General features: G+C 38.6%; 1 long non-coding RNA gene across 1 annotated transcript; it reads left to right on the top strand.

The window, feature by feature from the left end:
• The first annotated feature begins 13,008 nt into the window (after positions 1-13,008).
• LOC148107199 (uncharacterized) lies at positions 13,009-33,085 on the top strand. Its single transcript, XR_015722910.1, has 2 exons — positions 13,009-13,070; positions 31,039-33,085. It is a non-coding gene; the product is annotated as an uncharacterized LOC148107199 (long non-coding RNA).
• Positions 33,086-72,089: the final 39,004 nt, after the last annotated feature.

Below are 72,089 nucleotides of genomic sequence, written 5' to 3'. Positions count from 1 at the left end.
AGCTCTCCTCGTCTTTGTTATTATGATCAGCACATTGAAACTCGAGGCAAAGTTGTTGATGGGCAGAGATCCTGAGGGCGGGAACTGCAGGCAGCTCTGTGGCTGGAGGAAAGCATCTGAATGCAGGCCCTGGCACTTCTGCAGAGCAAGTTTCTTCATTCCAAATCTGTGGAATAGACCAAAAACCCGAAGCATCTGGCAGGATATGTGGCAGCTGGAAAATCCCCTAACCACATATTTTAAAGCCCATAAGATGCTTGTGGTTTAACACGTATATGTCGTTATTCTAACATTCACTAAAATAAAATGCAATTACACATTACTGAATACTATTGATTTTCTCTTATATCAGGATAATTTCGGCTGTCTTAATTCCCTCAGATAATATCTTAGAACTCACTTGTGTGCTAAATGGTAACCCAGAGATTAATTTACATTTTTCTTTTTAGTGAAGATATAAATGAATTAAAACTTTAGAAAAAATAACCCAAGGCCCTCAAGTACTGATTATCCCCCTTGCTTTAACCTGAATTCTCCTTTTATTAAGAAAGATTCACTATTCAAGGAACATTTTATCTTCATTCATAAAATGGAGTCTTTCATTTCTGGGGACTCATGACAAATGAACAAATGAAGGGACAGATGAAGACTCATTAAGGGACTTGTTTGTATTTAAATGGGGAAAAGATTTCCAATAGGTAAATTAAATATGCAGATATATGTGCATATATGTATATGCATATACTTGCCTGTGGTTTTCTTCAGTAAGTTAATTTATAGCTTTTTTTTTTTTTACTTTAAGGAATAGGAAATGGGTGTTTATATGAATGGGGCTTAATCTTTGCAGCAGTTCCAGGATGTCTCCATTGCTTTTCACTTAAGAAAACATATCCAGCCTTTGCCTGCCTAAATCAGGATATTTCCATTAGAAGAAGGAGGAGGAGGGGAAGAAGGAGGAGGAGAACCACCTCGCCAGGTCCAGTGTGATGCCTTGTTTTACATTAAGTGTTATAGAAATCTTTACAAATGTGTGCAGCTGTTTCCCTTCAGTCAATGATAGTATTTATTCGGAGACCTCCTGCAATTTCATGGCCGATGACTCCTGTTGCCATAAACCATTCAGAGGGAAAGGAAAACCCAATGAGTAATCACTGTGCACTGAAAATGTCATTGTAAAAGTAAGGTGGCAGAGACAAGGCCTCTAGAGTTGAACTCTGAAGACCCAAACCAACTCTAATCAATCTGTTAGATTTTGTTACTCAAACTTGGGAGCATTTTTATGCCACTTGAGCCATTTAATATTATTTTAAATTGAATGCCTTTACTTTAACATGAAATACTAATTAACCATTGTTAACTCCATAAGATATTTTTTTTATCCCCTTTCCCTTCCATTGGCTATATAACAGTGATTATAGTCAGTTCTGTAAAATGCCTTGTTTTCTTCATTTTTATTAGAAAAACTAAATTAATAAACTTGAAACTTTTCATTAAAAGAAGTTCTCAAAAATTTAGTATCTTAATGTTCAAAATAAGTAACTAAAGGGTAGCATAAGAAAATTTTTAAAAAAGGGATAATCCTTGATATATAATGTGTGTGCATACATACACAAAGATGATAGATAGATAGATGATAGATAGTCATAACATTATTAAAGCAACATTTTCTACCCTGGGATATATTTTCAAAAGAAAATAGAAACATATGCACCTAATTTTATTTATATGGTAATTTTTCACTTTTTTATATTAGGTGAAAAGGTAATAGGTTTTTTTTTGTAGAGTTTTTTCAAAAGAAATAGTTAAGGGGCACCTGGGTGGCTCAGTTGGTTAAGCATCTGCTTTAAGCTCAGGTCATGATCCTGGAGTCCCAGGATCGAGCCCTGCATCAGTCTCTCTGCTCATCAGGGAGTCTGCTTCACCCTCTCCCACTCCCGCTGCTCATGTTCTCTCTTTCTCTCTCTCTCACTCTCTCTCAAATAAATAAAATCTTTAAAAAAAATAAAAATAAAGTAAAAAAAATAGTTAAAACCCATGTTAAGACATCCCCTTTCTTTTAATATGAAAGTGACTTTTTATTTTATTCTATTTTAATTCAATATAGTTAACATACAGTGTTATATTAGTTTCAGGTGTACAATATAGTGATTCAACAATTCCATACATTACTCAGTGCTCATTGTGATAAATGTACTCTTAATCCTTGTCACCTATTTCACCCATCCCCCCACCCAACTCCCTTCTGATAACCATCAGTTTGTTCCCTGTAGTTAAGAGTCTGTTTTTGGTTAGTTACTTTTTTCCTTTGTTTTGTTTCTTAAATTCCACATATGGGTGAAGTCATATGGTATTTGTCTTTCTCTGTCTGACTTATTGCACTTAGCATTATACTCTCTAGATCCATTCATGTTGCAAATGGCAAGATTTCATTCTTTTCTATGGCTGAGTAATATTCCATTGTATATATATCCCACTTCTTTATCTATTCATCTAGTGTTGGACACTTTAGGATATTTGGCTATTGTAAATAATGCTGCAATAAACATAGGGGTACATATATCTAGCTGAATTGGTGGTTTTGTATTACTGCATCATATGGTAGTTCTATTTTTAATTTTTTGAGTAACCTCCCATGTCTTCTGCCCATTTTTAATTGGATTATTTGTTTTTTTGGTGTTGAGTTGTATCAGTTCTTTATATATTTTGGATACTAGCCCTTTGTTGATTATGTCATTTGTAAATACCTTCTCCCAGTCATTAGATTGTCTTTTAGTTTTGTTGGTCATTTCCTTTGCATTTCATTTTGATGTAGTTCCAATAGTTTATTTTTGCTTTTATTTCCCTTGCCTTAGGAGAAATATCTAGAAAATGTTGCTATGGCCAGTGTTAGAGAAATCACTGCTTGTGCTTTCTTCTAGAATTTTTATGTTTCAGGTTTCACATTTAGGTCTTTAACCCATTTTGAGTTTATTTTTGTGTACCAAGTAAAAAAGTGGTCCAGTTTCATTCTTTTGCATAGAGATTTCCCAACATCATTTGTTGAAGAGACTCTCTTTTACCCTTTGCATATTCTTGCCTCCTTTGTCAAAGATTAATTGACCATATAATTACAGGTTTATTTCTGGGCTCTCTATTCTGTTCCATTGATCTATGTGTTTATTTTTATGCTGATACCATACTGTTTTGACTACTACAATTTTGTAGTATAACTTGAAATCTGGGATTGTGATACTTCCTCTTTGTTTTTCTTTTTCATGATTGCTTTGGCTATTCAGGGTCTTTTGTGGTTCCATACAAATTTTAGGTTGGTTTGTTCTACTTCTGTAAAAAATGCTGTTGGTATTTTTATAGGGTTTGCATTTAATGTGTAGATTTCTTTGGGTAGTATGGACATTTAAACAATATTTGTCCTTCCAATTCATGAACATGGAATATCTTTCCGTTTGTGTTGTCTTTGATATCTTTTATCAATGTTTTCTAGTTTTCAGAGTATAGACTTTCATCACTTTGGTTAAGTTTATTCCTAGATATATTTTTTAAAGATTTACTTATTTATTTGCCAGAGAGAGAGCACAAACAAGGGGGAGGAGCAGAAGTAGAGGGAGAAGCAGGCTCCTCACTGAGCAAGAAGCCCGATGTGGGCCTCCATCCCAGGACCCTGGGATCATGACCTGAGCCAAAGACAGACGCTTAACTGACTGAGCCACCCAGGGGTCCCTAGTTCTAGATATTTTATTATTTTTGGTGCAATTGTATATGGGATTATTTTCTCAATCTCTCTTTCTGCTGCTTTATTGTGTATAGAAATGTAATGGATTTTTGTATATTTATTTTTATATCCTGTGATCTTACTGAATTCCTTTATTAGTCCAATAGATTTTTGGTAGTCTTTTGGGTTTTCTGTATGTGGCATCATAAGACATTCCTTTCTTCTGAGAGGAACTGAAATAATCATCATACTTGTGTTTTCTATAGCTAAATCATTCCTTAGTTCTATTTTCTCTCACACAAAGCATTGGGTTATTTTCCTTAGAGAAGATAGGTTTTTTGTTTTGTCTTAGTTTCGTTATTAAGCAATTGAGAGAATCACTTGTATTCTCTGTATCTCAGTCATCAGATGGATCTTCTCAGAAGATGATTATTCCCCAAAGGTGGTGCATGGTTACAGAGATGTTAAGGAGTGAAGGGACCATACCTTCTATTTTTTGTAACTCCCAGAATTTCCAGTTCAGATTCCTGTATCTAAAGAGAGTGCAATTTCAAAGCATCCCAATGATATTGTGGTAACTAGCTTTTTGTGCTGTTTTAACTTCAACTAGTGCTTATTAGGTCTGTAGGAAGCTCTATTTTTAAAAACGACCTTTTGCCATTCCAGTATGAACTTCCCCAGATGGAGTTCTTCATCCCCTCTCAAAAATAATCATACTTACTTCTCTATTGTTGTTGATAGTTCCATTTGTCTCTCCTTCTCTGCAACATCATTTCATTTATTTATCGATAACCTAATATTTCAGGTCCAGTTTGCAGTTTTGAAAACACAAAGATGAATGGGCCATATTCTCTGGCTTTAAAGAATTCATGGAATAGTCAGAACCAAAACACATGGTCAAAATCCAATACTGTAAGGATGATGGCATGTGTAGATCAAGGGGTATGATGGGAACAAGGATGCAGAATACAAACTAAGATTTGAATAATCAGGAATTGCTAAGTAAAATCACCAGTTGTGTTTTAAAGAATGAAGAGTAATTATTCAAGTAAGGCAGAAGGAGGAGATAGGGCATTCTAAACTAAGGATAAAGCTTTTCTTTCTCTTTTTTTAAATGAACATGAAGTACAGAGCTTGTATCGAGTATAAAAAATTGCACATATAACTAGTGTATCAAATCCATCCTCCTTGGAATGAAAGTATACATGACCCTGATCCTCCTCTTATTATTCTTTATATTCATTTGATGAGGCTAATCATTTCTCTTTTCTCCAGCTGAAACTCAGATGGGGTTTCCCTCATGATTTTTCCAGTCAGTTCCTTCAGTCAATTATTAAAATGCCCAGTCCCATAAAATAGTCAAGATTCCTAGTTGATTTAAAGTTAAAATTTCCCTTTCCCATCTTTTTCTTCCAGTTGAAGAAGGGGATGTGGAAGTATCTTCTCTTTTGCACATAATATAGGAAGATTGGAGTTAATTCAAAGGATATGTAGAGTCATTGAAAATACCTGATCATAACCATAGTATAGTTATATTTCTTCTCTTTTTTTTTTCAATATTTTATTTATTTATTCGACAGAGATAGTGACAGCCAGCGAGAGAGGGAACACAAGCAGGGGGAGTGGGAGAGGAAGAAGCAGGCTCATAGCGGAGGAGCCTGACGTGGGGCTCGATCCCATAACTCCGGGATCACGCCCTGAGCTGAAGGCAGACGCTTAACGACTGCGCCACCCAGGCGCCCCTAGTTATATTTCAGTTTGTAACTATGCTTTGTTTAGAGAATGGATTTAAAGAAATAAGACCAGAGGCAGAAGAGAACAAAGGAGATTTTCCCCCCAATTACCCATGATAGATCTAGTAGTGATGCAGAAGAAAGAAAAGGGAAACTAAGAAAGTAAAATCTGTGTTCACTGGGTGATTGTTTAGATGTGAGTGGAGAAGAAAAATGTGAGTTCAAAGGTAAATCTCAGTTTCCATATTGGATGGGATGGGTGGAATCTGTTGTTTCTGTGGAGGTATACAGAAGGTGGAGTTTTAGACAAGATGTTAAGCTCAGTTTTAAATGTGTTGACTTCAAGGTGCATATGAGCAAAGTGAAGATGGCCATTGGACCCTTGTATCTATTACAGAAGTCTCAAGTAGAGAATGATTATGGTTGAAAACTTTACTATAGATAGTTATAAATGTAGATATAAGTACATGGAGTATACATATACATAAGATCTATGTACCTATACTTTTTTCTAGAATTTCCATTTGGTTCTTCAATGAACATTTCAGTTTATCTGCTAAGATTTATGTGTTTAATCATTATGTGTGTATTTTAATTTACATACTGAGCCTAGTTATTATAAATGCTTTTAAAATCTTGTCTGCTAATTACATATGGATCATCTCAGAAACCCCAGTGATTGCTTGTTATTGCTGAAATAGTTTGAGAAATTACTCATATGATAGAATTTATCATTTAAAGTCTATAATTTAGTGGTTTTTAGTATATTTATAGAGTTGTTCATTGATTGCCTTTTATTCTGAGTATTAGTTACATTTTAAGGTTTCTTTGTATAGCTAATAATATGGGATTATATCCAACATTGTGAATGATACCTTACAGAGACATTGGATTCTGATATATTCTATATCTGTATGTATAGACACACACACACACACACACACACACACACACACATGGCTAAAGTGATAGTTAAATCCACAGAATGGGAAAAACAAGTAGTCAAGGGAAGAAGACACACCTGGGCAATGCCAATGTGTATAATGAGTGGTCTACACAAAGAAGACAGAATTACAAATATCATATACGTTTGTTAAAACTTATTGTAAGTGCATTCATCCTTCCAGAAATTAAAAGAAAATGCAATATAAATAAATTAAAAACAAAAAACAAAAAAAAACTTCCTTTTAAAAAAATGTCCATGACTGCCTGATAAATCTGGATTACTCCTTTTTTTGGTGGGGGGGGGGCAGTGAAGGGAGTGTTGGTAATTATGTTGTGATCAACATCTTTTCATTCTCTGCTCCCTGCTTAGCCATTTAGGATGCAGGGTTTCTGCCAGAGTTATAATGCAGGTGTTCTCTAGTACATTATCATTCCATGATTATGTATACAGACCTTCGATTTACCTCTGTTTCTGGAACTCTCTGTCATTAGGAATATAAGTTTATCGCTTTGACCTTTATCTGTGATGGAGTTTTGTTGAAATCCCCACCATAAATCATACTGGTGTTAACTATTTGTTTTAAAGTCTTTAGGGCCATTATTTTATAAATGGAAATTGAAAGCATCTTTATCTCAATTAAATGAGGTACACATTTTTGTATGTGAGAAGAGATATTTAAAGTCACCTAACAGAAATCTTTGAGTAAGATTGGGATAAGTCAACTACTTTTCTGGTTGAGTAAGTATTGTCAGCTTTATTGTTACTACTAAGAATTTTATCAGCTTAGAACTTGAATTTTGATTTTAACCATGTTTTCAGAAGAAATTTATATCTTTTCTCCTATAATTTTTTGAATGAATTATTGTAAAATGAAGTATTTACTGATTGAGCTATAATAATGGCATCTACTATTTATATAGCACTTACTATAATTTTGTTCAAGTATTTAAGGAATAAAATACCAAATTTAACAATAAATACAGAAATATTGAAGTTCACTTGTATCCATATCAGGTATAGAAGATCTGGGATGGATGGATAGATAGATAGATGATAGATAGATAGACAGATAGGCATAAATGAAACAATGAGAGAACCAGTCTATTTCTCAAACTGGTAAGTAGTATTTCCAGACCACAGTGTTATAACTGACTGAAAACTGGTACTAAGGAGAAGACTAAGACCTTATTATTGTATTTTTTCCAACTGTATTGAGATATAATTGACATATAACATTGTATAAGGTTAAGATGTACAAGGTGATTATTTGAACACATATTTTGTGAAATGACTACTATAATAAAGTTAGTTAACACCTCCATTATCTCACATAATTACCATTTTGTTTTTGTGGTGAGAACACTTAAGATCTACTCTCTTAGCAACTTTGAAGTGTATAACACAGTATTGCTAACTGTAATCATCATTAGATGCCCAGAATTTATTAATCTTATAACTAGAAGTCTGTACTCCTTGACCAACTCTGCCCATTTCCCATCCTGTGGCAACCACCATTCTATTCTCTGATTCTGAATTTGGCTTTTTCAGATTACACATATGAGTATTTGTTTTTCCCTGTCTGATTTATTTTACTTAGCATAATGTCCTCAAAGTCCATATAGGTTGTCATACATGGCCAGATTTCTTTCCTTTTTATGTTTGCATAATATTCCACATTGATCAATTTATATGGAATATATATATATTCCATATATATGTGTATATATATATATATTCCATATATATGTATATTTGCTATTTTTCTATCCATTCATCTATTTATATGGAATATATATGGAATATATAAATATATATGTATATTTGCTATTTTTCTATCCATTCATCTCTCATTGCTCTAGGCTGTTTCTATATCTTGGTTATTGTAAATAAGGATGCTATGAACACAGGAGTGCAAATATCTCTTTAAGATAGAGATTTCATTTCCTTTGGCTGCATGCCAGAAGTGGAATTGCTGGATCATATGGTAGTTCTATTTCTAGTTTTTTGAGGAAACTCTAAACTGTTTCCCATAGTGTTTGAACCGATTTACATTCCTGCCAACAGTGTATGGGGGGCTTCCCTTTCCTCCACATCCTCACCAACACTTGTTACCTCTTTTCTTTTTGATGACAGCCATTCTAACAGATGTGAAGTAATATCTCATTGTGGTTTTGATTTGCATTTCCCTGATGATTAGTGATTTTTTTCCACGTAACTCTTGGCCATTTCCTCAATTATATGTTAACCCAATAGAAAGACAAAGCTAATGTATGAAATGAAAGACAATTTCTGTTAAACTCTGTGGAAACAACAATAAGAACAACAGAAGACTAGACTTCATTTTTACTGAAAATCTAATTGCTGAGAGCTTTCACATGCATTCTCTTATTTAATCTTCACAAGAATGCTCTGTGGCGACATTATTAAGGCCATTTTGTAGGTGAGAAACTAAGAAACCTGTGCTAATTCACAAACATGACTCAAATCCAGATTTATCTCATTCAAAAGGCTGTGATCTTTCCATTATTCCAGGGAAGTAGTGGTGAAGGACGCAGACTATAGTTTCTTTGCTCTGTTTTTCACATGAAAGTAGATTCTGCATGCTAATTCTGTTTTGTATCAGTGGAGCTCCTTTAGGTGGCATTATTTTACATTTGTAAAGGTTAAAGTAATCCGGTTTTTCCGGGGGGGGGGGGGAGGAAACTTTTCTCTTTCCAAGGATGGGTGATAACACTCTCAATTTAACCCAGAAGTAGTAGACCAGGAAGGTTTTACATAACACAACTTCCCAGCTTTGCCAACCATGGATATCTTTAGGAAAGTTAAGTCAAGATTTAGACCTCAAATATATAATCCCACTATGAAGTTTCAGACTTCTAATATGAGGTTTCAGAATTTCTAATACATGTTCAAGCAAATGCAGATATCTCTATTTTTTCCTTGCAGAAAACAAAATTGTGATGGTCATAAAAACAGACTGCGTTATGCACTTTTTATACCACTCATAGAATCTAATAATATGCTAAGAGAGTAAAAGTTATGGTAGTTGCTAAATAAGTCTGGAGGCAAGAGCCTCACCACTATCTAACCAAATAAGTATTTTACATTAAAGATCTTCAAGCCAGGCAGGAGCTGTAGACAATCATGAAATGCTATTGGTGAGAAATGTAGGCCTGTCTCATATGTCTAAACTTGGAGTTATCTTTCTCACCCAAATATATGTAGTTATTTTCCATATTTTTCTTTTCAAACTATTGTTACCATCAAAACATACTGAATATATACAGAGCTTGGTAGCCTCGCCAGAAGTGCTGCAAACGATGAAGAGTTCAAAGTTTCAAGAGGTGGTTTATACCATTGAAAGGTGTTAATAATTTTTAGAGCAAACTAAGCCTGAAGACATCTCAGATCACACTACGTGGTAACTTCAGTATCCCCTAAAAATAGTGATGGAGCCAATCTCAGGGGACATTCAAGATTTGCCTCATTTGTAAATACTATCTGGACTATGTGTTTAGAGTGAATAAGAGATTGATGTTTACAGACTTCTGTTAGATGCCTCTCCAACTAGATTATACTGCTTATTATCATCACCCTTAAGATGTTTTTAAGTCAACTTTTAGAGAAAAACTGATCCATTTGTTCAACACATATATATTTTTTAAATTTTTATTGAAATTCCAGTTAACATACGGTGTAATATTAGTTTCAGGTGTACAATTTAGTGAGTCAACACTTACATACAACACCTGGTGCTTATCCCCAGGGCATGTCTTAATCCCCATCACCTGTGTAATGCATTCCTGCACCCTCAACACATATTTTTGAGCACTATGAAATAAACCTTAATCTCAGTGCAAGAGATACCACAGAGAACAAGATACACAAAGTTCACAGTCTCATAGGGTTTATGTTCTCATGTAATACCCATGTCAGCATCGTGTCTTCACTGAAAGTCAGTATTTATTTTTATTGACTGATATTATAAATATCTTTAACAAAATATATCAAGTGAATTATAATGAAAGAAAATTAACTTTTGTCACCTCATTGGTATATGATATTGATCAATGAATAAGTGAATTAATTATTTTCATCAAATATGACTGTTATTAACATAGTTCTACTTTCATTTTAGGTTTGGAGTACGAGTCAAAATTTACATCCATGCTGGATTTTACTAAAACTATAACCTCATTTGTGGCAATTAGTTTCATGTAACATCCAGGTTCTACTAAAGGACATTCTGGAAGGTATTCTGACAAAGAGTGGAGCATTACTTGTTTTCATCTGACCGCTAATAATCAAATTCCAGCCAGTCTACAAACTTTGGTCAAAAGTAAGTGTCACTTAATTGTCTAAGAAATTATTTTCTATGGTGTTTCTTCCCCTTATAGTTGTTTTTTTTCCTCACTATGAACTTTTCCCGCTTTTCAGTTTTTCCTTATCTTAGTAGTCAAGTTAGTGTTATAGGAAGGGTGTATTTCTTAACTGCAACCCAAAAGACTAAAAATAAGACTGACAGTGGAATTCTTAATATAAATTTTTTTAAAAAATGGCAATTATCATTTTAAACAAAATAATTTAAAATATATAATTCTATGCCCACTGAGAATATCCTTCAAAGTAAAGGTGAAATAAAGACATGTCCATAAAATTATAGTGAAGAGAATTCACTAGTAGTAGATAGATACTAAAAGGAAGTCTTCAAGAAGAAGGAAAATACTCCTAGAAATAAATACAGAAAAGAGTAAAAGTGCTAAAAAAACTAAAGAATGGAAAAACATGTTATTTCAGCAGTATCCAAAAGAAGTCTTATGTAGTTATGCCAATGTCAAATAGGGAATATTTTAAGGCAAGAAGTATCACTAGAAATAAAGAGAGAGCAAAAAAATAAATAAAAGAAAAACATTTCATAATGAAAAAGGTCAATCTACCAAGAAGATTTAATAATTCTAAAATTGTGTGCATCCAACAATTTAAGTTCCAAATATATACAGAACAAAGTGGCAAAAGTAAAAGGTGGAGTGCAAAAATCCACAATGAAGAAGATTTTAACACACATTTCTCATAACTAAGTCCAAGCAGGAAAAAAATTCAATAAGCACATAGAAGATCTATAGAAGTTATTAAGATATTTACCTAATTGATATATATGAAGTGCTGCAGAACAAAATAGATGAAAGCACAGATTCTCTTGACATTCACATGAACATTTATCAAAGAGTATTGTAAAAAAATTTTATATAGACTGGAGTAAAAAGAAAATCTCAACAAATGTTAAAGTACTAGATAATTCAGAAAGTCCTTTGATCACAATGTAGTTAAACTGGAATTCAGTCATAAAAGATGACTAGAATATGTCCTTATATTTGAAAATAAAGCTATATATTACTAAATAATCCACAGACAATATTTTGAACTGAATTACAATTTTTTAAAAATCTAGTATTGCCTGCAGAGGCAGGCAAAATTGTTTAGACAGAAGGTATTACATTAAATGTATATATACAAAAAAAGAAAGGCTAAAAATGATTATTCTAAAGGAGTTAGATAATATCAATTCTAAGAAAATGGAAGAAAAACATAAAGAGCAGAAAGTAAAATTTAAAATCTATGGAACACTAAATAGTCAATAAAAGTATTAAACAGCCAAAAGTTGATTTCTCTATAAATTATAGACTAATAGATTTGATACACTCCTAATAAGATCTACTAAGAGGGGCATCTGTGTGGCTCGGTCAGTTAAGCGTCCTACTCTTAATCTGGGCTCAGGTCATGACCTGAAGCTTGTGAGATCAAGCTCTGTGACAGGTCTGTGCTCAGCATGGAGTCCGCTTGAGATTCTCGGTCTCCTTCTTCCTATGCCCCTCCCCCACCCTTAAAACTATAATCTGTGTGACTATACAGATAAAGGAAGAAATGTTTTCTCTAAACAAAACTTCGTTCAAGCTAAAAGACATCACAGACCAGCTACAAAAAAAACAAAAAACAAAAACAAAAAAACCCCCAAAACCAAAAAAACCCAAAAATAGTTTAAATTATGTTCTGTTTCAAGAAAACAAAGTAAGAGATTCATCTAGCATTCAGCAGTTAGAGATTAGGAATATAATAATAAAATTATTTATGGAAATCTGTATCAAAAACTGATTTTCAACCTTTCCAATTTCATGGCAGTCTCATAAATAGCTACCGTATTTTCATCCTTGCAGATGCGAGAATGCTCGATGCCTATCAAAAAGGAATGATGAGGCAGAACAGACAGATGAATTAGGGAAGACTTTTGAAAAAACAAATCAATACGAAAGACTTTCTTTAATAATGGAGTGTAAATCCAACCAGGAAGGCAGTTGTGCCAGAGCCGCCTTGGAATTCCCCCAGGAAAGACAAGGCAAGAAGGAGTCAACACTTTAGGCTCAGCTGGTTCGAATTACTCTGGTGCGTCTGGGGCCACAGAGGTGGTCTCTAGTTGCCTGAAACCCATTCAGGGCAGAGAAAGCACCGGACTCCGCATCTTCAGCTCCGCACTTGCACCTGCATCAGGGAGCAGCTGTGGCTCCACCTCCTTCCGGTCGGAGCGTAAATAGCCGGTTGCCAAAGCTGCTTCACATGGCGCGCCCGTCTGGTTCGTCCCACTTCCTGTCCTGCTGTGGATGTTTCGTAGCACGTCACAGAGACAAGGGTGAGTGCGTTGTAATAAGGGATTTGGGGAGAGGGGGACCACATTCGTTCATGAGCTTTTGTGAACGTATATTGCTATAATGATGCTATTTTTTTTTACTGGGTACTGCTGTGTCTCTTCCAGTGCCTCCTGTAGGCATTAAGCTTTGTCAGAGGGGCTTAGGCATAGGAAAGGGCGTCATGTCCACGGGGTTCGGTACTCTCCACGGTTTCCGGCACCGCTGCGGTCCTGGCACGTGTGCTCCCCAGCAAGGGGACACGACCGTACGGGCGTGGGAGGGAGAGCTGGGTAAGACATAGTTGGGGCACGGACAGTGCACTGCTTGGTGTGTACGTGAAAACATGCTTGTGGGAAGGTTGTCATTATCTTCAGATATCCTCTAGCTCCGGGAAGGGTAGTCTCTTCCCGGGTCTGAAGGCTCCCAAGAGAGGTCAGAACGTCATAATATACAGAAAATAACCAAGAACAATTAATACACATACTGAGTGTTGACAAGGGTGTGGAGGAACTGGAATTCTCATACATTTGGGAAGACAGTTTGGTAGTTGCTTTACAATGTAAACATTTACCTGCTTTGTGACCCAGTGATTCCACAGTTAGGGGTCTCTCTACCCAAGGGAAGTGAAAGTGTAACTCCATACAGATATTTGTACACTCGGATGATGTATATAGCTGGTGTATTTCAGATAGCCAGGATTTTGTAAACCATCTAAATGTATGTCAGCAGGTGAGTGAATGAACTGATGGTGGTAAAGTCATGTAATGGAATACTGTTTGTTAACACAAAGGAGCAACAAGTGAATGTGCACGTGAATGAACAACACCATGAATGAGTCTCAGAATAATTACGCTGAAAGAATCCAGTGCATGCCATATGTCTATATTTCATATAATTCTAGAATTCTTATAAATTTATGTAAAATATATGTAAAATTGTAGAAAATGCAATCTAGGATGACAGAAAAATGTTCAGTGGTTTCATGGGGATGGGGTGAGTGTTAGGGAAATGTCAATGGCAAGGGGATCATGTAACTCTTTGAGGTGATGCATTTGTTTGCTATTTTTGTTGTCGGTTTCCTGATTGCAAATTTTATTAGTTTCCTAGGGCAACTATAATAAATTACCACAAACTGGTTGGCTTGAAGTAACAGAATTTTATGACGTCAGTTCTGGAGACTAGGAGTTCAAACTCAATGTGTTCCAGGGTCATGCTTCCTCTGAGGTCTCTACGGGAGGATCCTTCCTTCCTTCTTCCAGTCTGTAATAGTCCTGGGTGTTTCTGGCTTTGGGGCAATATCCCTGCAGTCTCTGCCTCCATCTTCATATGGCCATCTTCCCTGCATCTGTGTCTTTTTCCAAAGTTCCCACTTCTTAAAGGAAGGGGAAAATGAAGGGGGGGGCATCAGAGGGGAGACGAACCATGAGAGACTATGAATTCTGGGAAACAATCTGAGGGTTTCAGAAGGGAGGGGGGTGGGGGATGGGTTAGCCCGGTCATGGGTATTAAGGAGGGCAGGTATTGCATGGAGCACCGGGTGTTATACACAATGAATCATGGAACAGTACATCAAAAACTAATGGTGTACTGTATGGTGACTAACATAAAAAAAAAAAAAAAAACACTAGTCATATTGGAATTCCAATACGACCTCATATTAACTAATTACATCTGCAGTTACCCTATTTCCAAATAAGTTCACATCCTGAAGAAACAAATATTTCAACATATCTTTTTAGAATTTGACCAATATATGTTTATTTACATACTCAGAACTTATCAAATTGTATCCTTCAACATGTGTGGTTAATTGTATGTCAATTAAACCTCAATAATCTGTTCAAAGTTGCTGAAAAGAGAGTCCTATAAGCAATACACTACAGTAGGCCAAATTCTAGATGAGAATTTTTACAAAAAAAAAAAAACAGCATAATAAGAATAGGCTGTGTATCATATGAAGGAAATTGAAAGAAACATTCAAGACACTGGAGTCATCCCATTAGAAGTTCCCTCAGGAGAGAAGAGAATGCTGTCAGGAAGATGAAGCATCATGATTTTATCCACAGGGTGTCCATTACATGGGTGAAGTGTGGCAGGCTTACTGCTTAGAAGACATTCAGTTAAAAAGGGTCATAGGCAACACCAAGTTTTGAAAGTACAAAATAATAGCTATGTTTTCAAAGTTTAAAGGGTCCTTTAAATTTACAGAAATGTGTTTCAAATACCCACCCAGAGGAAGGAAATAGGAGCATTGGCATATTTAAGTATCTTTACAAATTAACATATTCAAATGTTAATTAAAATTCAAATAAATAGATTTAATAAGAAAATGTATATTTTAAAATAAGAGATTTAAGCACGGTGGTCATTGAAATAATTTTCATATAAATTTCTGAATACATTTTAGAAATTGGCAGAGTGAAATTTAAAATAGCTTTTATTTGATTCACAAATTGTATTTCTTTTAGTAGGGTACATTCGAAGACTAAAATATATTGTTGAATATGACTTAGACAGTACCTGCAGTGATTTAGTACAATTTTTTTCTTACACTGGACATAGAAAAATAAGAAAAATCAAATATAATTATGTTTTCTGGTATACAAACCTATTCAAAACTGCATCTAGATTCATTTTCTAGAAATACTTGAAATTGGGGAAAGATTTCTTCTGAAAATTGCTGAATTTTTAAAATCATTAGCATTTCTGCCCATTAATAATTACCAAACCCTTTTTTTCCCTTCAAGATCTCCTCTGTTCTAATTTTATGATGTTACTCCTAAAATCTTTGTGTATCTACTAACCTAGTTCTTGGTCTGGTAGTGAATTTATTTTCTAATTACAGGTGGCCTGGTTTAGGTCAGACAGTGATGGGTCTCCACCTATATTCTGAGTCAGGAATGAAGTCTTATCATCCTGGTGTGCTAGCATGGAGTACAGTGAGCTATCCAAAGATACACTTTTTTTCCTAAATGAATTGAAGCCAAGGGGATGAGTGTCTAGCTCTCATTTGGTTGGAGGTCTAGTGTGGAACCATGCTGAGCTGATCACTGAATGAGTCTTTGTGGAACATCCTTCCATGTGCCACTTTCACTGGACAAAAATCCCTTGGGGGTTACATGAGAATAAATGAAAAAAAGTATTTTACCTTTATTAGTCTTATGAGACTAAATTTTCGATTCAGCATTATTTTCTTTTCCTAGTTCTTCTAAACTTTAGTGATCATGAAAGTCAATTTGTTCCACTTCTCATTCATTTACCAATGGAAAACAATCCTTAGGGGCCCTTTTAAGATTACATTAAATGTAGTTATCTGGTTTCAAGTGAGTAAGACCCTAATTACTTTTGAAAGAAGGTGCCTGAATGATATACCTTCAACCTACATCCAATTTGTTTTACTCAGACAACCATCAAGGAAAACATTCAGTGACAGAAATACAATGTGTAGTCTAATTTGGTATGGAATGAATATTTTCTGCAAGGCTAATTACAACCTCCTGGAAAAAGAGACTAATCTCTTGTCACTGACACAGTAGGTCAATAACTATATTTACATTCCCCATTGGCACCTGCTATGTTTTCTGGTAATCAACTCACCAGTAGATAGGACATACTTACCATGAAAAATGTGGTTTTAAATGTACTATTACATTTTATTTTTTTATTAAAACATTTTTAATTTAAATTCAATTAATATGTAATGTATTATTTGTTTCAGGGATACAGTCTGTGATTCATCAGTCTTATATAATACCCAGTGCTCATTACAACACATACCCTCCCCAGTGTCCATCACCCATGTACTATTACCTTTTATTTATATCTATTTTTCAAAGCAAGCACATAAGCTAAACTATTTATTTTCATTCCTTAATTAAATTTAGGTACAGAGAACTCATGAATTCATCTAAACAAAACATAAATTACAACTAGCGCTAAGACTAAGCAAGTTTTATTGCAGCAAATACTGCTATAAAATCTGCAGTTTAGTGTGAAACTGTGATTAATGCCCATGTTTGCCAGGTAATACCTAGGGAAGTTGTTTGGTGGGGTTGTTTGTTTGTTTTTATTGACATTGGATTTCTAGTCCTTGTCTATGAGAAATTGAAAGATTTTTATATTTCTTTTATTTTTGCTTGTTTATATTCTTTTTACTTTTTCTGGTTTAGTCTCACAGACTGATTTGGTCTTACAGCCAGCAATCATGTGTGAATGTACGTCTGCATGATAGCAAAGGAGTGACTTTTCCTTCCTTTGAGTATTAACCTTAATGTGTCTTATTTTAGTTTTCGTTTTCCCTTGGGCAATGTTCTGAGTGCATACTTGACGTCTACAAATTCTCTTGCAAAACTACATGTGGCTCCTTTCAAATTGAGTCTTCCCCTCCCCACCCTCCCAAAGATAATTTCAAAAATTTGATCAGAAGTCATAAACTGGCAGCCTGTAAGCCAAATTCATTCAGCAGATGTATTTCTATTGCAATGACTGTTGTGAGTGGTATTGTTTTGTTTTTACCTCTGTAGTATTTTTTAATTGAATAACTTTTAAAAATCGGGAAATTTCATGTAACCTGGCTTTTGAAAATTGTGGGATTTGCCAACATGGAGTTCACTTTCTACAGGGAAGAAATCTTCTGGAGTCGAGTCCTTTTAGCCATGGCAAATACACATCAGTTTACCATAGATTTCAACAATTATGATTTTTCTTTTTTTTTTTTTTTAAGATTTTATTTATTTTATTTGACAGAGATAGAGACAGCCAGCGAGAGAGGGAACACAAGCAGGGGGAGTGGGAGAGGAAGAAGCAGGCTCATAGCAGAGGAGCCTGATGTGGGGCTCGATCCCATAACGCCAGGATCATGCCCTGAGCCGAAGGTAGACGCTTAACCGCTGTGCCACCCAGGCGCCCCAACAATTATGATTTTTCTTATCTTGGCTCGTTTCATTCATGTATTACTTGCTTGGTCCAAGTAGCCATTTGAGAGTGTAATATGTGATTAATATGCATTCAAAGAGCATATATATTGGAGTACCATGCTTGTGCTTATGGCTACAGTTTGGCTTAGTTTCCACTAAATGACGTAGCTGCTTGACAGACAAAAGCAGTGCTCTGAGAAAGCGTCCTTTATATGGTCATAGTTTACTAAAATTCAAAGTGTTTTACCTATATAAAAATAGCTGTTTATTAAATATAAAGGCAAATATGGATAAAACATATATACATTTCCATTACAAGACAAAATGACGTTAAAGCAAAATGTGAGGGGCGCCTCACCCCGCAGTTGGTTAAGCATCTGACTGGCTCCAGGCACAATCTCTGAGTCCTGGGATCGAGCCCCCACATCAGGCTGCATGCTCGGTGGGGAGTCTGCTTCTCCCCCTCTCCCATTGCCCCTCCTGCTCACTCTCTCCTCTGTCTCTCAAATAGTCTTTTAAAAATAAAAGAAAGCAAGATGTGAAAATAAAAAGATATAAGTCTAGTTTTAACTTGCCCACTATGAGTGAAGTTTGTTTTTTCTTACTGGTTTATGAAGACAGATTTACTTTCAAGTACACCTTGGCTATATACAGCCCTGGGGCAAGTCTTGTCTCTCTCCCCTATGCAGTAGTTCTTCTGCTGTTAGCCAAGTGCCAGAACCCACCCACAGAGAGCACAGCAGTACCAGTTTTACCTCTGAATCTCAGAACTGAGACCAAGTCCTCACTGAATCTGTAGGGACTGAGCTGTGTCTCATTCTTCTCCTGTCGTCTGACTAAGAAGCTGCCCTTCAGGGTGGTAGCCGAGCCCACTAAGGTTGGCATGTCATACCAAGTCCGCCATCTTCTTGCTGTCTCTCTCTCCAGCTTCTCTTTGTGCCTTATCCCAGTGCTCCGCTCTCTTTACCCTGAATGCTCACATGAAATCTAAACCCTTCCAACCCTACATCTTCCATTGTTACATTTCTAAGTAGCAAAGCATCAAAACACAGCTGTTTCTCGAGAAGTTTTTAATGATACTCTCTTGTATGCTTTAAACAGGATTAAACAGTGTTAAACAATTTTTTAAAATTCGGTGTAATTTTTTTTAAAGCATTTCCTACTTCATCTTTCCCATAGTGCTAAGGGATGTAGGGACACAGCTGCAATCTTCATTTGCTCCAGCTCTACCTTTGTTGTTATTGTTGGGTTTCCCCAGATGCCTCCTCCTGTCTACAGTGGCTCTCCCTACTACTTTTCATAATGAGTTTGGTTTTAGTATTCTCTGTAGGTGTCACCGATGTCCTAAGTGGCCTCGAGAAGAACTCCATGAAAGGAGAGGATGTCTGAAGTGGAGGAGAAAGGGACGCCATTGAAGTTAATCACACGTGATGGCGATTCAACCTTCCTGTAATTAGTATTAGTTGCTAGAATGAAGCTGAGAGTAGAGAGAAAGACAAATAGTGATCCTTTCGTAAAATCACAATATAGGTAAAAATGCAACTTTATTTCTATCAGGACAAGGTGTACGTAGAAACATCACATAATCCCTGATACTTCGTGTAGCTGAGGAAGTGAAATATGCCTGATTTCCAATCACCACTTCAGCACATGTTTTCAATATGTGTTTTCATCTAGAACTTTTATTTCTTGAAATCGAGATGTCAGGGAGTGGCCAAGCAGGATGATTAGCTCAGATCATTTAAGGAGTAGACCTGGGCAACATTTTGAAGATAATTTTTTTTAAATATAGCTTTATAATAATGTGGATTGAAATAATAGAAGCACTTCATTTTAAAAATCGAACATATCTGTACTTTAATGATTTTTCTTCAGTATTGCAAATTAAATTTTTATTTGTAGAATTTAGTAAAAGCAGAGTGGGGCATAGTACTTAAGCCTACAGTCTTATTCAAATTAAAATACCCAGATCTTTTAATTGATTATATCACTTAGAAAGGGTGTGATCTAATTAGTAACGTTGCTGTGCCTGGTTTTCTGATTTGAGAGATGGAAATGATAATAGTCATATATTAATACTAACTTAATGAAAAAAGAGGCCTTGCAGATGGGAAATACTCCTATCCATTTGACTAATGCCCTGATTTAGTTAATTCTAGGTCCTTCTTGCAATTAACAGATATTTACCAGCACGTAGGTGTTCTGGTGCCTGCTATGGAACGTGTACTGGGTAGACCTCCCATCTCTCCTCATGTGACTGCCTGGTAGGTGGCAGGGTAGAGGAGCCCCTTATTACTGGGCTGCAAAGAGGAGTTCATGGGGAATTTGGCGTTGACAAAGCAGTTACTAAGAATTTCTTATCTTCCAATCCCATGTCAGTTCCCACAGTTTATTGTCTCCGGTCAATATTATTTGCTGTGGATTAGGTACACGTGGCTTTTATTATTTTGCTAGTAATGTGGACATTTTCCTTCTTTACACATTGGCAAATGTACATCATGTTCTGTTTCCTGATGGCCTCAAATGTCTCCACTAATTCCTTAATGTAAAAGTCAGCAGTGGGAACAAGGCTGACCACAGTACTATGTCAGGAGGAATCCTAAAATTCCTAAGAAAGATGACATAAAGGTATTGTAGCTTATTCAAGAAGAGCATGGGGATTGGAATTGTATCCCAGTTTGAACACAGAAGCTTCCATTGGGTGACTAGCTGGGCTTCTTTAAACAAATCAATCAAACTTATCTATGACTGATTTTTCTTCTTAGAATAAAGCAAATCTGGACAGATTGAGAGTGATGTTGGATAGGCGAGGAAAGTTAATATATGAAAAGCACATAGCAAAACACCTGGCATACAGCACTCATCCAAGGAATGATAACAAACCTTATCATCATCAAAATCATCTTGGGGATAAAGATCAACATTACAATGACTTGCAATTTTATGCCTTTTAAGGCCTGGCTTTTCAGAGATCCTGTTACCCTGTTTCAAGTCTTTTATTTACAATATTAAAACAAGTGGTGTTTTGGGTTTTCTCTGTACGAACCAGCTTTAAAAAGTGGTAACGAGATTGGTAGATCATAGGATGTGAAAGGGTGAGCCATCATTCTAAATGGTGTATCCACATTTCATCAGAAGAAATTGAGATGTAATGTTTTTCCTGCTTTAATCAATATAAATATCAAAGTCAATATTTGCATTCTTGAAATAGAAGCAAAGGACCCTAACACTTCCCTGGTAAGGTGGCCATTAAGTTCCAGTTAGCCTGGAATAGGCCCAGATTATGTTTGTTTTCCTGGTATCCTTATTATCGGTGTCCCTTTTACTCTTAAAAGTTCAGTTTGGAAAATAGTATATAACTTACATGGTTGCAACATAAAATGGTAGACTTGTTAGGCTGTGGCAAATTTACGTAGCAAACTGAGAAAGGCACCTGACTGTCCAAATGTGATTTTTGAAATTCTGCTACCTACCTGTCTGACATGAGGACCTCCATAGTTCTCCTGGATCTAGTTGAAAAACTTTGTTATTCTGAGAACCTCCAACATAGGAGGAAGAACTGTAAACCTAAAAGGTGATGTCGTGATTGAGATCTAGTGGTTTTAGTGATTGACTAGGATTTAATGCTTTGATGGAGATCAGATTCCCATATGAAATAGTTTTTTTGTAAACCACAGTAAAGTGCTCCATGCATATCCCACTTAAAACATATGAACTTGACTCAAAAAGAAATCAAGGTTATTTTATGAACTAATAATTGCTAAAATACTTCCCATTCTGATAGCCCTACTGCTGCATTTAATTGCCAAAGTACATGTTCTTGGGAACGCATGGACAGATTTTGATTTTTTTTTTTAATAAAAGATAATTATCCCAAAGTCACACAGAAAAGCATCTCTTTTATTTTAGACAGAGTCACAGTTTTAAAAAAATGAGTAGTTACATTCACATTCAATGTGTATTAACTTTTTAGAGACTCTTAATATGTTTGTATTTTCTTTCTATTCCTTCCAGGCAAACTCTTACCTTCACTACCTATCCACCTGTTCTCTAGCTAGTATTTTTATTTATTACTTACAGCTCACTTACTTGATCCCAAAGAAAGACCAGATTTAATTGGGAAATTGAGCAGAAGAAATGCACTGGCTTAGAAGCAAGCAATGGATACTAGCCAACTTTAGGGAGTTAGGCGGCCTTTCGCTTACAAAAATTGTGGCCAAGAGGCAGGTAAACTACTCCGTAGTCATCGTCTAAGGAAGTACTGCCTAATAGGGTTCTTCTGTACTTGCAATTAACCATCTTGCTGTGGATCGAAGGTAGAGTCACTTTATGTCAAAGCTACACTCTGCTATGGAATGTTAAAGTGAAGTTCCATCACACTTACAGTATTAAATCCTGCACAGGATATGTCTGGGAGTTGTAGGTGCCAATCACCCACCCACTCTACCCCACACTCCCACCCACAGGGCTGCTCTCCTGCTTTTCCCACCTGGGTTGAAAGAGCTACCAAGTCATACTCATGGATAAACAATGCCATATACAATTACTCCTCAAAACTTTCTATTTTTCTGAAATATTTGATTTTATTCCTTCTGTTGTTTAAAATCTTATCTCTGTATGTAATAATAAAAATAGAAGTAAAAGACAAGATTTTCCTTCATCTCCATTTATATGTCACTAACACTGGAAATTTGGTTCATTCAAAGCAATTCATTGTATAAAAAGGTATTTATTTGAAGTCTCTTATTTAGAGTCTTCCATATTGCTCCATGTGGGATAAATGTTCGAATTTTCCATTTTACTTTCCACGTTATTATAGGGACATCAATGAAATTGAAATCTTGGTTAAAAGTACATCATTTAAGTAAATTATAGGGACAAATGAACTTTTGGGTAGAATTACACATTTTAAGTAAGTAAATACAATTTACAATTGGTACGGGCGGACTGTTTAGATAACTACATTGGAATTTTAAAATCTGATTATCTTATTCATGTACAAACCCAACTCCTCTCTTTTATGTTGAGAATTCTTGGTATGCTTTGACTTGCTCTGGAGATTCACATGAAGTCCTTGGACTTTAAATAATTACTTCACTTATACTAACTCACGTATACTAACTGCAAGTCTATGTTGTAGTTTCTCCTGAAAGAGTTCTCTAAACCTTACAAAACGTTCTTTCTCTGATTTAACTACACAGAATTGCCTTACCGAGAAATGTGAGTATAGTTTTCTTTTTTAAAAAGGGAAAATCTTTTCTCACAAAAGAACAAAGCCATGAATCTATAGAATATCCCTTCAAAATATTACTGTTATCCAACAGTATACTTGTATACTTTTTGGACTAAATGTATATATCAATATAAAAAGAGCAATAGGTTTATGTGTAGATACTCCCATTTAAGTCACTCAAAAAATACAGTTTCATGTCATGAAGAACATACGTAAGGCGTTTTCAACATATATGATTAATTACGAGGCTTTGAGTCCACAGATAGAAATATCACCAGAAAACTGTAAAATCTCAGTAAAGATACAAAACCACAAATGCTTTTACACCATCTACTTCATGAGAAGTAGCTTCTAGTTTCAGCTAGAATAAACATAAGAAAAATATTTTGACAAATACAATTCTAATTCTGGTCAAAGGGATGTAAACTACATCTCCTACATCTTAATTATAGTTGGATCCTTTAGGGTAACTACTAGATGACTTGGAGGCTGTCAGTTTCTACTGGAAATGAGAACAAAGTATCTTTGTTTGTGTCAAAGATGTGGTTTTATCATTTAGAACCAGAAATAGCTTTAGAAACAATTAGGCCTGTTTTCCAATGCCTGTGCATTTGAATATTAACCATGCAAAAAGCAAAATGTTGACTATCTCAAACTCCAAAATTTAAATAAGAGATATTTTTGTCCAATAGGATAATTCCTTCATCTGCATGATACATTTTTATATAAAACATACCACTAGTTAACTTATCAAGGCAAAGCTCAACTCAAATGCTATGGTGTTGGATTGGAGAAAGCTTTTTTAAAATGACAAAGAGCTCAAAAATATATAAATAGCTGTGTTTAATTACATTAAAGTAAAACTGCATATAAACTTCTACAAACAAAAGATAAAACTGGAAAAAATTATAATTGCTTTAACAGTTAAGTAATTCATATTCTTAACATGTCCAGCATCCATGTGAATCAGTTGGGAAAAGACCAATGTCCAATGAAGGATTGGGAAGATGACATGCATGTGGGGAAAAATCTCATCCTCACTTATACAAATTGAAACTCAGCTATGTAACATACCTATCCTATTCCTTTTTTTTTTTTTAAGATTTTATTTATTTATTCGACAGAGATAGAGACAGCCAGCGAGAGAGGGAACACAAGCAGGGGGAGTGGGAGAGGAAGAAGCAGGCTCATAGCCGAGGAGCCTGATGTGGGGCTCGATCCCAGAACGCCGGGATCACGCCCTGAGCCGAAGGCAGACGCTTAACCGCTGTGCCACCCAGGCGCCCCATCCTATCCTATTCCTATAGTTTAAAAAAAAAAATTACTGACACAATGTGTCAATGGGGTGTCAGGAAAGCATGCATTCTCATGCATTGCTGGTGGAAATATAGATTAATACAATACAACAGGCAGTTTGGCAATATTTCTCAAAATTGAAATGTATAATTCATTTTGCTTAATAATTCCCCTTCTAGGAATTTATCCAGTGACATACATGCTATCTAAATGACATCTGTGCAAGATTTATTTGGAAATAACTTAAATGTCCAACTGGTCAAATAAATTATAACACATTTCTATAGCCATTAAAATAAGGAAGATCCTGTGCTGATACGGAACGAAGAGTGTGTGCGTCCCCAGGTGTGTGTGTGCGCGTGCAAGCACACTTGTCCATGGAGCTAAGTGATAAAAGTTGAAACTAATTTGTAGGACAGAATCATTGTGTTAAAAATAAAGGGCAGGGAAGCAAAAAGAAATCATGCTTCAATATCTTCGCTTGGGAGATATAATTGTTTGGCTGGGATACTTCTGGCAGCAAGAGACAGAAGGGAGATAGACTTTAAATTCTTGTGCTGTGTATCTTGAAATTTGTGCTGTGTGCGTATGTGTGTGGGTGCGTGTGTGTGTTAACTTTGATAGTATTTTGATTTTTAAAAATATTTACTCAATGTTGTCTTTAGGAATTTTAATTATTCTTACTCTTCTAAATTTATTTTGTTGTGCACTAAAGAAAATCTGATGCATGCCCAACTAACAAATCTTATAAATCAAAGGGTGTCAAAATGTTCTTTATAGGCTCATAAAGCAGGGTTTTTTTCCCCTAAGACAATAACATGATGCCTAAAAAACTTAGTGAAACACAAGACATAGGGTATATGACCCTGCTCTTCAACTTATTACATATATACCTATGGGAGGTCACTTAAGTTCCATTTCCTCATTGTTAAATAGCCAAAACTTGCTCTAACATACAATACTGTAAAAGTCCAAAGACATAACTTATGTAAAATTGTTTTGTAATCAAACAAGGAATACAAGTGTAAATTATAGGAAAAGTAAATTTTTTCAGAAGGAAACCAAAATAAAGCATGTATTTAGGATACATCATCAGCAAAATCGGTACATTTTCCTATTTCCTTACTTTTGCCTCTAGGCACAGATATCCTCATCCCAGCCTGTATCAGATGAAAGTTTAACTGTACCTGCTTCTCTTTCTGTATCTATCAAGAACTGTTAATATTTAATTGTGCCTTTGTGTTTCCTTCAAATCTCTCCAGACTGCCTCCTTTTGTATTAAAAAAAGCATAGTATTAAGGAGGCCACGTATTGCATGGAGCACTGGGCGTTACACGCAAACAATGAATCATGGAACACTATGTCAAAAACTAATGATGTATTGTATGGTGACTAACATATAATAAAAAGATTTAAAAAAAAAGAAATTAGGTGAGAGTAAGGAGATAAGGTATGTGTTTAACTAGAAACATCAGAGGTCTTTGCAAACATGCAAAAGTCTCCTGTTGAATTTCAGTTTTTAGCATTTAACTTCTTAATGTGTATTCTTAGAGAAGAAAACTAATGAGTGAGGAGGAGGAAGAAAAGGAACAGGAGGAAATGTGTGTTTATTAGCTCCCCTGAATCCCAGATTAGGGGTATTAATGTACAAGGGGTATCAATGTATAAAATTTAAAAATAAATAAAGCATAGTAGGTTAATTTCTATACCCAAGTGAAATACATATCTACATGTTAATGATTGCGAGGTTAAATCCCTTAATAAGACATTTTATGGCTCTTTTCTGTAACTATGTCAGATTTCCAGGGGAGCTGTTTCAGGACAGGTTGGCCTTAAAGAATAAAGGAAGATGTGTGAGTACCTTAGTGGGCTGAAGAGGAACTCGACTCTTATGTAAAAGTAGTTAAGTCTGGAAATTGAAGCAACTGTAGGCATTTCATTTTTCTTAGATACAGAATGTTCTAGATGAATGTCAAATTTCTGAACGAAAATGACCTCGCCTGATGAAAGATTGAAACAATATCACCATTTAAGTGCAACATGATTTTTAATGTCTTTCATGAAAATCTCATTTTACTGGAAATGGCACTAGAGCTGTGAGAAAGCTACATACAGTATTTAAAATAAAATATCTAAGTGATCTTGCAATGTATTAGGACAAGTTTTAACATAAATTACACTATTAAAAAAACCTTTAGAATGTATTATCAGGCCTTCACTACCCCACTACAACTTCTGCTATTTTCAAGCAATTTCTCAGAATAATAAAACTTTTTGAGAAGAAGCAAGTTTATCATTGAAATAACTACAATAGAACTTTCTTTGGGTAGACAGAACAAATAATAGACCTGAGAACCAATTAAATATGATTGTTCAGGCACATTAATATTGGGGAATACTTACAAGTTTTCAATTTTCCCTTTCCGTGGTTGGTAGCATTTATCTATTGAGTGGAGTTTTGGTTTGGGCAGAATGATTCCTGGGGAGGAGACCGATAATAGTCAAACGCAGGAGGACTTATAGGGCATTGGGATCCATCCAAACCGGCTTCCAAGAATGGAAAAGCAGGAACACTGAGATAAATACTCCCCCCCCCCCTTTCAGGTACTGTTATGACGTAAGTTGGGTCCTAATTACGGCCACTGATTTCATTCAGTCTTACAGTGGAAACCTAACTACTTTTACAGTACCACATCAGAAAGTTTAGAGAGCAGATGTATTTAATGCAACCTCATTTTAGCAATGGGGCGATAAAATTATTGTTTCCCTTGAAGGGAACTGGAAATTAGGAGAAGGGAGATTTAGTTATTATTTTTTTCATTGATAACATATGACGCTATATCAGAAATAAAGCCCGAACTGGAGGAAATCACTTGGTTGCTGTAATAGTAGCTGATCACTGCACTTTTGATTATCAGTTTCTGAATCACAGATAGCTTGCTTACTTTGTTACTGTTGTCTTACTTGGTGTCTCCAGTCAGTGTCTAATCAATCTCTGACAATCCATTTTCTAGGTGATCCCTAGAACCACCAGCCATCTCAGCTTTATGAGTATTTCCCTTGTAAACATGGTTTGAAAGGAAAGAGTTGGCTTGGTGTTCAACAGAAACAAAATTGTTATGTTTATTTTTGTCATAGAGCAAGTTCTTGCTATTCATGAAAGGTATGTCTTGAATTCATAAATACCGTTATTTTAGAGAGAGTTGCTGAGTCAGTGGAATACTAGCATGACTGACCAACATAATGAGTCCCTCCCACAGACCAGCCTTGCGGTTCGCATATCCGTAGGGTACTTACATACATTACCTCAAGAAACCCCTATAACAATCCTATATTGTAAATATTATTATCAATGTATTTTGTATCATAGACCTCGGTGTTGACTGTGAGAAGTACAAAAAGCATTTTAAATCCTAAAATCAAAATATATATAATAGATTCAGTAATCCTTTTTTATTAACTCTAAAAACGTTGTTCATCTTCTGAGTCATGAACTGTTTGAGAATCTGATGAACTAACATCATCAGATGATCAAGCATCCAGTGCCCATTACCTATAAATTATAAAGATCGATAAATATTCCCAAAGCTTTAAGATTGATATTTACATACATTTCATGGTTTCTAAGGTGACCCTAAGTCTTTGTTCTTCCACTAAATATTGGTGACATAAATGGCAGCAAATCACCCATAGTTTGTATCTGGATTTTTGAAATTATCACTCCCTCTCTGTTTCTGTCCCATTTTTTTCTAAATGCACTATCCTCCTACAGACAGCCATGCAGAGCACTCAGTGTCTGCCTATTTGAAGATGTAACACACTTTTCTCTGGTGTACATGCTGGCAAATGGAATCTTGCATCACGAAGTATGTGCATATTTAATTTCCCTAATTAATTTTCCTTCCAAACAGGTTGTATACCAATTTGCATTTTCATCCCCAGTTTAGGAATGTCCATTTCTTTATACTCTCACTTACACTTAAAATTATCCAACAATAAATAGTATTTAGTTGATTTTTTAAAAAAATCCCATTGCTGTTTTATGGTACAATCCTGATTATTAATGGGACTGCACATGTTTTCATAAGGATTTTTTCATAATTTTGTGTCCCATTGTATAGGTTTTTCTGTGAATTTGCTATTTGTATCTTTATCCATTTAACCTTATTTACTGTTTTGTCATTTCCTTATTAATTTGCTTGTCTTTGATTTCCTTTGTGGTATCTTTTGTCATGCAGAAGACTGTAAAGAATGTTGAAAAGGCAGTTAACTTGTAGCATGAGCATACAAGTTAAGCATAATTCTTGATAGAAATACAACATGAGAAATCCAAGAGCCTGTCAAAACATTTCTTTATCTTCAATATTGGTGATAGTCAAAGGTTTCAGAAGATAACTCCTAAAAGAATACATGCATATATTCCTCCTTCTAAGTTCTAATCTTTACAACTATCTTAGGTATAACATCAATCCTATGTGAATGAGAATAAAAAATAAAGAAATGTGGCTTGAAGAATGTTGAGTAATCTCTCATTTTAAAAATCTTACCTTCTGTCTTAAATCAAGTCTCTGATTCTAACATGTTTCACTAAATTGTCATTATTACATTATTTTCAATTTAAATAATCCTGACTGTGGTTGAATGGATTTTGATTGAAACACCAATTTCAAGGATCAGTGTTAAGGGGGATTTAAGTCTGGGGATGAGTATAATAGGAGGACAGAACGTACATGAGAGCCTGTGGTCACAGTTGGTAACCATAAGAAAGTCCAAGGCAATGCAGAGTGACTTTGGTGTGTCTTTGATGGTGTCTAAGGCATAAGCAAGGATATTGTCAACAGTGGGAAGTTTGGATTAGAGGGCGGCGATGAACTTCATGTAAATTGACAAGTGGGCCGGATGAGAAGTGATGAGAGCTTGAACTCATATCGAAAGAGTAGATCGAGGGAGGAGACAATAGTTTTAGTACACACTTAATAGAGGAATCCTCCTTCTACTTCCCCAGTGAGCCTGGCAGGGAAATGGGTCTTGGATAAGATAAAAAGTCCGAACAGGTCAGGTGGAGGAAGTTTCCTCCAGGGTTCTTTGTAACTGGGATAGGGTAACTTTTAGAGATATGTTCCTGGCTCAGCAGTAGACTCCTTTCTTAGTCTCACTTTGTGTGTTGGGGTGTGTGTGTAGGGGAGGCAGCATGATTTGAAAGTGTCTGATTGAAGAAGGGGAAGAAACAATGCTCTAGAATCCAGAAGTACTAACTCGGGTGTTGAGAAATAACGGCCAGTGATCAAGAAGTTAGGCAGATGTTTCCCTATCTTCTTATTTGTTTAGACTGAGGGTCACGCTCACTGCTCATTGACTAAATCCTTCTCACGGAAATTTTTTGTTTGGTCTGCACAAGACTTAACTATTTTAAGTCAACATATAAGAAATTGTACATGAGGATTCCTGGCTTCTGTGTAAGAACTGGAAGCTCTGGAAACCTGGTCCTCGTTCCCATGTGGCGGCAGGCAGTGGAGCTGAAGAATCGTTTCTTGATGGAATTTTAGTGCTCACTTCTTCATTCTCACCACATAGCTTGCTTCTTACGCATGGCCTGTTCCACTGAGATTTGTGGTGTTCTTTCTCTCCTCTCCTCTCCTCTTTCTCTTCTCTCCCTTTCCACTCTCTCCTGTCCTCTCTTTCCCCTCCCCTCCCCTTCTCATCTCTTCTCATCTCATCTGCCTGATTTCAGTAAGCAGTTTGGAGACTTCAGGATAAGATAAGTCTCAGCGTTAATCTTTGGGACATAGAGGAGTGTGTGTGTGTGTGTGTGTGTGTGTGTGTGTGTGTGTGTGTAAATATATATGCACGTACATCTGATTCAACCGTTACCAATAAATAAAAGATAAAGGTCTGTAACTTACCCTTATACTCAAAGAGAAGCCTTTCATGCCTTAGATGCTTCTGTGAAATTAGCAGTGTCAAACCCATGGCCTCACGGCTAATATTATTTGGAGGTACGCGAAGGACCAGAGATAACACAAAATGACCCACTAGGAGCCTGCACCACAACTGCCACCAGAGGGTCCTTCTAGACTGATAATGCAGACCTAGTGTTACATCCTAAAGACAAGAGGGATTTGTGTCAGGGAAGGTCTAACCTCGCTAGTAAGGAGGAGATTGTGCTAATGGTGGCTGGAGATTCTAAGGCAGAAGTTAGAAGTAAGCACTCTCAAAGGCAGGGGACTTGAGGATAGGAATTTTCAGGATTTACTGAAAGACTCTCTGGAAGGTGTTAACTCTTCACGTGTGTTACCCTTGAACTTTGGCAAAAGTTCTGTACTGTGTACAGTTCTGTGTGTTTTAATTTAATAAATTAGTTTTGGTATTTTTATGTGCTTATTGTACAGGCATGGCAGCATTGTTGGCACACATATTTTAGTTAAGCCCCCTCAAGGATGTTTTCGTCCTTGTTTGTATTCCATGGTGTGCTATGGATGTGCTATAATTTAAGTAACCCATGTTTTCTCGCCTTTTCTTAAACAGTGTGGGAATGGAGAACAAAGACATCTTTTGTTGGTACTATGCCACTCCCGGAAAATGGACATTTTTGTAAGACAGCCTACTGTAAAAGGACATGCTTCTTATAGTGTGTGTGACAGTGATCCAGTGGCTCACGCTATTCGAGCCCCTTCCTGGTTACTCTCAGAGCTACCTTATCTATGGCACAGAGATTGGAAAATGCTGCATCTGTGTATAATTTTCTTTTCCTAACATGACCCTTTCAAAAATTGTTATATCCTTGATAGTCTGCAAGGTTGTGTTGTGAGAGACAAAATACCCAGCTAGGAAAAGACACGTGTTCCACTCTGACAGCCATATCTGTTTTTGTGTTACATTGACTTACCTTCCTGGTGGAGAGTCCATGCTCATCTGATTCTCTGAGTACATTCTGTTATCTGTATTGATAGAACTACATAACTGGACCAATGTGGAAGCAAAGGAGAAAAGTGTTCTGGAACCACCCTGAGGTTCCAGGCTGTGAAAATGTGCACATTCGATGTGCCACTCCAGCTTTTCTCCTGAGTGGAGCAGATTTCAGGATTCACCCAGTTGTTTAGGCCACGAGCCAGGCAAGATCATGGCATCGCACAAGGGGAGCACTGATCTTAGTTACACATTGGACATGTTCCTACACTTTCTCCACATAGAGTATTTTGGGACTGCTCTGGGCAAAGTTTAAGACATGAGAGTTGTTATTATAATTGTTCTTATTGTTATTTATTTATTTATTTATTTATTTATTTATTTATTTATTTATTTATTTATTTTATTCCTCTGCCCATTTCTGTGTTTATTTATGTCCTGGTATCACCTTTTTCATTCTCCCCTGACTTCTATGTTTCATGTTTCCTGTTGGCTACTAAAATTTACCAGGCCTCTCTTCTCTGAAAAATATCCCAGTGCTCCAAATTCATTTCTGCTTTCCACCAAAAATTACCTCTTTTTTTTTTTTTTTTTTTGATCAATCACAGCAAAGAGGGAGACTTTCTGGAAGTTGGAATGGCTACCGTAGCTTGCTTAAGCTTCCTGGAAATACTTGAGCTTAACCACATAAGCGAATGTCATTTTGGGTGAAATCTCAGGCAGAATGACAGAGCAAGGGGTGTTAGCCACTGGGGCGAGATATTTGCCAGCCTCGGGGAAGCCTTCCCACACTCTTTACTGGACCCCAGCTGAAGATCTGTTTCTGGCTTGGCCGACTCCTACTTCCATCAGTGTCTTGACCTAGCAGTGAAGAGAGAAAACCAATACTGCTGTTACACGTTACAAACTGAGCGAACTAATATGTTTTCAAGGGCACATTTTCCAATTTCCAAATTATGCTGGCACTTCATTTATCACTCTTAGTTCTCACTGAGTTCTTAGCATTCTGCTTTCAATTGGTGTCTTGATAAGAGAGTAGGAATTAAAGCACAACACTGTAAACATTGTCTCTGACAGCAACTCAGGGAAACATTCGGTAGCAGGAGGGTAAAAAATCTGTATCTTCTGATTATTTGCACATTTAGACTATACACGTTATTCAAGTTTTCACTTTGGATAAGTAATTGAGAATTATTTACATTTGATCCTTTTAATATTAAATATAATCTTTTGTGGCCTAAATGTCTCAAGATGTGTATGAAGTGTTAAAGCAATGATATAATAAGTTGAAATGATTTGTATATTCAAAAAAGCTAGAATTACTAGTGAAAATTACAGTGTAATTAGAAAAATGTGTTATCAATGTGTGAGGCCAAATTTTATCAACAGACCTAGAAAATAGTTCTAATAACAATATAAATGAATTGTAGTGAAAACATTGACCTTGTCTGAAAAATAGGGAGCATGTGTGAAGCATATGTGTATGAGAAATGTGTAAGAAATATTAAGGAAGTTATTTTGACTACAAAACTTGAAAATATCTAACATTATGGATTCCTATATTTTTGTAGCATTTTCAGAGGAATAGATATAGTATTCATGTAAAATTGGTTCTTTCCGTAATCTTAAAAGCCTGCCAGTTAGTAAATACTACTTTTCCTATTAAGTTTGAATGAATTTTGTTACCCCTATCTTTCTGACTCCTTCAGAAATGTCACTCCCTACAGTGAATCATTACCGAACCCCTTGCACATGTTTTCCAAAACCACTTTCAAAACTACCATCTCCTTTTTATACATTTACACAAGAGATACATAGTAGGGTATGTTTTGTCATTTTACAGATAAGGACATTGATGCCCAAAGAGGTTATGTGTCTTGCCTGAAACCCGGAAATTGGTATCTGAACCTCATTTTCTCTTTTCTAATTGACTAAAATGTCTGTGTTCTATTGCTTTCTAGAATAACAGTCTCATCATATACATATAGTGTTACAGCGATGAGATCATAAGTTTACATATATCTGTGTATGTATATAAATGTGTATGTGTGTGTATCTACATATATAGCCTTCGTCGTGATGCTGAGACATACCACTGAAGGAGAGCGGTATCACATTTCAGTTTCGGAAGATCATAAATCCATAATATGATTCAAATGATGGTGTTTTTATGAGTAGGCACTAGTTAAAATAGTTTAGATTTGTATGCAATCACGTCTCTCTCCTTTTGCATTTTTCATGCATGCCTCTTAGATCTATATTTCCCTCAGACAATTCACTCTTCAGATAACATGTCTGTTTCCACAATACACACTTTACATTTTCTTAGCCTCCGTTTACCTCTCTTTTCATGTTATCATTTCTTCAAATCAGTAAGATCAAATATCTAAGCCTTGGGGCGCCTGGGTGGCACAGCGGTTAAGCGTCTGCCTTCGGCTCAGGGCGTGATCCCGGCGTTATGGGATCGAGCCCCACATCAGGCTCCTCTGCTATGAGCCTGCTTCTTCCTCTCCCACTCCCCCTGCTTGTGTTCCCTCTCTCGCTGGCTGTCTCTATCTCTGTCGAATAAATAAATAAAAATCTTAAAAAAAAAAAAATCTAAGCCTTTGTTTTCATGTATCTTTCAGCACAAAAATGTAAATGTGTTCACAGGTATGGAATACTATGGGACTTTTCAGATAGTGTTTAGTCACATTTGGATGATTGAAGATAAATGTTTTAATAAAACAATCTGGGAACTTGAGATGATGTGTAGAGAATCTGTGCTTAAGAGATAAATACAGGGGCACCTGGGTGGCTCAGTCGTTGAGCGCCTGCCTTCAGCTCAGGGCATGATCCTGGGGTCCTGGGATCAAGCCCCACATCAGGCTCCTCCGCTGGGAGCCTGCTTCTTCCTCTCCTACTCCCCCTGCTTGTGTTCCCTCTCTCGCTGGCTGTCTCTCTCTCTGTCAAATAAATAAAAATAAAAAACCTTAAAAAAAATAAATACAATATTGTTACAAATAATACAAGGAGATCTATAAATAAATGGCTCCTCAGACTAACAGAATATTTTAAAAGTAACATCTGTAAAGTCTATTACAAAACAATAGTCATAACAGAATAAGTTGAGAAGTAAGTTTATTTTATTTTTTTTTTCTTTCTTTTCCATCACTACCACAGGGTAAGACAGTATCATTTCTTATCTGAACTGGTCTAATTCCATTATTCCCTCTAAAACATTCGTTAATCTTGAGCCAGGATGATCTTTCCAAACTGAAATGTGATTATATCACTCTCCTTCAGTGATCTATCTCAACATCAAGATGAAGACCAAACTCCATTTTAAGTCTGATTTAATATGACTTTAAACCTCTGTTGTAACATATTCCTACTGTCCATGTAGACATGTCTTCTCCTGACTGGCACACTCTCTCTATTCTAGGACCTCATGCCTAATTAGGTCCTATTTGAATATCGCTTGTTAACAACTTTCCTGAATGGGTGTAAGGTGTGCCAGTGGTATCCTGAATAAATCCCTATACTGATAGTTTATCTCACAAATTAAAATTACTTAGGTATTTTTGTTCCCACTTGGCTCTAGGCTCCTTGTTATTACACAGTGAAATTTGTTCATCAGTATATCTTATGATCTAAGAAATATAGGTTTAATAAACATGCCATTGATTAATGTTTATAGCTACATTTTATCTCACAATATTATGAACTGTGAATATCTTGGCAAATACAGTTGTTATTCAGCATTGTAAATATTGCATGTAGTGAGTGAACATGGTCACTTCTGTCTAGTTAAATTTGTATGTATTTATACATATTAAGTTGTAGACGCATACGGACTCTTGACTTTAAATCTATGCTATAGACTTTACATTTTTAGAGTTATTTTAGTTTTGATTATGACATAGAAGATACTAAAAACCAAAGGAAATATTACACGAATTAATGAAACGATACAGTGTAATAATATGAGGCAACATATTTTAAAATAGGCATTTATGACTTAATAATAGCATTCCCGATCAGCTTTCTGTCAGAGTTAAAGTGGAACTGGTATAATAATAGGCCTACTTTATAGAAAAGCATTGATAAAGAATTTTCGTGGTTGATGATAAACTTGAGCTGGCTTCCTACAAAACAAATTATTCAGCTATACAGTGACTTTCCCAAAGAGCACATTTGCATGATCTTCAAGTTCACTGCTGGAGAGACTCTAAATAATAATCAGGCCATAAAGCCAGAGAAAGGCATTTTAGATTGCCATATAATTTGCACTGAGAACTTTTGAGAATTCCAATGGAGGCTGAACATCAGTAATCCTTCTTGGATAATAATGGAAATAATTAGGAAGGCTTCAAACAGCCTGTCTCTGTAAAAGTTTAGTGTCCTAAATGTGAGAGAGCAAGAACATTGAAAGTTGTTTAATGGCTTTTTGAACAGATCTAATCAGGCAAGTTTTACCCTCTGACACAAATTGGGTCTTGGCTGATGAAAATTGAAGCTACTGTTGCAAGGAACATTCAGATTCTTGCATACTTTTTACCTGCTTGAACAAACCATAGAGGAAAGTAATGATATACCTGCCTTAAATCACTTGGCCTTTCAAATTTGATATGCATTTAGAAGCAAACTGGAAATCTTTTCAAAGTGAGCAAAAAGAAAATATTTCAAATGTCCCTACATATTACTTTTATAACTCTTTCATAAGCCACTTACATAGTCAAGGCAGAATCTTAATTATACTAGAAAAATTAAGATAAATAGAAGTGAACCTAAAATCTGTTTCTGAGATCTACTTTTATATCTTCCATTGAATTATTGTGTATCTTTGGGATACTTTCAACTAAACATGTTTACAGAATTTCCATGTTATTCTACTCCAAGATAGTATTTATCATCATTCAGAAGAACAAAGTCAACTTGAGTTAATGTAGGGAAGTCACCTATTCCAAAATTTGCTTATTTTTTTTCATACTATTGACAACTTTAGAAGTGTGCTCTTGGTTTGTGAAAAAGACAGAAATAATATCAATATTAACTCATACTTGACATAACTCATACCCAATCCAGAAATCTTACAGAGAGCATGAAATAACCTGGAAAGGGACCATTTCTGAGCATTGTGGTTGTTCTGGAACTTAAATAGTATTTTGAAAAGTGTTGCTAACATTAATTAATGCTTCATTTTACACATTTAGGAGTTCAGATCTATGAGAAGGACAAATTTTAAAGTCTTAAGAGAGCTACCCATTTCAACTAATCTATGCTAGATATTTGACTACTATACTTCAAGCTGTCTAATAAATTTGGATGATATGTTGTATGTTCAAATTTATTACGAACATTAAAAAGTTGTGGACACCACTCACACAAACTAACTCAAAATGTATCAAAGACTTTAAGATCTGAAACCATAAAACTGCTAGAAGAAAACAGGAAAAAAGCTCCTGGACATGGATCTTGGCAATGATTTTTTTTGGATATGGTAGCAAAAGCATAAGCAACAAAATAAAAAATAAGGAAGTGGGACTACATCAAATTAAAAAGCTTCCACACTGGGGTGCCTGGGTGGCTCAGTTGGTTAAGCGGCCAGCTCTTAGTTTCGGCTTGGGTCATGATCTCAGGGTCTTGGGATCTGCTCCATGCTCAGTGGGGAGTCTGCTTGAGGACTCTCTCCCTCCACCCCCTCCCACACTCGGGGTCATGCTCTCTCTTTCTCTAAAATAAATATTTAAAAATAAATAGAAATGAAAAGTTTCCATACAGCAAAAGAAATGATCAACCAAATGAAAAGGCGGCTGCAGAATGGGGGAAAATATTTACAAATTATATCCAAAGTATATAAAGATCTCATACAATTCAATAATAACAAAAATCCTCCAATTAAAAAAGGGCCAAAGACCTACATAGACTTTTTTTCCAAAGAAGACATTCAGATGGCCATAGACACATGCAAAGGTGCTCAACATCACTCCTCATGAGGGAAAAGCAAATCAAACCCACAGTGAACTATCTTCTCCTCATACTTGTTAGAATGGCCATCATCAGAAAGACGAGTAACAAAGGCTGGTGAAGATGTGGAAGGAAGGCAACCTCTGTGCACTGTTAGTGGGAATGTAAACTGGTGCAGGCACTGGAACACAGTATGGATGTCCTCAGAAAATCAAAACTAGAACTACCATGTGATCCAGAAATCCCAGTTGTTGGTATACATCTGAAGGAAGTGACATCACTGTAGAAGCGATATCTGCCTCATGTTCATTGCAGCATTGTTTGTAACAGCCAAGACATGGAAATAATGGAATGTCCATCAGAGGTGAATGGATGAGCAAAATCTGGAAAATGTACACACACACACACACACACACACACACACACACACGGAATATTCAGCCATAAAGAAGAAAATCCTGCCATTTGTGGCAACATAGGTGAATATTGAGAGCATTATGCCAAGTGAAATAAGTCAGAGAAAGACAAATACTATATGATGTCATTTACTCGTGGAATCTAAAACAACAGCAAACAACAACAACAACAACAACAAAAACAAAAACAAAACAGAGAAAGATCAGATTTGCTGTTACCAGAGGTGGGGATGGGGGGGTTGGAATGAGGAGAATTGGAGGAAGTTAATGAAAAGAAACAAACTTCCAGCTATAAGATAAATAAATACGAGGAATGTAACATATACAACATGATGACTATAGCTAATACTGCTGTACGGTATATTTGAAAGCTGCTAAAAGACTAGATTCTAAAAGACCCCATCACAAGGATAAAAACATTTTTCTTTTCTTTGTGTATCTATGTGAGCTGATGTTAACTAAGCTTTATGTGCTAATCATTTTGTAATATATGTGGGTCAAGTCATTATGTAATTTATACCGTTCTGTATGCCAATTATCTTGATAAAACTAAAAAAAATCAAATTTGTGGAAATGGCTTTCTATGTGCTCTAAAAACTAAGATATTTTTGTAGAATCACCTCAGTAATTTTCAGCAAGACACTTACTGGAAATATTCAGGTTGAGAGTTATCTTTATGCTTTTTCTGATAAATAATAGTTTGTCTTTGAGCACATCTTTCTTTTCTTCCTTCTGAAAATTGTAGGCAGAAAGATGAATAATTGATTTTTAATAGACTCTGTGTGCATGTACATGTGTGTAAATTTCAGTAACATCTGGTTTTAGTTTCTAGGAAAAAGCTAATACTGGTGAAATCAGTAAGTGATACAGTGGTGTTCCTATCTGACATGGGATGTCAATGGAAAGCTTATTGGATTAAGCAACTCTTCATGGAAATACACACATCATTGTAAATCTACTTAGGGAAAAGATAGTGAAAGTAGAAATTATTATCATTTTTCCCATAAAAACCAGTTCTCAATTTACACTTGCCATGTTGCTAATGGGTCTTGGGAAATCTTAAAATTGAAATGAAATATTTACTTCATTTTTCTATTTGTTGTTATTTTAACAAATTCCAAGTTTTACGTGGTGCTTTATCTTCCTCTTAAATGTGACTTCTTCATGGCCTCTCTGTTAAATTTCATTGTTTAAGATTGCCTTTTAGCCCAATTTTAAGAGTTGTTGTTATTTTGTAAGCTATCCTTTGCCTTTCTGATGCTACTAAGTATCTTTGGAATATCAGAAAAATGTTGTCCTTCTTTAGCTTTTGAGTTATACTCACTTGAACAAAAAGCCATACAAAAGAATTTCAGAAGCATAGAAATACACCTTAAATTATTATGCTGTTTTCAAGTTATAATAAACTTCCTTAACAGATTTAAAATTTCACCATCGGGATGACTCTTTTGAGCAAGTAAGAGGTTTTATAGCCAGAATGCTATTATTCAAGTATTATCGATAATATATATAGGAACATCTTTATAAACTCTCAACCAAGATAGCCTAGTCCAACTGTGGGCAAGTCTAAGAACTAGAAAGCTTTTTGATATTTTGAACCTACTCTTAAATTTTTCATTTTCTTTCAGAACTCTGTCATTCTCTTCACTCTTCTTTCTGTATTCTAGTGTGTTTGATTTTGACTACTGTCCAATTTCCTTATTCCTCTGTCACTATCTTGAAACTTTGTTCAGTACACACTGACATCATTTTTCACTCATCAGTATTCTTCCTTCTGAAATTTGTCCTTCTCCCATCAATATCCAAACAGAACTCTCTAGAACCAAACCTAAACTTAACATCTTATATAAAAATTAACTCAAAATGGATCATAGATCTAAATGAGACATTTAAAAAAAACGCTATAAAACTTCTAGAAGAAATCACAGGAAAAATTTTTCCTTTGCTTAGGTTAGACAAGGAGCTCTTAGACATGACACCAAAGGTACAATCCATAAAAGAAATAAAATAATATAGACCATCAAACTTAAAAACTTTTGCTCTGTTGTGTGATCCCTATTAAGAGGATCAAGGTCTATTTAGAGTATCAAGTTTGTCATTGACACATTATCAAATCACATATCTGAGAAACAATTTTTATCCAGAATATATAAAGAATTCTCTAATCTCAGCAATTAAAAAAAAAAATCAGAAAATAGGCAAATCATTTTAACAGATATTTCTCCCAAAAGGGTATAGAGATGGCAAATACACACGAGAGAAAAGATGTTCACCATCATTAGTCATTAGGGAAATGCAAACTAAAGCTACAGTAAGATACCATTGCATACCTATTAAAACGGCAAAAAAATTAAAAAATACAGTATCAAGTGTTGACAAGGATAGAGGGCAACTGGATTTCTCAAACATTGTTGATGAAAACGTAAAATGTCATAGCCATTCTGGAAAGCAGCTCAGCTGTTTCTTAAAGTTAACAACCACGATACAGCCCTGCCCTCCTGGGTTTCTATCCTAGCGAGCTAAAGTATGTTCAGTCACTTTATAGTAGCCAAAAGCTGGAAAGCACCCAAAATTCAACTGGTGAATAAAGTGTGATACAACAAATACAAAGAAACAAACTAATGATACAAAGAATGATTTAGAAGGATGTCAAGGATTTATGCTGAGTGCAAAAGCCAATCTGAAAAAATTGGATATGATATGATTCTGTTTCTATAACATTCTTGAAATGGCAAAATCATAGTGATAAGTAGTCAGTTGCTGCCGGAGGTTAGGGTTGGGAGGAGGACAGAACTGTTAATGGGTAACATAAGGGAGTGTCTTTGTGCCCATGGAGCCGTTCTGTACCCTAATGGTAATATGTACCATGTGGTGATGCTTCAACAAATTTACACTTGGTATAAAATTTCAAAGAACTATACACATAAAAGAGAGCAAAAGAAGAGTGCGTTTAAAATCTATATAAAGTATATTTGCAAGTTAAGGGTATTGTGCCAATGTTGGGGCACCCGGGTGGCTCAGTTGGTTAAGTGTCTCGCTCTTGATTTAGGCTGAGGTCGTGATCTCAGCGTCATAAGATCAAGCCCCGCATTGGGCTCCACTCTGGGGGTGGAGCCTGCTTGAGATTCTCTCTCTCTCCCTCTCTCTCTCTGCCCCTCCCCCAACTCGTGCATGTGCACTCTCTCTGAAAAGAAAAATTAAAAAAAAAAAAAGTATTGTACCAATGTGAGATTCCTGCTTTTGACCATGTACTGTGGTTATGGAAGATATGATCATTGGGTGAAGCTGCTTTAAAATATACCAGAATGATCATTACTATTTTGAAACTTCAGGAAGCCAACATATTTCAAAATAAAAAGTTGCATTTAAAAGAAAGAAGAGGAAATTGGGTATTTAGGGACAATTAGAAGTCTGTCACACTCAATAAAAAGATTTAAGGTCTTGAACAGGATTACAGTTTTTAAATTTCATTATTTTCCTAACACTATCATAGCTTAAGCAAAACCGCATTTAATAATATATGAATCTAGAAGAGAACCAGGTGATTTAAAATTAAATTTCCAGCTAAACATCTTAGGATGTTAAACCATAGTTTATTCTTAAATTTCATTCTTAAAATTATTAATGTCAATTAAAACCAATATATTAAATTACTTTTAGTTTATGACAAAAGTAACACTTCTTAAGAAAAATCAGTTAAAAACTTCAGTATGCTTTTATTAATTACTTGAATAATAAAGTTTCAGGGAGATCACTTAGATTCTAATTTATCATATTAGTCCTTATCAACAAAGATTTTCAAAGAAAGAAAAAAATCTATATTTAATTAATTTATATTTAACTTCAATTAAATTCCTCCATATAACCTTCTGTGAAGTTAAATCTTTTTTTTTTTTTTATTTCCAGACAATTGGATGAATTTGGGCATTAAATCCTGACCTTTGGTCCTTAGATATACTTCACATGCTTCAAGTATTATTGATTGCTTGAGTCCAATTATTTCTCCAGTGCCTGTGGGATTCTTAAAAACCCCTAACATTTGCAGGAAATGACCTTTATCGTACCCCATCATGCAACAGCTGTCAGAGATGTTTCTGCTGCCCATTCTCTGTCATACAGAGATAGAGTTTCTTCAGTAAGACCTCTGGTGTTGGGCCAGTAAAACTGCAGAGCTTCATTTTCTAAGACTCTTTTGACATTGAGGAAGATACCAGGTGACAATAACAAAGATAAATGTTAGTGATTACCACATGAGACTTATATATGGTCCGTGTCCTGCAGCAATGGAGATAATTGGAAGCTATGGAAATACTACAGATCCTAAACTTTTGCCATGTTAAGAATAAATATTTGGGTTGAAACCAGGAAAAAAATTTAGTTGTCAATTACTTGGCATTAGGCTGAAAATTCCCCTTGCTCATAAACTCTTATGAATGCAATTAAGTGCCCCAAGAAGCTGACACCTTGTCTGGGGGCTTGGTTGGAATTAAGTTGATAATCAGAATCATCAGAGGAGTCCTAAGAGAAAAGGGATTGACTGAACTGTTGTGGTTATTTTTCCCTAGAATGTGAAATCTGCTTTTAGATCAAACTATTCAGTTTCAACTCAGGGTAGGAAATAATAGCCTAGGTGATTATGTGCTGTGCCATTTTTTAAAATATTGATTCTTTCTTTAATACCACTGGTTTTTCTCAAGCACTTGGTGTTTCCTGGCCAGTTGGTCACATTTACTACCAGGTGATTAAAATCTACAGTATATGCAACTGGTAGAGGTTTCCTTGGCTACTGTAGAGGTTGGCTTCCTCACAGGACTTTCCCAGAATGAGGACCATGGTAGCCGCTCTCTGTAAATGAGCAGGGGTAATCATAGTGGTCTCACCTATAAGGTGACTGGCTGAAGAGCAGACAGGGTATTGGGAGTCCATGTAGTTCCCAATTTAAATAATGAATTTCCCTCTAAGGTTAAAAGGCTTTAGTGTATTTCTTCTTTAAAGAAAGTTGCTCTTCACATTTTCCTTTTTTCCTCCTCCTTGGTGAAAAAGCAGAGAGGGGGAGCAGAGGAAACTGCAAAGAATAAAATAGGACAATAAGAATGTGCAAAGGTTAAAAGAAGAAAAAGTTAAATTATAACAATCTTAGTGTTGTCTCTGTGCAGCTCTTATGCTTTGCATGGTTTTATTTATGTTTGCATTGTTGGTCTGCATTTGTATTCACTCTTAGTTTTGGCTTATAGCTTTTCTGTTACACTCACAGGGTCTTGTGGTTGGCAAACCACCCACACTTAACGTACTCCCAAACACACATGGTGCACATGTGAATCTGCACATGTACTCAGAGGAAGAGAGAGAAAGGGGAGACAAGTGATGAAAACAAAAGCAAAAACAAAAAGCAGTGAAACAGAAAAAAGCATTTAGCTAAGTAGAAGTAAAGAAGAAAAATGAAGCCTATATGGAAGAAAGAGATAGAGATTATTCTATGGAGGATTTGTGGCTCTGATTCATCTTCCAAAGATTGAAGAAAAGGATTTGAACTCAGATTTCTGCCACTGAAGCCTATACTCTAATAGCTGTCGTATTCTAGCATTACATTTAATATTTTTATTTATTTAGTAATTTTTACGCATGAAGTCCTGTTAAGTTCTATAAGAAGGAAAAATGCAATGAAGACTCATCCCTGCCTTCCAAAAACTTAACTTGCTATTCCCTGAAGACCTAACTAAATAGAAAAATTTTAAGGATATTTAATTACCATTTACCAACATATATTGAGTGCCTTTTGTGCATTACACACTGTGCAAGGCAATAGAAATACAAATAATAATAGATGATAAATAGGTAGCAGAATATAATCTTTGTCCTCAAATAATGTACAATATAGCTAGAGAATAGATTAGATTATAGAATGAGGAATGAGAACTCAGAAGAGTGAACCTAACCTAGTTGGGGTGGGACCCGGGGAGAATGGGGTATGGCTTTCTTTTAGAAGAGTTGATCCCAGCAAGGTTCGTAGGATGATAACAGCATTGCAGAGAGAAAGGGTGGAAATTACAAAAACGTAGAGAAAATACAGTACAGCAGAGGCACTGAAAGGTGTTTAATGTTGCTCAGGGTAGTTCCAAAAATGATTTGAGAAAAGCATGTTGGAAATGAAGTCAAGGGCCAATCTTAGACTCCCTTGCAAGACTTGCAAAGATTTAAGACTTAACCTCTACCTAATTAGAGAGCCTTTGAAGGCATTTAAAAAGTTAAAATGTCCATGCTACCCAGAGCAATCTACACTTTCAATGCTATCCCAATCAAAATACCGATGACATTTTTCAAAGAACTGGAACAAATAGTCCTTAAATTTGTATGGAACCAGAAAAGACCCCAAATCTCCAAGGAACTGTTGAAAAGGAAAAACAAAGCTGGGGGCATCACAATGCCGGATTTTGAGCTGTACTACAAAGCTGTGATCACAAAGACAGCATGGTACTGGCACAAAAACAGACACACAGACCAATGGAACAGAATAGAGAGCCAGAAATGGACCCTCGGCTCTTTGGGCAACTAATATTTGATAAAGCAGGAAAAAACATCCGGTGGGAAAAAGACAGTCTCTTCAATAAATGGTGCTGGGAAAATTGGACAGCTACATGCAAAAGAATGAAACTTGACCACTCTCTCACACCATACACAAAAATAAACTCCAAATGGATGAAAGACCTCGATGTGAGACAGGAATCCATCAAAATTCTAGAGGAGAACATAGGCAGCAACCTCTACGACATCGGCCAAAGCAACCTTTTTCATGACACATCCCCAAAGGCAAGAGAAACAAAAGATACAATGAATTTATGGGACTTCATCAAGATTAAAAGTTTCTGCACAGCCAAGGAAACAGTCAGAAAAACTAAGAGGCAGCCCACGGAATGGGAGAAGATATTTGCAAATGACACTACAGATAAAGGACTGGTATCCAAGATCTACAAAGAACTTCTCAAACTCAATACACGAGAAACAAATAAACAAATCAAAAAATGGGCAGAAGATATGAACAGACACTTTTCCAATGAAGACATACAAATGGCTAACAGACACATGAAAAAATGTTCAAAATCATTAGCCATCAAGGAAATTCAAATCAAAACCACACTGAGATACCACCTTACGCCAGTTAGAATGGCAAAAATAGACAAGGCAAGAAACAACAAATGTTGGAGAGGATGTGGAGAAAGGGGATCCCTCCTACATTGTTGGTGGGAATGCAAGTTGGTACAGCCACTCTGGAAAACAGTGTGGAGGTCCCTTAGAAAGTTAAAAATTGAGCTACCCTATGATCCAGCCATTGCACTACTGGGTGTTTACCCCAAAGATACAGACGTAGTGAAGAGAAGGGCCATATGCACCCCAATGTTCATAGCAGCAATGTCCACAATAGCTAAATCATGGAAGGAGCCGAGATGCCCTTCAACAGATGACTGGATTAAGAAGTTGTGGTCCATATATACAATGGAATATTACTCAGCTATCAGAAAGAACGAGTTCTCAACATTTGCTACAACATGGACGGCACTGGAGGAGGTAATGCTAAGTGAAATAAGTCAAGCAGAGAAAGACAAGTATCATATGATTTCTCTCATCTATGGAACATAAGAACTAGAATGATCAGTAGGGGAAGAAAGAGATAAAGAAAGGGGGGTAATCAGAAGGGGGAATGAAACATGAGAGACTATGGACTATGAGAAACAAACTGAGGGCTACAGAGTGGAGGGGGGTGGGGGAATGGGATAGGCTGGTGATGAGTAGTAAGGAGGGCGCATATTGCATGGTGCACTGGGTGTTATACACAACTAATGAATCATCGAGCCTTACATCGAAAACTGGGGATGTACTGTATGGTGACTAACATAATATAATAAAAAATCATTATAAAAAAAAAGTCTGATTGTAAAACCAGCACTGAGTGAAATATATTTGAAATGTCATTCAGAGAACAGTGAGAGTATCAAAAGGCTGAGACCAATTAGGAAGGCAGGAAGAAAAGTTGTAAACATCATCAGATATCCAGGAGCTAGGTGGAGGGTGAAAAATATCTAAGTGTCCACACTCCCTCGATATATATGATAGCCATGCTGTGCACTTCACGAAAGCAGCGCATGTGGGCTTTCTGGACCTGTAAGTAAGTGTGCTTTGCCCTGCCCTCACACCCCGCCTGCTCCATCTCTCTCTGTTAGCTCATGCGCAGCTGCTGCATCTCTCCCCAGACCTAGCTGCACATGGTTCCTGGCTTTGGCTTTGCCCCATACGCATTATCTTCTGAATGACGTGTATGTGCTCTCCAGCTAGTCCTGTCCTACTCAGTGCCCCAGAGTAGGTAGGACACCATATGGTTAATGACAGGTAGAAAAGACAAAATGATTTATTAGAAAGATATTTATGATGTAGGTAGGGGGGATGGTGAATGAGAGATGGTGCTTTTTACATGGAGGAGTAAGAAAAGATTAATCAACCACAACTCTGCCTACAACAACAGAACAGGAGATGGTATCATTTATTGATTTAGAAAATGTACAAGAAGGAGCCAGCATCATAACCTAAGGACAAGGTATCCCGTTTGTATCTATTGAGATGGAAGTGCCTCTGGGATACCGGATGGCAATTCCCTAAAAAGCAGCTCAATCTCTGAGGCTATGGAAAGACAGTTGGGAGTAATGAACATGTTAGCAGTAGTTGAAACCATGGCAACAGATGAAACCATTTAGATGAATTGCATAGAATAAGCAGAGGAGAAATTCCGGACATCAAACTTTGCAAGCATGGGCAAAGGAAAGGGAACATAAAGAAGGATCTGAGAGGTCAAACAAGTTGAGAGTATTCAGAAGAGTGACAAGCAGTATCAAATGTAATGAGTAGCATGTAAACTGCCACATGTTCTTTGGAATAGATGGACATTATATCAGTGACCTTGGAAAGGGGACTTCCTGTAAGTGACTGGAAGTTGGATTAAATGAAAAATGAGGAAGCGAGGCATTACAGGTTATTCTTCAGCTTGTTTGTAATTGGTAAGGTAAAAAGTTGAAAGACAAAATTTTTATAATTAAAAAATTATCTTCTTTCTTTATTGAGTAGGATAATCTAGCAATGAAGGAAAGATAGAAGATTTGGAAGAAAGAATATAATGAACGAGTCAAGTTTCTGAAGGAAGCAGGATGTAATATCCAGCTTGGAGAAGTTGGGATTGAGCCAAGAACGAAGGGAAAATGGTAATCTCTCTCAGGCCAGAGGAACAATTGGCAGTGATGTGTGGAAGAATGGAGATAGTCTTCAAGGACGAGGATTAACTATTTAGCAGTATAGGGTAAAAGAATGTTTTCTAAGTTTTAAAACTAAAATAAGTGACAGTGATAAGAGGCATGTCATTAAAACATTTACAAGCAACATTCACTGACTACTGTGTACTAGACATCGTGTCAGCCAGTTGGAAGTAGCAATTAAAAGGTCACCTATAAAATTGAGGAATTAATAATGAAGAATAACATTTTTAAATAAGAAACCGTTGGTGTGATGAGTATCCCAAAGGGGAAAGCAAGGTTTCTAACAATTTTTAAATAATTCAGATATTATAACTTTCTCTCCTATTACTAAATGGAGAAAAGTAGGAGCTGTGTGTTTCTACCTGCATTAAAGCTCTGATCATCATGTTCTCAAGTAGAATGTATAGTTCAATGCAGAGACATCTGAAATCATAAAAAAAAAATGTCTAAAATAACTGCCACCACAAAGCTGCTTTGATGAGAGAACAGATGGGTGACAGCACGGAGTTTCTATAAGCAGGTAGGAAAACAATCAGAGTTAGCAAACAACATCCGTGGTAACAAGCCTAGAATCCCCAAGAGGATATTTTCCTTTATTGGTGGGTAAACATTTAGCAGTTTTGATTACCAGAGCGTCTTCTAACCTGGTGGTGCCCACTCGCTAGAGTGTTTTCCAGAAAGCATTTCATATAGCTCATATTACCTGTAAAATATTTCATCTAGACAGCTTTATCAAAAAGTATTTAGTACTTTATGGGTTGTGCATTTAGGGTATGTGTCTCAAAGCACATACAATTCTTTCCAGATTCCTGAGAGAGGTAACGGGGAAAAATGAGTGTATGGGAATTGGTACAGTAGCCCTAAAAAAACCAAAAAGATGTGCTGAGAAGCTAGAAGTAAGATTTGACTGCAAAAGAGAAATAGATAATTATTCCCGTATGTATTACGTATTCCTGTATATAATTAAATTTACATGAGTGGTCCTTCTATCAGTTTTCTATTGCTACCATAACAAATCACCACAAACTTGGTGGCTCAAATCAACAAAAATTTATTATCTTAGAGTTCTATAAGTTAGAAGTCAGCAAGGATCTCACTGGGTTAAAATCGTCATGTTAGTTTGGCTGTATTCCTTTCTGGAGACTATAGGGTTGTGTATTTCCTTGCATTTTCCAGTTTCTAGAGGCCACCAACATTCCTTGGCTCCTGGCCCTCTTTTTCCATCTTAAAAGCCACCAATGTTGTATCTTTCTGGCCATTCTCAAATGGCCACATTTCCCTCTGACTCTGTCTTCTGCCTCCTTATACATTTAAGAGCCCATGTGGTTATATTGGGCTCACCCAAATAATCCAAGATAATCTTCCTATCTCAAGGTCCATAACTTTAATTATCTCTGAAAGTTCCTTCTGCCATATAGAGTATCGTATTCATACATCCCAGGGATTAAGATGTGGGCATCCTTGGGGCCATTACTCTGCCTACCACAGACCTATTGCTTAATAAAAAGTTGGTAACAGGAAAATGAAAAAAGACAAAAATAATTCAGATAATGCTGATTATTTTAAAGCAGATTTAAAAAAATATATATTTCCGTGAGATGAAACTAAGTTTTATATTCCCTGTGACCCCAGCAGTACCTTTCTACTTGAATAACAAATGATAAGAACTAAAAAAATGTATAGAAAGACCGAGGAAATAGTGAGGCACACCAGACAAGAAAGCAAAACACTTATACGATGATATGGGCTCACTTACAAACTCTGAGATCTAGGAAAAGTCATAATTTTAAATGTAAAATGGGGATATCAGTTACCACTATTGATATATGCATAGGTACTTTGTAAATGTAATTTCTCATTCTGCCTACCTGAAAACATTATTGTAAAAATCATACGAGCAATCTGCATGTGAAGGTTCTTTGTAAATTATAAAACACCGTGGGATTTTTACAAGATTTTGAAGGCACTCCACATATTTTACCAGCGATTTAAAGAAACTTGTGATATATTTGCTATTTGTTATTCTTATTTGTTATTGTAGGACTTTGATTATTCCTTTTTTAAATATTACAACAACTGAGATTGACAGGATGTTTGTTGTCCCAATTCATATATTAACAGATTCCACATTCTAGTGCTCTAGAAATAGAATTCTTTCCTCTCACCTCTTGGGTGCCCGCTCGTATTTCTATTTGTGAATTAAGGAATTCAACTCCAAGGGAAAGCCTGTGACATAATTTCATATCTCAGTTGAAACCTTAGCCTCTAACAAAGTGAAGAAAGAGGCTACCAATTTGAGGAGAGTGGTCAACTTGAAGGAAAAGAAAACTTGGACACAATTAATTCCAGAGATTTATAAAGAACTGGGATGTAAACCAGTAATTCTGACAACTTGGAGTTAGATTTCAGTTTGTTTTGGTTTGGTTTTAGAGGAAATAACACAGTGTGGAATTTTGCCAATGCAATGGTATCTGTCGTACAATGAAAAAATTCTTACACTTGACCAATGAGCATATAAAAAATGCTCAACATCATTAATCATCAGAGAAATTCAAATCAAAACCACACTGAGATATCACCTCACACCCAATAAAATGGCTACTATTAAAAAAAAAAAGGAAAAAACAAAACAAAAAGTGAAAACAGGATCTTGAAGAGAGATTTGCATGCCCACATTCATTGCAGCACTAGTCACAATAAACAAGAGGTGGAATCAACCTAAATGTCTATCAGAAGATAAATGGATTTTAAAAATGCAGTGTATACATAACACCAGAATATTGTTCAGCCTCAAAAAAGAAAGCCTATTACATGCACAACATGGATGCACCTTGAAGGCATTATGCTGAGTGAAACAGGCTGTTCACAACGACACAGTTACTGGACGATCCGCTGATCCAGGGTATCTGAAGTAGTCCAGTTCTAGAAACAGAAGGTAGAATGGTAGTTACCAGAGGCTAGGGGTCAGGGGGGAAAGGGGAAACTGTTGCTATCTAAGGAGTATAGAGCATTTTTGTTTGGTTTGTTTTTGGTTTTGTTTTTCATTTGGTTTGGTTTGGTTTTACAAGATGAAAAAGTTCTGGCGATCTGCCTCACAACACTGTGAATAAACTTAACACTACTGAATCGCACATTTAAAAATGGTTAAGATGGTAAATATTAAATGTTTCAAAAAATCGCAGATGTCCTCCTGAAGGATACAGACCTGATGAGCACATGGTTGAACCAGCAAAGGCCTGGGGTCAAGATGAAGAGATGCTACTGGCAATAACTTAAAATGTATGTGGAAAAAAAAAGAACGTATGGCCGTGAGCTCCTGGGGCAGATGCCTGTACATCACAGCAAAGGATTAAATGATACCAATGTAGTAACTCAAGAGTAAACACCCTCCCTCCCCACCCCACCCCACCCCCCGGCAAAGATGCTGGGTGTATACCAGGACGCACTAGCTTCCTGCCACGGACATAGAGTTTGCCTCATGGACACAGATACCCTCCTAGGGCAGAAAAGGGAAGTGAGGAAAAAAAGCAAACTATTAAATATTTTACCTAAGAAAGCAAAAATAACAAAAACGTCAGTTATTCCACAGTAATCATTTAAAATCTAATAGGGAGTTGTATTTTTAAAATGTTCAATATTTAAAGTGAAGGGAGACAATTCAGACTGAAAGAAACTCTATTAACTGGCAATTCTAAATCTAGCCACCTGCTGAAAGGTGGTCTCATAAGCAGAGCATGGCCATGCTAGAGAGTAACAACTGTGTTTTCTGCGGATACCTTAGTTGTAGTGTATGTTAACATGAGTATCCCTTTTCTCAGTTTTGGCTGAGGCCTCAAGCTAGTAACGGTCAGTCATGCCCACATTGCAAAAGAGGATATGAGTTCACTGAAGCAGACCTTGTCATAATTTTCATGAACTTTAGAAGACTACCTGCCTCTATTCTTTTAAAAATGTTGGAGAGAATATTAGAAAGGATTTTTTTTTTAAGAAGAGATGTTGGAATGCTCTTGTCTCACTACTGTGCTTTGAGGAATTTTTTGAGGGCCAAAGATACATAGGATGGATCCACTCGACGTCTATGTCAGGAGGTAGGTGGCTCCTTGGATTAGTCCAGAGTCCTGGATGTTCTCTTTGAGCTGCTTTAACAAGGTACTGGAGACTGGGTGGCTTATACAGCAAACTAGAAGCTGGGAAATCTGAGATCAAGGTGTGAGCAGATTTGATGTCTGGGGAGGACATCCTTCCTGGTTTACAGACAGTGCCTTCTTGCTGAATCTTCACATGGTAGAGTGAGAGGGAAAGGAACTGAGGTCTTTTCATCTCTTAAGAGATGAAAATCTCTTATACCAATCCTATCATGGAGGTACCACTCCTAGACCCTCATCCAAACCTAGTTATCGCCCAAAGTCCCCATCTCCAAAAATCATCGTATTGTGGATTAAGACTTCAACATATGAATTTTGGGAGGTCATGAATATTTGTGCATAGTCAGTACCTACTCTGGAGGATGTCCACTGGTCACATTTAATCCTTGGCTGTAACTTGCTGACATCTGTCCCTAGAGCCCATAGCCATTGTTCTTTTTGTTTGTTTATTTTTGCTTTTGTTTTTTTGGGGGGGTTATTTTTAATTTTTTTAATTTTTTAATATATTTTTTAAATTTATTATGTTAATCACCATACAGTACATCCTTAGTTTTTGATGTACTGTTCCATGATTCATTGTTTGTGTATAACACCCGGTGCTCCATGCAATATGTGCCCTCCTTAATACCCATCACCGGCCTAGCCCAATGCCCCACCCCCCTCCCCTCTAAAGCCCTCAGTTTGTTTCCCAGAGTTCATAGTCTCTCGGGGTTCATTCCCTCTCTGTTTAACCCCCCTTCATTCTTCCCTTCCTTCTCCTACCGATCTCCCTGCTATTCCTTATGTTCTACAAATGAGTGAAACCATATGATAATTGTCTTTCTCTGCTTGACTTATTGCACTTAGCATTATCTCCTCCAGTTCCGTCCATGTTGCTGCAAATGTTGGGTAATCGTTCTTTCTGATCATAGCCCTTGTTCTTTGATTTGCTTTTGAAGTCCTCACCAGTGATCACCACTTCATCTTGACTCAAGATGTGGCAGAGGAGAGGGGAAGAGAGATAGTGTGCTGGTCTGAGTTTCATCTAAGATCCTGTCCAGGACTCTGTAGAAGTACTGAGTGCATCAAGAAAGGGGTAAATCTGCAGATTCCTAGGAGCTGAGGGGGGCAGACATAAGTGGTTGTCCACAGAGTGCAATCCTGTATTCCTAGCACCATGAACAGAAAGTCAGTAATGCCTTCATTTCCTGACTGTTTGAGGGCACATACTCTATAGGACACCAGAAAAAAAGATAATGGGTGCATTTATAACCATTCAGCAAATATTGGAATTGAGTATCAAAGCTTGCTTTGTTGCAAGGGAAAATTTTGTGTCCCCTTCTGCCGTGCTTGCATTATGATAACTAGCATTTCTTGCTCTCTCTTCCCACTGAGACAGAGCTAGAAGAAGAAGAAGGGAAAACTAGTGCATGAAGAAAGTGAAAACATTTACTGAAGCAGAGATTTTACTATGTCCCCCAAAGAAATAATTGGTAGATTGAAAATAGCTGACAGTGTCCACCCTGTGAGTTAGCATAGACTACTCTAATTAAATAGAGAAATATTTCAATGGTTATTCCAAATATACATATTACATCTAATATGTCCATATGAATTTTAAGTAGTTGCTCCCCAGAAAGCACTGACTGCTTTGCACAGCACTAGAAATGGTCTTGAATGCCAAAAAGTTCCGTCAAAATCTTTGTGGGTTTTTGCGATTTAAGCCAGAGATAAAAAATTCATTCCTTTATATAGATTATATCCAAAAGGAAAACATTGGAAATTAAAGATGTTATAGCAATTGTAAGTTGAAATTTCTTTGCATTAAGTTAAAATATGGTTATATTTGGAGAGAAGAGAGTATGAGAAATTGTCCTAAAGGTGACTGATAAGAAATTGTGAATTTTTATTTTTTTATTTTTTTTTAATGTTTTTTATTATGTTAGTCACCGTACAGTACATCCCTGGTTTCTGATGTAAAGTTCGATGATTCATTAGTTGCATATAACACCCAGTGCACCATGCAATATGTGCCCTCCTTACTACCTTTTTTAATTTTTTTAATTATTATTATTTTTCTTTTTTATAATGATTTTTTATTATATTATGTTAGTCACCATACAGTACATCCCCGGTTTCCGATGTAAGGCTCGATGATTCATTAGTTGTGTATAACACCCAGTGCACCATGCAATACGTGCCCTCCTTACTACCCATCACGGGCCTATCCCATTTCCCCACCCCCCTCCCCTCTGTGGCCCTCAGTTTGTTTCTCATAGTCCATAGTCTCTCATGTTTCATTCCCCCTTCTGATTACCCCCCTTTTCTTTATCTCTTTCTTCCCCTACTGATCATCCTAGTGCTTATGTTCCATAGATGAGAGAAATCATATGATACTTGTCTTTCTCTGCTTGACTTATTTCACTTAGCATTATCTCCTCCAGTGCCGTCCATGTTGTAGCAAATGTTGAGAACTCATTCTTTCCGATAGCTGAGTAATATTCCATTGTATATATGGACCACAACTTCTTAATCCAGTCATCTGTTGAAGGGCATCTCGGCTCCTTCCATGATTTAGCTATTGTGGACATTGCTGCTATGAACATTGGGGTGCATATGGCCCTTCTCTTCACTACGTCTGTATCTTTGGGGTAAACACCCAGTAGTGCAATGGCTGGATCATAGGGTAGCTCAATTTTTAACTTTCTAAGGGACCTCCACACTGTTTTCCAGAGTGGCTGTACCAACTTGCATTCCCACCAACAATGTAGGAGGGATCCCCTTTCTCCACATCCTCTCCAACATTTGTTGTTTCTTGCCTTGTCTATTTTTGCCATTCTAACTGGCGTAAGGTGGTATCTCAGTGTGGTTTTGATTTGAATTTCCTTGATGGCTAATGATTTTGAACATTTTTTCATGTGTCTGTTAGCCATTTGTATGTCTTCATTGGAAAAGTGTCTGTTCATATCTTCTGCCCATTTTTTGATTTGTTTATTTGTTTCTCGTGTATTGAGTTTGAGAAGTTCTTTGTAGATCTTGGATACCAGTCCTTTATCTGTAGTGTCATTTGCAAATATCTTCTCCCATTCCGTGGGCTGCCTCTTAGTTTTTCTGACTGTTTCCTTGGCTGTGCAGAAACTTTTAATCTTGATGAAGTCCCATAAATTCATTGTATCTTTTGTTTCTCTTGCCTTTGGGGATGTGTCATGAAAAAGGTTGCTTTGGCCGATGTCGTAGAGGTTGCTGCCTATGTTCTCCTCTAGAATTTTGATGGATTCGAGGTCTTCATCCATCGAGGTCTTTCATCCATTTGGAGTTTATTTTTGTGTATGGTGTGAGAGAGTGGTCAAGTTTCATTCTTTTGCATGTGGCTGTCCAATTTTCCCAGCACCATTTATTGAAGAGACTGTCTTTTTCCCACCGGATGTTTTTTCCTGCTTTATCAAATATTAGTTGCCCAAAGAGCTGAGGGTCCATTTCTGGGCTCTCTATTCTGTTCCATTGGTCTGTGTGTCTGTTTTTGTGCCAGTACCATGCTGTCTTTGTGACCACAGCTTTGTAGTACAGCTCAAAATCCGGCATTGTGATGCCCCCAGCTTTGTTTTTCCTTTTCAACAGTTCCTTGGAGATTTGGGGTCTTTTCTGGTTCCATACAAATTTAAGGACTATTTGTTCCAGTTCTTTGAAAAATGTCCTCGGTATTTTGATCGGGATAGCATTGAAAGTGTAGATTGCTCTGGGTAGCATGGACATTTTAACTATGTTAATTCTTCCGATCCATGAGCATGGAATATCTTTCCATCTTTTTATGTCTTCCTCAATGTCTTTCAAGAGGGATTTATAGTTTCTAGAATATAGGTCCTTTACGTCTCTGGTTAAGTTAATTCCAAGGTAACGTATGGTTTTTGGTGCTAATGTAAATGGGATGGATTCCCTAATTTCTCTTTCTTCAGTCTCGCTATTCGTGTACAGAAATGCAACTGATTTCTCAGCATTGATTTTTTATCCTGCCACATTACTGAATTGCTCTATAACTTCTAATAGTTTGGGAGTGGCTTCTTTTGGGTTTTCCATATAGAGTATCATGTCATCTGCGAAGAGAGACATTTTGACTTCTTCTTTGCCGATTTGAATACCTTTGATCCCTTTTTGTCGTCTGATTGCTGTTGCAAGGACTTCTAGTACTATGTTGAATAATAGTGGCGAGAGTGGGCATCCTTGTCGTGTTCCTGATCTTAAGGGAAAGGCTTCCAGCTTTTCCCCATTGAGAATAATATTTGCAGTAGGCTTTTCATAGATGGCTTTTATGAGATTGAGAAATGTACCTTCTATTCCTACACTCTGAAGGGTTTTAATCAGGAAAGGATGCTGTATTTTGTCAAATGCTTTTTTGGCATCGATTGAGAGGATCATATGGTTCCTGAGTCTTTTCTTGTTGATATGATGTATCACGCTGATGGATTTGCAAATATTGAACCACGCTTGCATCCCAGGGATGAATCCCACTTGATCGGGATGGATAATCCTTTTAATGAACTGTTGGATTCTATTAGCAAGTATCTTGTTGAGGATTTTGGCGTCCATATTCATTAGGGAAATCGGTCTGTAATTCTCCTTTTTGAGGGGATCTTTGCCTGGTTTGAGGATCAAGGTAATATTGGCCTCATAGAATGAGTTTGGTAGCTTTCCTTCTGTTTCTATTTTTTGAAATAGCTTTAGGAGAATAGGTATTATTTCTTCTTTGAAAGTTTGGTAGAATTCCCCAGGAAAACCGTCCGGGCCTGGAGTTCTGTTATTTGGAAGGTTGTTTATCACTGACTCAATTTCTTCATCATTAATTGGCCTGTTTAAGAAATCAATTTCTTCCTGTTTCAATCTTGGTAGTTTATAGGTTTCCAGGAAGGATTCCATCTCTTCCAGATTGCTTAGTTTATTGGCATATAGCTGTTGATAAAAATTTCTAATAATCCTTCCAATTTCAATGGTGTTCGTCGTGACCTCTCCTTTTTCATTCATAATTTTAATAATCTGGGTCCTTTCTCTTTTCTTTTGGATAAATCTTGCCAGTGGTCCGTCAATTTTATTGATTCTCTCCAAGAACCAGCTTCTAGTCCTGTTGATCTGCTCTACTGTACTTCTGGTTTCTGCTTGATTGATTTCAGCTCTAAGTTTGGTCAACTGCTTCCTCGTGTGTGGATTAGGCCTGTCCCTCTGTTGCTGTTCCAGCTTCTTGAGGTGAGAATATAAAAACTGCATTTTAGATTTTTCTATTCTTTTGAGTGAGGCTTGGATGGCTATGTATTTCCTCCTTAGGACTGCCTTTGCAGTATCCCATAGGTTTTGGACTGTTGTATTTTCATTCTCATTGGTCTCCATAAATTGTTTAATTTGATTTTTGATTTCCTGGTTTATCGAGTCATTCCTGAGCAGGATGGTTCTTAGTCTCCAAGTGTTTGAGTTTCTTCCAAATTTTTCCTTGTGGTTGAGTTCCAATTTCAAAGCATTGTGGTCTGAGAATATGCAGGGGATAATTTCAATCTTTTGCTATCGGCTGAGACCTGTTTTGTGTCCCAGAACATGGTCTATTCTTGAGAATTTTCCATGGGCTTTAGAATAGAATGAGTATTCTTTGGTTCTAGGGTGTAGTGTTCTCTATATATCTATGAGGTCCAACTCATCGAGTATGGCATTCAAAGCCTTTGATTCTTTGCTTAGTTTTTGCCAGGGTGTTCTTTCTATTTCTGAGAGTGGAGTGTTGAGGTCCCCTACTATTAATGTATTTTATTTATATGTCTCTTTATTCTGGTTAAGAGTTGGCTTGTGTATCTTGCTGCTCCCCTGTTGGGGGCATATATATTTATAATTGTCATATCCACTTGTTGAATACTTCCTTTAAGAATAATATAGTGCCCTTCTGCGTCTCTAACTACAGTCTGTGGTTTAAAATCCAATTTATCTGATATGAGAATTGCTACCCCAGCTTTCTTTTGAGGTCCATTTGCGTGAAAGATGGTACTCCATCCCCTTACTCTCAGTCTGAATGCATCTTTGGGTTCGAAATGAGTCTCTTGTAGACAGCAAATGGATGGGTCATTTCTTTTTATCCAATCTGCAACCCTGTGGTGTTGTAAGGGAGAATTTAAGCCATTAATATTAAGACTGAGTACTGAGAGATATGCTTTTAATGATGCCATGTTGCCAGTAAAGTCTTTGTTTGTATTGGCTGTGACTTTCTGTTCTGTATTACTCTTGGGGCCTTTTTACTTTTATAGAACCCCCCGTAATATCTCCTGTAGGTCTGGTTTCGTGGTTACGAAATTGGCTAGTGACTGTCGATTCTGAAATGTCTTTATTTCTCCATCAATTCTGAATGACAGCCTTGCTGGATAAAGGATCCTTGGCTGCATGTTTTTCTCTGAAAGAGCTTTAAAAATGCTCCCCCAACCCTTTCTCTCATTCCAGGTCTGTGTAGACAGGTCTGACGTAATTTTGATGCCTTTGCCTTGGTACGTGAGAAATTTCTTTGCCTTGGCCGCTTTCAATACTGTATCCTTGGATCTAATATTTGCGAAATGCACTATGACGTGACGTGGCGTAGGTTTGTCGTGGTTGAGCTTCGGAGGGGTCCTCTATGCCTCTTGGACACGAATGTTTGTTTCCCTTGCTAGATTAGGGAAGTTTTCAGCTACGATTTGTCCAAATATCTCTTCTAGACCTCTGTTTTTCTCCACCCCCTCGGGGATGCTGATGATTCTAACATTGGATCGTTTCATTGAGTCAGTAATCTCCCGTAGCCAACAATCGTGGGCTTAGATTTTTTTAAAAGCATCTTCTATTTTCATTTTTTCCTCTATTAACCCATCCTCCAATTCACTAACCCGTTCCTCTGCTTCTGTGACCCTGGCCATCAGAGCCTCTCATTTTGCCTGCATTTGGCTCATAGAATTTTTAATTTCTGTCAAATTCGCTTTCATTTCTGACTTTAGGGATTCTATATTCTCAGAAACCTTTTCGTTAATACTTTTTTCAATTCTGCTCATCAATTTGACCATCGTTACTCTGAATTCCATTTCTGATAATTTGGTTACATCCATATCCATTATTTCTGTGGCAGAGGCCACAGACTCACTGTCTTTTCTTTGCTGGGGGGGGGGTTTCTTCTTCTTGTCATTCTGATGAGGAGAGGTTGCGGGGTTGTCCAGAGCCCAAATTATTGACTGGGTCCCAGGCCGTGCCCCTTGTTTTATAGGGATCTTAGAGATGTGGGCTTCTTCTTTAAAGATTTTATTTATTTATTTATCTGAGAGAGGGAGGTAGACAGTCAGCAAGAACGGGAACAGAAGCAGGGGAGTGGGAGAGGAAGAAGCAGGCTCCCAGCGGAGGAGCCCGACGAGGGACTCCTTTCCGGAACGCTGGGATCACGCCCTAAGCCGGAGACAGGCACTCAATGACTGCGCCACCCAGGCGCCCGGGTTGTGGGCTTCTTGATTTTTCAGCCTGCCTTCTGTTCTGGGGGAGGGGCCTGCCGCACCGATACTCAGGCAACCCTGTTTGGGTAGAGTCTCCGTGTCCCCCGCGAGGGGGGATGGAGATGGGCATGCTGTGAGCCGGTATTTCCAGGCTTTTGTTCTCTGGCAGCTTTCCCTGGCGGTCGGCTATGCCTCTTCTGAGAGTCAGAGCAGCAGAGGCTGCATTGTCACACAACAGAGGGATTGCGGCCCGTTCTCCACTGATGTTCTGGCCACTTTAACTCTGTTACTGTTGGTGCTGCTCAACCCTGCAGCGACCCAGGATGTGCGCACCAACCCGGCGTCCCTGCCCTCACTTCCAGGGCAGGCGCCTCTCTGTCCTTTGTGTTTCTAATGCCGCCAGCCACCGCCGCCCCGCGCGCTCCCGGGTCTCCTGGTCTCAGTCTATGCCCGGTGAGCACATCGCGATTCCGGAGTTCCGTGAGAAGCCTGGTGACGCGCGCACCCGGTTCAGGGTCTCAGTCTGCTGTTTCGCGGGTGCCGACCGCGAGTCCGCCCGCTCCCCCGTGCAGGTGGCCCGCCAGCCGCCAGCCGCACCGCGCGCGCTCCGGGAGCTCCCGGTCTCAGTCTGGATCCCGTGATCACACCGGGATTCCGGTGTTCCAGGAGATGCCTTGTGGCGCGCGTTCACGGCTCACCGGTCTCAGTCCGCTCTCTCGCGGGTGCCCTCTGTGAGTCTGCCCGCTCCCCCATGCAGGTGGCTGCTGCTTCCCGGCGCCCAAATGCGTCGGCTCCCTCCCCCTTCCGTTTATCTTCCGATATCTGCGCGGTTTTACGGCACCCCTCTTGGTACCTCAATACTCAGTGCTGGAGATGTTCATTTGTAGAGATCCAGATGTATCTTCCTGCGTCTCAGGCTGATTCCGTGGTTATTTAGGCTGGTCTGGTACCTATCCAGCTCGACTCAGGGGACCTGTGAAAAAGGGGTCCCCTACTCCTCCGCCATCTTAACTCCTCAGGAATTGTGAATTTTTAAATTGAGTTTGGACAAATGAGTTAGGCCAACTTTAAAATGACTGTTCTCAAATTAAGCCCATATTTAAAGTATAAGACTTGGAAATTTAAGGTCCCTCAGAAAAAAAATATTTAGCACATTGGCTCCATTTGACTATTTTATGAAGATTTTTTAATCTTAGAACTAGGGTTGTCTTTTTTAAATTAATTCCGTTAAATGTGTATGAAATCATAATGCTAAAAACATACAGAGATAGCTCAGGGATTTTTCTTATTCCTTAGTGGGTCATGGTGCTGTATAAAAAGAGGAGCAATGTGGCACAGATTATTTTACAGTAAATGTTCACTCCCTGGCAGGATTTCTGGATTTCTGGGATGGCAATATGAAGAGTTTTCTTCCAGAATTGTGAATGTAAGGGAACCCTCTGTCACGGGCATGTGATCCAGAAAATTGTCTGAATACTTGCAACAATGATACCAAAGTCTCAGAAAATATTTAGTGAACTCTCAGTGTATCAGCTGTATTGGTCATTGTGACCTCTCAAGGCTGACCTGATTGATTTTTCTGAAATACAAGTAAACATCAGCATTGTCTCCTGTCTCCAAAAATGTGAATACAAATTCATGGTATGCACAAGAAACAAGTATTTAGAGGTCCCGAGTGTGTTTGTAGTGAGCATGAGCTCTGCAAAGTTAACATACAAAATGCAAGGCCAATAGCATATGGTGGTGCAAACCAAACTGAAAGATTACAGTCATTTAATGGGAAACATTCAATGCTTCTGGATGCACACTGATTATCAAATTCACCTGTTAGAAGAGTTTTATTATTTATTATCTAAAAACCAAGCTATGCATTACCAGTAGATAGCCCTGGAGACTGCAATCACTATGGAAGGATATTTGATAATATTTAAGTTTGCTGAATTGGGTGTGCATTGAAAGGTAACAGCACTGCATGAAAAATTCTAGCTTTTTGTTTTTTTTAAGCTTGAGTTCATGCATGATTGCATACCAACTGGAAACATTATGCAGAACTAGTACTGCAAATACAGCCTAGGGCCTGCATATGGTCTTTTGACATGCTACCTTCTGTTATTCTGCTGAATTCATGACTCTGGAAGGCCCTAGATGCACTTTTAAGGAATTAGTGATCATAATGAAAATCACAGCCCTTATTCTCTGCTGCATGGGTTGAAATAAGTATGTATGGCCAAATGTAACAGGGCTGGGAGGAAAAATAATGCTTTGCCCTCAGGAATTTGACCCTATTTGAATTTTACTCATGCTTTAGAGGTCTATGGACTTTCCTACTGTTGAAAGAGTACAAATTCTAAATGATGGCTTCAGATAGAAAAACAGAAAAGCAGGCACTGCTTGGGTCAGCATTTTGAATGAACACTTGTTCTCTTCTTTGATTATTGAGAAGCTCAGCATCTTCTAAGTTCACAGGCAGAAGCTGTCATAATAATACATGAAGTGACTATAACCAATTAACCAGCACACAGTATGTATGTTTCCTATCAGGGTTTCATGCTTTACTAGCTATCCGTTTTCCTCTCCAATTTAAAAATCTATTTATGATTATAAGTAATCCTAAATCATGTGATCATGTGATTATTTTTCTTCTAGAAATCTGTACAAATCTTAATGAACTAAATATATGGCCTAAATACACACACACACACACACACACACACACACACACACACACACACAGAGTCTCCTGGAAGAATAAAATATTTATATCTTCTCTGATATCCCTTATGTAAGCAAAAGTAATTTAAAGAAACAGACAAGAAAATCTATTAAAAAATAATCTTGGAGATGTTATAAGAATATCTTCCAAATACAAGGGCATCTAGCTAAATTAAAGAAGTACAATGAGCAAAAACATTACCTTCCAGACTCTGAGAAGAATTTCTCTAAGAATTACAATGTCCTGAGAGCCTAAAGAAAAATCTCTAATTAGACGAGTGAGGTCTAGGGGGTATTTGAATGTCCTGGGAGAAGTGGAGAACATCCCTTTTGAAAGCTCAGCTCCTCAAGGGTTTATTTCTGGGCCGTCTATTCTGTTCTATTAATCTATATGTCTTTTTTTGTATCAGTACCATACTGTTTTGATTACTACAACTTTGTAGTAGATCTTGAAATCTGGGATTGTGATGCCTCTAGGTTGTCATTCTTTTTCAAGATCTCTTTAGTTATTCTGGATCTTTTGTGGTTCCATACAAATTTTAGGATTATTTGTTCTAGTGAGAAATACTGTTGCTATTTTGATGGGGATTGCATTAAATATGTAGATTGCTTTGGGTAGTATGGACATTTTAACAATATTTATTCTTCCAGTCCATGAGAAAGGAGTATCTTTCCATTTGTGTTGTCTGTGACTTTTTTCATCAAAATTGTATGATTTTCAGTCAGGTCTTTCACTTTGTTTACATTTATTCCTAGGTATTTTATTATTTTTGGTGCACGTGTAAATGGGATTTTTGTCTTAATTTCTCTTTCTGCTACTTCATTATCAGTATAGAAAAATGCCACAGATTTCTGTACTTTTTTTTTTTTTTTGTATCCTGCAACCTTTCTGAATCTGTTTATCAGTATTAGCAGTATTTTGGTAGCATCTTAGGTTTTCTATACATAATATCATGCCATCTACAAATAGTGAAAGTTTTACTTCTTCCTTACCAATCTGGAAGTTTTTTTATTTCTTGTCTGATTGTTGTGGCTAAGACTTCCAATACTAGAATGAATAAAAATGGTGAGAGTGGACATTCTCATCTTGTTCCTGAACTAGGGGGAAAGCTCTCACCATTTTTCACCATTGAGTATGATATTAGCAGTGGGGTTTTCATGTATAGCCTTTATTATGTTGAAATATATTTCCACTAAACTTAGTTTGAGGATTTTTATCATGAAGGGGGCTTTTTTTTTCATTCAGTATTTCTCTATTCTGTTCAAGAATATTTCCAGCACTCAATTCTCTTTATATTTCATGTTCTTAAAAAATTTTGAGAAGGCATCATTAAAAATTGTCATCTTTCACATTCATTATTTTTAATCTGATGTCAAACGTTGATTAAACAAGGATATATTAATATTTAGATTACTTACTTCTATTTAAAAAGCAGATGTGACTTAATTTGGTTAATATGTAAGTAATAAAAGTGATAAATCTTACCATTTTTAGATGACAACATTCTTTCACTTGAAATATTTTACTAAAAAAATAACTTAACAGATAAATTTATATTTCTTATAATCTGTGAATTTGGAGCCAATTATAAACCTGTTTCCTTATTTTCCCAGGGTAGAAATGCCCAAAACAAACAAAAATACAGAGCTAGACCAGTATTTGAATCTTAGTATAAGCCAGTTCCAAAACACAACCTCTTCCCGAGCTCCCAGTGAGTAACTAGGTTCAGCCAGGGCCCCAACGTTGAGGACACTCGGAGAGCTGGGTTCAGGCCTGGTTCTGCCTTCTTACCAGCCTGTGATTCTGGGCAAGGCACGGACCCTGCTGGGGTCTTCCCCTCGTTGCAGAGGCTGCCTGTTACGTAACTGATTTTATTTCATTTGAAAGATTTTCTATGTTGGTTTGAGAGACAGAATGTGGGGGGTGGGGAGGATAGAGGGAGAGGGGAGACAGAATCTCAAGCCGACTCTGTGCTGAGTGTGATGCCCAATGCTGGTCTTGATCCCAAGACCCTGAGTTCGTGACCTGAGTCCAGATCACGAGTAGGAGGCTTAAGCAACTGAGCCACCCAGGCACCCTGGCAAAAGAACACTGTCGATATATTTCCAGGCAATGCAGGGAAGTGACTAGTGCAAGAGGGAAGACAAACATGGGGGACTCTGTATTTCCCTAACTTACTGCCTAAAGAGATTTCATTTCTAGTCTACGGGTCAGGGATGAAGAATACAGGCGAAGCTCAGCCATTTCCATGAGTTGGAGACAGAAAGATGGAAGTTTGGAGAAGTCAATATAGCTGTGGTTTACAGTACAGAATACTGAGGAGAGCTGCACAGAGAAAGAGGACCTCAGAAAGCCATCTAGGGGGGCGCCTGGGTGGCGCAGCGGTTAAGCGTCTGCCTCCGGCTCAGGGCGTGATCCCGGCGTTATGGGATCGAGCCCCACATCAGGCTCCTCCACTATGAGCCTGCTTCTTCCTCTCCCACTCCCCCTGCTTGTGTTCCCTCTCTCACTGGCTGTCTCTTTCCTGTCGAATAAATAAATAAAACCTTAAAAAAAAAAAAAAAAAGAAAGCCATCTAGGATCACTTTTGAGTTTTCATGGAATTCTTCAGTAGGGCACGTGTGTGAGGAACCTATGTGGTGTGGGGAAAATCATAGCCCAGGGGAAGCAGAGAGGAAAATGTCACTAGCCTTCACACACAATCAGGAAAAGTCTGTGCTACCAGCAGCAGGCAGAGTGGAAAACCTCGTAATTCGTGGGACATTGCAAAGAGAGCTCAGAATACCAACAGAACAATAGCAAAATACATTGAAGACTACTGTGATACCACCTAACAAACCTTTGGAAAGCTAGTCTGGAAGGATAAAATCGTCTTCCAGGAACCTACCTCACCATCAGAACAATCCTCAAGAGTATGTGTAGAAATATAAGCCATAGTTAATATCTAACAGTTAAAATTCACAATACCTGTCTTCCAACAAAAGATTACCAGGATGCAAAGAAGGAGAAGAGTTCACCTCGTACTGAGGAGAAAGATTAAACAATAGAAACCTACCCAGAAATGAAAAAGACGATGGAAGTATTGCACATGGACATTCAAACAACTGTTAGAAAGACGTTTTATATACGTAAGAATGTACACAAAGGATGAAGTGAAACAGAGATATAGGAAATATGAAAACAAGGAAAACCCAACTTCTGGAGCTGAACAGTGGCACGTCTAAGATGAAAAATGTAGTAGATGGGCTTTCTTTCCCGTTAGACACTAAATAGCAAAAAGAGAGCGAGAGACAGAGAGAGAGAACTTGAATGTATGATCATAGCAGTTGTCCAGAATAAAGCAGAGAAAAGGAAGGGTGCAAACCACGCCCTGCACACAAACACTAGAGTATGTGTGAGCTTTGTAGCAATTTCAAGTGGCCTGGTAGATACGAAATTGGCTGAGGTACAGAAAAAAACTGTTTGAAGAAGTAATTCTGATTGTTATCTGAATTGTATGAACCCTCTACACCCATATTTTTAAGAATTCAGGAATCCAGGCAACAAAAACCCCAAACATAAGGATTATGAAAAAAAACCTCCTTATCAACCTACATCCCAATAAAATTGCTTAAGACCAATGATAAAGAAAAAATCTAAAAAGCAGATGGAGATGAGTCCATTGCATTACCTGTCACGTCCCTAATTCTGTAGATGGTCTCTGTTTCTTTCTGGTCTGTGTTCCTCTTGGAGTCTGTCTTCAATTACAGGATCCCCCTTCCTATTCTTGCAGGGTGGTTTAGCGGCCAAATCCTTTGAGTTTCTTTCTGTCCTGGAAGCTCTTTATCTCTGCTCCTATTCGGAATGACTCCTTGCTGGGTAAAGCGTTCTTGGCTCCATGTTTTTCTCACTTAGTACCATGACTCAATCACACCAGCCCTTTCTGGTGTGCCAGGACTCTGTGGATAGGTATGTGGCTAGTCTAACGTGCTTACCCCTGTCGGTGAAGATCCTCTTGTCTCAAACTGCTTTCAGGATTTTCTCTTTCTGTCTGAAATTGCAAACGTCACTAGTATATGTTAGGGTATTCCTCTATTCTTATGGATTTGGGGAAGAGTCCTCTCTACCTCTTGGACTTGAATGCCTGTTTCCCTCCCAGATTAGGGAAGTTCTCAGCTATGATCTACACAGACAGATCTTCTGTCCCTCTGTGTCTTCTCCCTCGGGGCCAGAAGTAATTCCAATATTGTTTCCTTTTGTGGCATCACTGATTTTTCGACTCCTCCACCCATGGTCCATTCGTTGGCTTTCTTTCTTTTCCTCAGCTTCCTTCCTTTCCATCAGCTTGTCTTTGGTGTCACTGACTCTGTCTTCTCCTCATTGACCCTAGCCGTTACAGCATGCACATCCAATGTAGACTGCATCTCAGAGCCTTTGGAATTTGGGCCTGATTCGATTTCATTTCTGCACTATGAGAGTCTCTCATGTCATTTATACTTTTTTCAAGCCCAGCTAGCAACTTTGTAATTGTCATCCTGAGTTCCAGCTGTGACTTCTTACTTAAAACCCTATGCATTAGATCAGTGGCAGAGAGTGTTACCTCTGGCTCTTTTTTTTTTTTTTTTTGCTGTGAATCCCTCCCTCTAGTCACTTTTCCCAGAGAAGAATGGATGGGGGAGAGAGAGATTAGGATCTCACGGGGTGGACAAAACAGGGTGAGCCACATGGTCCCGAGTATCTTTTGGTCTGTGTGTTGGAAGTCACTAAATCCCAAAATTGTAAAGAAAGCCAAACTCATATTATACAGAAATCAAATTGAATGTAGCGACAGGAATCCAAAAATGAAGAAAATATGTATGAAATGTCAATGTAAAAAATGAAAGTTAAGAAAAGATTGAAAATTGAAGTGTTGCTAAAATTAAAAAAGGTAGTTGGAAAGGGAAAAAAGAAAAAAAAACGAAATGGAAAATTTTGAATGGAGAGAGAAATGAATCATGAGAAAAAGCCTCGAGTTCTAGGTGCTATTTTCCCCTAGCACTGGAGTTTGGCCGTCCTCTTTGGTCTGTAAACTTGCTGTTCACTTGTTCTTTCACCTCGTTTTCGGGGGGCAGGGGCCCAGTGCGCTGATTCTCAGGTGGTTTTGCCTAGACGGGGATGCACTGCCCCCGTCAGGGGGCCCGGTGGGGCTCAGGGTCAGCTGGTTGTTCTGTGTGTCTTGTGTGCCCAGAGGGCTTTCCTCACCTCTTGAGAGGGTGAGAATAAAAATGGCTGCCCGCATCTGTAGGCGTGGAGGTGTGATGCTGTTGTGCGCCAAGTTCTGTAGACTTCTGCGGTGCTCCCCACACCAAAGCTCCTTGGGGAAGGCGGAGGGTCACAGCATTCCTGTCCTTTGCAGGGCTCCCAGATGGAGAGCTTCTGATCAAGTGGACTCCCCGTCAAGTGACTTCGTGCAAGGAGAGGGATCTCTCCCTTCTCCTCACTTGTGTCTGCAGCAGGAAGCGTAGGCACTGCTGTCACAACAACTGAACTGGAGGGTTATTAAGAATTGGGGCTGGCAGGGGCAGGGGGTCACTGCTGGAGGAGCCTGAGTGGTGTGGAGGGGCTATGCCCAGTGCCAAAGCCGCCGGTTGAGGCTCTGTCCATCCTGCAGCTTCCATGAGCACCCAGTGTGCTTTGGAAATGAGGAGGTTGTGGAATATAGGTGAGGTTCAGTGGGGTGGAATCCGCAGCCGACGACCAGGAAGGAATTCTCGAGACGTCTTTGGTGCAAAATTGGTGGTTTATGACAGGACAGGTGGCAGAAAGAGCTGCTGCCCTGGCTTGTGAGGGCTGGCTGATGATAGACTATGGGGTTGGGGGAAGGTAAGGAAAAAGGGAGGTTGAGATAATACTTGCATATGTTAAAGAAGACTCACAAGGTACAGAGGCCCTGCCATTGTCTAGGGAAGGTGGTTTTGCCCTCTAGCAAGGCATGAACATTAAGACGGTTGGGAACTTCCTGGAGGCTGCAGATTATAAGGACATTTCGTTGTATCTGCTTTCCCTTCAGGAAGCTAAGTTATTGATAGAAATGCTTGGTTCTTGTAAACTGCTAAGACATTGGGAAACTGAGGGAGACTTAAGTCTTGCAGGATTGTGGTGTCTATAGGTTAACTCTTTCTTTGTCCTTTAGGGCAGCCAGGAGAGCCTGAGGAATGTCACGTACACCCCATGGTGGGGGGTGGGTGTGGGGTGTCAGTTCCGGCTTTGTCCTCAGCTAGCCTTCTCTTCCCTCCTCAGTAAAGGTCCCTCCTGTTCACAGAGGTTCAAGCAGTTCTTGCTGTTGCCACCTAGTGGACATATGGATGAACACATTCAGGTCATGTCTGTGACTCACTGACCTGAGCTGCCATGAGAGGTTGGTTCCTTCCTGGGAGGAGAGGGCCCAAAAAGGATGGACCCGGAGCAAGCAGACAAGTGTGGCCCGGCCGACGCCCCTCTGCTGGCCTGGAAGCAGGACCTGGTTGCTCTACTTAGAAGCTGAGTTCTAGAGCAGGAGGGGCTGGAGTGGCTGGGGTGTGTCCTGGGACGGGGTCTGGATGAGGGGTGTTCCAGGGCGGGGTGTGTGTGTGTGTGTGTGTGTGTGTGTGTGTGTGTGTGTGTGTGGTGGGGCAGGGATGCTTGTGGAGGGAGGATCCATGAGGGCGGTATGGACAGGCTCTTCCCTGCTTCATGGGTCCCGCCCAGGTAGCCTGATGGCCTCACTGCTGGCTTGTCTTCCTCATGATTTCAGGGTTCCTCTCTAGTCTCCGGGGACCCTCCTTTCCCGAGCAAGGCTCCACGGAAAGAAAGAGAGTATAGATAGAGGACCCTGCAGCCAATACTGCAACAATGGGACTAAAGTGTGTTCCAGAAATTGTGCTTTTAGGAAACAGTCCTAAAGCCAAAGAGATTTACGGCACATTGTACCCTTCACTTTAAGGATGAGACTCAAAGAATTGGAGAGGTCTCAATTGTTCGGCAGGTGGTGCTGCTGAGTAAATGATGTGTAGCCCCTGAAAATGCAGAAGGGGACAGGAGAGGAGTAGCAGTGCCTGTCCACTGTGGGGACCTCAGGCCGAACAAGAGCCCAGCTGTGAAACCCTCCCTGCCCCACCCTGTCCCACACACAGGCAAACCCCCTCCCCCGCACACACTCACCCATACACTCCGAGAGAAAGGACTGGAAGAGGGACGCCATGCGTTATGGGCTATCATGGTAGAAGGTAGAAGGAATATGTCTTCCTTTCTTCATATTTACATCACTATTTTACTAACAAAACGTAATCTGGCTAAAACCTTAGAGAACCTTTTAATTACCTGATATGTTTGTAATAAAGAGGAAGATTTAATATGCAGTCTCAATATTTTTATAATATGCACATTAGAATCATTGAAACCTGGCCTATCCTGGAAAATGAAAGATTTTGCAGGTGTCTCATGGACCCAGGTATTTCTGGCTCTTGGGTCACACTTACAAAAGGGAAGCCTATCCCAGATCATGAAAACATTTCATTTTGGGGCTTCACCTGCGCAGTATTGTATCAGGAATATTCCTTTGTAGTAAAATGGTGGGGTTTTTTTGTTTCTGTTTTTGTGTGTTTGTTTGTTTGTTAAGAGAAAGAAACCTGAAAAAAATAAATGAATCACTCATAGGTTACGTAGCTAGATAGAAAAAGGCCACACTGTCTGATCCCACACACCTGAAAACCCAGAAGAAGTAACTCACAGAGGCAGAGAGGGGAGCTGTGGCTGCAGGGACTGTGCTGAGAGAATGAGCAGTATCTGACGAGTGGCACGGGAGTCTCCTGGAGGGAAATATTGTAGAAGGACAAGGTTGTGAAACACTCTGTATCGAATGACACCTGGATGTACAATTTAAAAGGATCAGAGTAAAATTCCATGAAAACTCAATTTATCTTTATTTATAGACCAGAATATATTAAGCTATGAAATAGGTGCATGAACAACGCAAAAATTAGAAACACTGGAATGACAGGGGAGGGAAAGCCATCCTTTGGGGATTCAGCGAGCAGGAACTGCTGCTCCGGGGCCGAGGCCAGTTGCTCCACTGAGAGAAATGGTTGCCAGCACCCTCCGGCAACCCCGATAATTGGTGCTGTAGCCTGCTTGGACTCCGGGGCTGCCAAAGGTGCAGGTGGCTCTTGAAGCTGCTGACAGGGAGTGAGAGCTCTGTGTATATCCTCCACTGGCTCTGACAGGGCAAGGGGCATCAGGGGCCCTTCAGGGACCTCCATAGCTAGTGCTGCAGCGTGTGCGGGCGCCCAGGCTGCCATAGATGCCAGTGGCTCTTGCAGCACATGACCGTTCATCAGGGCTGTGAGTGTAACCTCCGTTGGCTCTGACAGGGCAGGTGGCATCAGGGGCCCTTCAGGGACCTCCATAGCTAGTGCTGCAGCGTGCGCGGGCGCCCAGGCCGCCATAGATGCCAGTGGCTCTTGCAGCTCATGACCGTTCGTCAGAGCTGTGAGTGTAACCTCCGTTGGCTCTGACAGGACAGGTGGCATCAGGGGCCCTTCAGGGACCTCCATAGCTAGTGCTGCAGTGTGCGCGGGCACCGAGGCTACACAAGGTGCAGGGGGGTCTTCAAGCTCCCGACAGGGAGTCAGAGCTGTGAGTATATCCTGCCGTGGCTCTGAAATGGGAGGTGTCATCACGGGTTCTTCAGGGACCTCCATGGCTGGTGCTGGGGCCTGCTGAGGCTCCTGGCTTTCCAAAGGCGCAGGTGACTCTTGCACGTCCTCAGGGTGGATCAGAGCTCTGACCACCAGCTGCACTGGGCCCGACATGGCAGGTGACGTCCCTGCTCTTTTGAGTTGCTGAGCTCCAGCAACAGTGTTGGGATTTTCCAGCTCAGGCTCTGAAGCTGCAGCAGGCACCACAGTGGGAGCTGGGACTAGCTTTCGGCGCGGTTCCGGATCTCGCTCTGGGGCTGCTGCTGTCGCTCCAAGAAGAGAAAGTATGGTCATCATGATTGTCTTTCCATGTCCCTTCCAAATGAAGGCAACTTTGCCCACCACTCAATATTGTTTGAGTCTAAGAACCCGTCCCTGGGTGGTCTCCCCAAACTGTAGCCCATGGGGACAGTGATCTGAGACCACTCCTTGCTCCCAGCCACACTGCAGTCTGTGGAGGCTTGCTCTGTGTGGCCCACTCTCTCCCCTCCACAGCCCTCCATCAGTCACCCCCAGTCCTCCTCACCCCCAGCCTCCGGCTCAGCGGGCTCGAGGTGTCGCAGCCGAGAGAGGAGGAGCCAGGCACGTTGCTCCAGGTCTGAGCCTGGCACGTTGAGCCCTACGTATGCCAGTAGTGTCTTTAGGCAGGGAAATTCTGGGGGCTGGAAGAAATCTTCAGGGTAGTGGCCCAGCCAGGTGCCCAGGATGGAGGAGATGGCCCTGGGGACAGACAGGTGGGCAGAGGAGTCAGAGGACAGGGCACCTCCCACACGGATGCCCCAGAGAACCCCTGTGGGAACCTGGGCCCCTGGGTCCCCGGCTCCCGGCTGTCAGAGCCCATTCCTACTCCATGTCCACCTTTGGGCTGACCCAAAGCCTCTGTGAGTGGGAGCCCTTGACCCCTGGTGTGACCATTTTTGTCCTCCAAGCGGAAGCTGGATGCCCTGCTCAGTCTCCCTGCCCACTTGCCGTGTGACTTCCACTGCATGTGGGCAGGGAGGGGTGGCGTGTCTGCCGTGGTGTTTGCCCTCAGGGCACACTAGTGCTCTGTGACTGTCCAACCAAGGAGGGAACAAAGGGACTCTGTCCCATCCCTGGCCTTCCCAGGACCCTCCCGATACCTCCCACTTCCCCTCCCGTGCCTACGTGCTGCCTCGTTCAGTAGGTGCCAGGAGAGGGTGTCCTTCCGTGGACGCTAATCTCCCACTGGGTGGGGGACGTCCAGTCCCCGAGCTCTCCCTGGGTCTCCTGAGTACCTGCTGAGCACCCAGTGTCGACGTTCCACCAGATGTGTGGAAGCCATGCCCTTTGTTCTGGGTCCCAGGATTGGGGTAGAGACAGGGCTGGGAGGCGGCGGGGATGGGGAATGACTCTGTTAGGGGCTGAGGCTGCCCTCCAGCCCCCTCTGCTCTCCCACAGTGCCCACAGCCCACCCAGGGCTCCTCAGGACCCCTTTCCTCTTCTGCAGAAGCAGCCCTCAGACCTGGACCCTCTCACAGGAATTGCAGATGTGTGGGATGAGGGTCCAGCAGCCCCCAGAACACAGTCCCCTCACTGCCCTCTCGAAGAAGGAAGGGCCCTCTGCATTAGCCAAAGCTCACTCACATGCCCCGCTGCTCGCGGGCTCCGCCGATCTCGTCCCAGGAAGAGAGGACGCATCCGAAGCTAGAGGAGGCCAGAGGGGTGGGGGGGCGATCAGATGAAATGCCCTGTTACCCCCTCCCTCTCATCATACCTAGGGTCACTGTCTGCCGACTAGAATGGAGCGCTAACCGTAACCCTAGATAGGCCACCAAGGGGCCCCTCCCAAGGGATCTGGTGCCGCAACGCCAGGGATTGGGGACCCCCGAGCCCCATTGCCGCACTCACACTGCCACCCCGCCACCACCTGGGCCGCTAGGGGCGCCACCGGTCATTCAGGGCGGGAGAAGGGGCAGGGCCCTCCGAGCCCCCTTCGACCTTCGAAGGCCCCTCGCCCCAAAACGCTTGGGCCCACGCTCCCGCTCGCCA

The sequence above is a fragment of the Ursus americanus genome, chromosome 34, assembly GCF_024610735.1.
Source record: "Ursus americanus isolate L20-20 chromosome 34, mUrsAme1.1.p, whole genome shotgun sequence".
NCBI lineage: Eukaryota > Metazoa > Chordata > Mammalia > Carnivora > Ursidae > Ursus > Ursus americanus.
Note: the sequence above shows the minus strand (reverse complement) of the source record. Positions and strands in the feature narration are given on the sequence as shown.